This window comes from Mirounga angustirostris, unplaced genomic scaffold (assembly GCF_029215605.1).
Source record: "Mirounga angustirostris isolate CCGP_5_RB_7025 unplaced genomic scaffold, mMirAng1.0.hap1 SCAF_2, whole genome shotgun sequence".
In the NCBI taxonomy this organism is placed as follows: Eukaryota; Metazoa; Chordata; class Mammalia; order Carnivora; family Phocidae; genus Mirounga; species Mirounga angustirostris.
Genome location: NW_026991710.1, coordinates 23,329,227 through 23,401,315, shown reverse-complemented (window position 1 = coordinate 23,401,315; position 72,089 = coordinate 23,329,227). Strand labels below are relative to the sequence as shown.

General features: G+C 36.7%; 1 pseudogene; it reads left to right on the top strand.

Annotated features, from left to right (window-relative positions):
* The first annotated feature begins 38,163 nt into the window (after window positions 1-38,163).
* Window positions 38,164-39,532, top strand: LOC123841932 (protein LSM14 homolog A-like; annotated as a pseudogene).
* Window positions 39,533-72,089: the final 32,557 nt, after the last annotated feature.

Below are 72,089 nucleotides of genomic sequence, written 5' to 3'. Positions count from 1 at the left end.
AAACCGAGAGTCAGATGCTTAACTGACTGAACCACCCAGGCACCCCTGGTGAGCTTTATTAAGGATAACATCATGATTTAAATGTCCATTAAAAATTTCACTTCAGGAGTGGATTGCATAAAGGGCTATCTAGGGAGAGATGAGAAACCCCAGGAGAATATTATAGGTTAAGGTTGGAGGAGTGTTCGGGCTCCTGGGTGGCTCAGTTGGTTAAGTGACTGCCTTCAGCTCAGGTCATGATCCTGGAGTCACAGGATCGAGTCCCGCATCGGGCTCCCTGCTTGGCAGGGAGCCTGCTTCTCCCTCTGACCCTCCCCCCTCTCGTGCTCTCTCTCCCATTCTCTCTCTCAAATGAATAAATAAAATCTTAAAAAAAAAAAAAAAGGTTAGAGGAGTGTTCTATGATAACGTAGAGGATGTGTTTGCAGAAAGAGTGATCAATTCTCTTGGATATAAAATGAGGAACTGGAATATTCTAGTAGATTTGCTCTTCGGAGGACATTGTTAATGCTAACCAAAGCAGAATTTAACTAACTTCTTAGTAGGTTCTGCTTTACTAGGAGAGATTTATTCAGTACAGTAATGAATAGACTTTACATTACAAACAAAATTTGTGTGTGTTGATATGATGTAATCATCCACTCAAAAATAGAACTTCTGACCAGTCAGGGTGGTCCTTCCCCGTTTGCTCCATCCTTCCACACATGACATTTGGTTAAATTTTAGTTGGAAAGGGCTTTTTCTTAGTTTTTTTTTTTTCCATAAATAATTCTACTCAGAGTAATAATGGAACAAGTTTATATCAACTGTGTGGTGGGTATGCCCTGACCACATGGAGTATAATATTGATAATATAAATCAGATAAGAATTATTTTATATTACAAAAAAAAAATTTCCAATGAGATAAAGAGTAGATACTACAAACATCTTAAGATTTTTTTTGTTTTGTTTTGTTTTATCGTGATTATAGGTGATGGTAACTTAATACTGAAGACACGATATTTTAAAGTTTTCATGACAAAATGTGATGGGGACTTTTTTAGTCCATAGATTTCCTTTCTTACATATGCATATATAACCTATTTGTAATTTAATAGTTTCTTACCAGTTCTCCTCCCCAGTCAAAGTCCTTACCCTTCCATAATCTTCTGAAGCTTTCAGAGACTATGGTCTCATTTTGAAAATAGCATCATGCTTGGGCAGACTTCATAGCAGCAATGTCCACAATAACCAGACTGTGGAAGGAGCCACGATGCCTTTCAACAGATGAATGGGTAAAGAAGATGTGGTTCATATATACAATGGAATATTACTCAGCCATCAGAAGGGATGAATACCTACCATTTGCATCAACATGGATGGAACTGGACGGGATTATGTTTAAGTGAAATAAGTCAAGCAGAGAAAGACAATAATCAAATGGTTTCACTCATATGTAGAACATAAGGAATAGCACGGAGGAAATTGGGGGTGGGGAAGGAAAACTAAATGGGGGGAAATCAGAAGGGGAGACGATCCATGAGAGACTATGGACTCTGGAAAACAATCTGAGGGTTTCAGAGGAGACGGGGGTGGGAGGATGGTGTAGCCTGGTGATGGGTTTTAAGGAGGGCACGTGTTGTGACGAGCACTGGGTGTTATACACAGCTGATGAATTATTGAACACTACATCAAAAACTAATGATGTACTGTATGGTGACTAACATAACAATAAAAAAAAATAGTATCATGGAGCTACATTATGGTTTGCTTTCATTTTCAAAAGTGGATGTTGAGGGGCGCCTGGGTGGCTCAGTCGTTAAGCGTCTGCCTTCGGCTCAGGTCATGAGCCCAGGGTCCTGGGATCGAGCCCCGCATCGGGATCCCTGCTCGGCGGGAAGCCTGCTTCTCCCTCTCCCACTCCCCCTGCTTGTGTTCCCTCTCTTGCTGTGTCTCTCTCTGTCAAATAAATAAATAAAATCTTTAAAAAAAAAAAAAAAGTGGATGTTGAAGAGGCATGCTCCTCCCAGGGGAAGGGTTAACAGAATGTCAGTGTTGGGAGATGTGCAGATTCAGAGTAGCTTTTAAACTGTCAATGCTTTGCTTTTAAATTGGATACTTATCTCAAAAAAGAAGTAGGAAAGGGGGCATTATGTTGTTACATTTTCAAAATGGAGCCTGTTTACAGGCTTAACACCTGTATTGTTATTGTTAAGGTATTCAACTATTTTTTAAGTTAAATTGTAATATATGCAAACGGAAGGGGAATCCAAGCAAAACAGAGAAATGTATAACATAATACATAGTTGTCTCTTTACTACCTCTTGTATAATCATTTATTTTTCATTCTTCAGGTTGTTATAGTAATTAATATTTTCATATATCTATATATATATCTTGATTTATGGACTTATTCAGTGTCTACCATGAAAAATGAAGCATTTCTTTCACTTATTCTAGTTTTCCTTTTCTCTGTTTTCCAATGTCTTTGCCCTTTATTATAGAAAATCTCAAATATATAAGAGTTTAAAGAATAGTGTCATACCTCTGTATCTTAGATTCAACAATTACCAGCCTATATCCAATTTTGTTTCATTCATTCCCTCCACCAATTCTTACCCACCTCTTATTATTTTGGAGTGAAGTACAGATATAATATTTTGTCTCTAAATATTTTAGTGTATAAATGTAAAAAATAAGGATTCTGGGGCGCCTGGGTGGCTCAGTTGGTTAAGCGACTGCCTTCAGCTCAGGTCATGATTCTGGAGTCCCGGGATCGAGTCCCGCATCGGGCTCCCTGCTCAGCAGGGAGTCTGCTTCTCCCTCTGACCCTCCTCCCTCTCATGCTCTCTGTCTCTCATTCTCTCTCTCAAATAAATAAATAAAATCTTTAAAAAAAATAAAAATAAATAAAAAAATAAGCATTCTTTTGTTTTGGACATGATCACAGCATCATTATCAAATTAAAAACTGCAACCCATTACTACCATTAAATATAACATGAGTTTACTTATTTTACAGATTATCATATTTTTAACAGTTTAGATATTTAAATCAGAATTCAGGTAAATTCTATACACTAGAATTAGGTACGTTTATTAAGTACCTTTTACTCTATGTGTTCTTCAACATTTCTCTCTTTCAACCTCGTATTGTACATTTATCAAAATTTTAATATACCTTCTATTTTTATTTATTTAATGTCTTACTTTTAATTAAAATTTATTTTTTGATGCTTCAACTTTAGGCAGTACATTCTAACTCCAAATGATATAAAGGAAAAAAAAAAAAAGTAGTGTTCTTTCACTCTTTTCCGCTTCTTCATGTTGCTCACTCCTTATCTTCTGTCATCCTTTTTATTTCTTTTACATCATCAGAACGAATACTATGTACAATCACTTTTTAACTCTGAAGTATTAGGTTATATTCCATTTTAGTTTGCTTTGGATATAGTTAATATCTTCCTTGTACACCATCCTTTTTTGTTTTTCAAATGCCTGGGTATCTAATTATTCTCTTTATTAAATAAACTAGTATATACTGATTTCATTGACTGAAGCAAATATCAGCAAATACAGGATTTATTTTCTTCTGTTCTACTCTTTCTTGAAGCACGAGATTTTCTTCATTCTTGGATCATATCTTTGTTTTGTTCTACTACATCTTCAGTTTTTATTAAGTATGTAACAAGTAAATTTTGTTTCCTCACTTAATTTTATTTCATCTAGATGCGGATGAAAACTGTCAAGCTTCTGGAGAAATAACTTTTAACTTGAATATCTATACTAAATTTGAGAGTAAACAAATTTATTGAAAATGGAAAAAATAAAAAATAATAGCAATAAGCTATAAAATAGAAAAATATTTTATATTTACCCTGATTTTACAACTTTTGGTGTTCTTTATCTTTTTTTGTTTTGTTAATCTAAATTTAAGTCTGGTAGGCTCAAGAACTTTCCTTCAGTTTGTGTTTTGTTTCTGTTCATTTGTTTGTTTTGGCTAATATGCTTTCAATAAACTAGCTCAGCTTTAGTTTTTTCAAAAAAGTAATCACTTTGCTTTTATTTTTGAAAGATATTTTCACTGTATATAGAATCCTGGATGAAAAGGTTATTTCTTTTTTGTTTGTTTGTTTGTTTGTTTGTTTCTTTTCAGTATTTGAAAATGTCCCTCTCTGTTTTTTAGCTGTGTATCTTCAGTTCTCAGCAGTTGGACTATGACGTGTCTAGATATTTAATTTATTTGTTTTCATTTGTTATTTAACTTGCTCAGGATGTTTTGAGATTTTGGGATCTGTGGTTGGTAGTACTTCATTAATTTTTGGAAAATGCTTGTCCACTGTCTCATGAAATCATTCTTTGTCTTGTTCTCTCCTTCTCTTTCAGAGACTTGAATTACACATATGTTAAATTCTTCAATGTGGTCCCAAACTCTTGGACTCTTTTTGTTTGCTTGCTTTTTATTTGTTTTACTTGTTTCCCTTCTTTAGGTAGCAGTTTGGATGATTTGTATTGAATTATCTTCTTTTTACTGATCCTTTATTCACTTGTGGCTGGACTAGTGTAGAGCCCATCAGGGTATTCTTCATCTCTGATGTTGCATTTTTTATTTATAAGATTTGCATTTGATTGTTTTATTTATTTTTTTCTTTTTAAATTTTATTATGTTATGTTAATCACATACATTACATCATTAGTTCTTGATGTAGTGTTCCATAGGAGAAAGAGATGGCCGTCTTATAACCATATTAAAAAAATCAATTAAAATTGTTGTGAATTCTTAAAGTGTGGATACAGTGTATCTGTTTGGAATAGTTGTGGGACTCAGAAACAAGAGGAGTTTGCACTCACAACAATCGCTTTTCCATGGGTCTGGATGAGAAGCTTACAACTGGAGGTGAAGCCAGAGCAGGAACACAGGAATGGAGAAGATAATCTTTGGATGCTGTGGGTAAGCATGAAGCCCCGCCTACTTTGCTGGACCATTCTTTCCTACTGAACAAAAATACTTTAAGCTATAATCCTTGGAACTTAACCCTAAATTACAGCCTAGCTTATCTTCCTCCTATTCTTGTTTTCCTTATTCCCTTCACTGTTTCTCAGGGTAACATTTCTTAGTAATCATTTCAAATTAATATGAATTCTAATTTTATGGTCTGCTGCTGGAGAACTCAGCCAAAGACAATCTGCTTTTATTATATATAGGTATATAAAATGAATATGATAAATGTTGTATTTTTTTGATATTATACATCACATGCATTGGGAGTACTAAAGAGAGACTAGCAAATTCTTTGGGGGTGCGGTTCTGGAGATACTCTGATTTGAATGATGACACTATTTCACCAGATTGAGGAGTGGGTGATGGGGAGGTTTTCCATATGGCTGTGTGTCAGCATTTTTACTTAAAGTGAATTATACCAGGCTATGTAAGCCAATTAAGCCTCTGGTTCTCCTCACCTTTGGAGGGTACCAAAAGAAAGAGGACATGAATTTGGGGACACAATCATAGTAAGCAAACAAAGTGCACATGATGGTGTTGTCTATGGCTGCTTTTTTCTGTAGTTAAAGTGTACTCTGTACATTAGCATGTACTCAGTATTGACTCCCTACACAGAATAACCAGCTACAGAACAACAAAAGAAGCCAACTATGGGATCAAGGGAGAAAGTGGGATGTTAGAATCTCCAGTAAGTGTTCTATCATCCACCAAAATGTTTTTTTCTGGAGGCTGCTTGATAAATATTTTCTTGAAATTTAAATTAAAGGATAGACTCCCAGAGGTTGGTAAATCTATTTGTTTCCTTTTTTTTTTTTTTTTTTTCCTGGTACTTTTGACCAGTTTCTATGTAAAATCACCAAGCTGAGAATTTAAAAACCTTAAATTGCATTTAACCTACAGAATTAGTTACATGATACTATTTCTATTCAGAGATGATGGGATTTAAGCTCAGAGAGGTGAAACAGATTACCAGAGTTCACCCAGTTAGCTAGTGGCTATGCCACTTCAGTAACCTGCACTTCAAACTTCTGCTTAAATATTGCACAAATAGCAGTCTCACTCATAGAAAATATTGCTACATTGTCCATTTCTAGTACATCAAATGCATGCAATTTGCATCAAATGTATTGAATTATCTTATATACCATGACCCTTTGATACAATCCTTAACCTTAGCAGTACTGCAAACGAGTTGATTCTATTAAAAAAAAAAAAAAAGAAAGAAAGAAACCCAAGGTATCTGAAGTCTAAAAAAATTACTGCTATTTCTGAGACTTGAATCTGTTTTTCTAATTACTCACCTACTGCTCTTTTTATGAAATCATGCCTTTTAATAATACACTTGCTTATGGAGCATTATATAGTCACACTGTTGAGTGATATGTTTTCAGTATCATCACCTGACAGCACTGAATCTCAAAGGCATTGATACCTGAATATACTGATGTGATATATTTAACACTAAAAACAAAACTGGTGAATGTGTGAGCAAGCACCCATACTAAAACATAAATAGTTATTATTTACATAGAGATAATTATTAATAGTTAAATGTTAATAGAAATAAAGTAGTTAATGGAATTTTAAGGTAAAGCTTCAATTCTCTGAAATCAAATGTGATCTATTTTGATGAAGGACTCAAGCATACCTGAAATGCATTTTCTCCTCATGGGTGGAAGTTTCTACAAATGTCAATTAGTTCAGGTTTGCTATGTATAGTAAATATACTAGATTGAGAGTGTTTGGCTTCAAGCCCGTTTGCCATTTATTAAGCCTACCAAGAAGTCTTTCTAATTCTCAGTGCTTCATATTCCCTTTTCCCTAAGGATTGTAATAATCTGATTCACAGGGTTGTTGTGAGCATTGTTGCTGTTTTTAAAGCAGTTAACTTTAAAGCATAACACAAATGAAAGTTCTTAGTATGAATTCTCCAAAGTAAAATAAATTGAATCATTTTTAACATAACCTGAATATAATAATAATTTTCACATCGACAGTCACATTATTAAATTTCGTGGGGTCTATCAAACTGACAACTGCACATGTCTCCATTTATCTTTCCCTAAATTTGGAATGGATTTGACTTCAAAGAAACTACTCCCCTCCCATAGTGTTCTTGCCTTGATTGACATATAAGCCAAAGACTTTGAGATCATGCCCATCTCTGTGCCTTGCAGTGCTTCATAGGTATACATGTCTTAGGAAAGAGATAGTAAGGCACAATAGAAAGGGCATTGTGGAAGAAAACAGAAAAATTAATTCAAATTTGTGATCGCTCACTAATTTATGACCTTGAAGAAGACTAACATTGTTGAACATCATAAAGAGCAGCATGATATAAAACCCTTTTAGACTTCAATCTAACACTGTCCCATAAAACACACCTATGACAACTTCCTTATTGTATTTGAAATCTTACTTTTTTATCTATGAATTGTTAGGTATTAATCATGAACTCATTAACTGTGATAGCATATAAGACAAGTCTAATATACAGCTTGGCAAATAATTATGTCAATCTTATTGTTTTATTATTTTGTGCCATCTTTTTTCCCTTTCTTCTTTTTTCCTTTTTGTCTCCCAAATGCTTTCTTCTTTCCTTATGCTGCTATTTATGAAATAAGAATACTGGACTCTCTGAGTTCTAAAGTTCATTAAGCTCAATAATTCGATGATAATGGAGGGCTCAGGACACTGAACATCTCCGAGAATTTACACAAGCATGTCATGGACGGTGTTCTCTCCTCTTGGAATATAATCCCCTCTGCCTTGATATCAGAAAGAACTTAAAAGAGCTAAAAAATGAACTTAAAAATTTGGCTCTTTTCCTATACTTAGAGCAGATCAAAACTACTGATATGAACAGTTTTGGTCAGATTCCCAGATAAGAAACCTGATTCAAAGAGGTCAAAGTGAAATTTTAAAAGTCTAATATTATAACAACAAAGCCCTTCTCAAGGACTTTCTATATTTATCTTTGGTGAGGTTACAGGCAGGAAATAGGTAGTTAACAAATCAAGCTGAAGAATACTATTATTCCCATTATTATTGCTATGAATTATAATTGTCAAAATGTATGAAATACAAAGCAAGATTTCTTCCTGGTTTTCTACGCAATACTGAGCCAGATTTTCTCAAATCTAAAGTGTCCTACAAATATGTGAGTCAATGATCAGAAGTTAGTTATATGAACTCTTCTATAGCAGTAAGGTACTATTTTATTTTAACACCTTTAAAATCAAAGAATTATACAGTGAAGGAGACATTAGTTTCTATAAGCAAAGCCTGCAACACAGTTTCCAGAAAACAGGTTTTGAGGCTAAACCCAGTTTAGCCATCTATTGTCCAAATCACCTCACCAAGCCATTTATCCTTCTATGTCAGTTATATCTATATACAATAAAAAAAAAAATAACTACATCACTTGATTTTGTAACAGGAATAAACGTTAGATTGTATATAAATAAAGTACTTAACACAGAACCGTGTCCATAGTAAATGCTTGGTGGGAGATCATTTTATAATTATTAGCTATTTTTTAAAAGATTTTATTTATTTATTTGACAGAGAGAGAGCACAAGCAGGGGGAGCGGCAGGCAGAGGCAGAGGGAGAAGCAGGCTCCCCACTGAGCAGAGGATCCCGATGGGGGACTCGATCTCAGGACACCGGGACCATGACCTGAGCCAAAGGCAGAAGCTTAACTGACTGAGCCACCCAGGTGCCCTATTAGCCTTTTATTTGGATGATTAGAAAAATTAACCCCCCAGAGGGCGGGTGACTTGCTCGAGGTCACGCTGCTTCTTAGTGTTTTTTTTTTTTTTTTTTTAATTATGTAAGTCACATTTCAGGGCTTTTTACTTATAATTCTCTACATTAAAGGACATTAAACAGATCCTTGCCTTTAATACCAGTATCAGAGTAGCTGGAAGAAATCTTGAATATATTTTCTCATCTTTACCTTTGCAAAGAACACACAGGTCAATTATATGTATTTCAGTTGTCTCTACTGAGCAACTACTAGGAGAATTTCATTTTGAGAACTTTCATTTAAAATGGTAGATTTTTGTCCTTCCATTCATATTCTATTTTTTAGTCTATTATTTTCAATAGATAGAACAAAGCTTAGCGAGACTACCTATGTCCAGGGAATGGGTTAACATTCACTAGCAAACTAGAAAGTATAAGCGATGTCGTATTTGAAACGGAGGACTATAAGTATTTCTTACAGTAAAGTTTAAGTAGCTACTTATGAAGAGTTATAGAAGTTTAATTACAGGTTACAGAATTAAATTATGATTTTTACTTTGAGGCTACGGTACAGACAAGTATGCTATTTCTCAACCAGCTGTTTATGAATCATCAGTATTAAAACCTCCTTGGGTGGGGCGCCTGGGTGGCTCAGTCGTTAAGCATCTGCCTTGGGCTCAGGTCATGTTCCCAGGATCCTGGGATCGAGTCCCACATCAGGCTCCTTGCTCAGCAGGGATCCTGCTTCTATCTCAGCTTGCCGCTCCCCCTGCCTGTTCTCTCTCTCCGACAAATTAAAAAAAAAAAAAAAATCTCCACGGGTGATTTGTAAAAATATCTTCTCAACATATATAGAGAGAGAGAAAGAGAAAGAGAAAGAGAGTCAGAATCATATATATGCTGAGTCAGAATATTTCAATTGCAACCAATTATCTTCATGTTTCACCTACTACCAGCAATTCCCATACCAATAGAGTCTGATTCTTCTGGCCTATGCAAGATTATAGATCTGAGTTTGAATTCTGGAGTCAGCACATTAGAGATGCAGAATGTTGGACAAATTAATCTCATTTCCATTCAGTTTCTTTATCTGTGAAAAAGAGACAATGTGAGTACATACCTCATGGAGTTACTATAGAATGAAATGAGTTCACGTACATAAAGAATTTGGCACCTCATACATCACAGAATGTAGAACTTGGAAGAGTTTGTTGGCTGCCCCCGTTATGCCATGACTCTTGATTGCAAACCACTAAGTTAGATTATGATGTCCCTAAAGAAAGGATCTGAGTCATGCCTCTTTCTATTTCAGCGTTTACAAAAAGGAGTAATTTCAGAAGAGGTCTGTTAATAATACAGATTATTCAATATTTATTCTAATATCTAATTGCCCTCAGAACCAATCCCTAGGGCTATATTTCTTCTTGATTTCTGAAATGAATGTGGCTTGCCTTCATTCAGTAAAAATACCAAAGAATCTTTTATATTTCCCCCCTTCCTGTATCTTATAATGTATATTCCACAGAGAACTAATCTCATGAGATGCTTCTCAAAATAAAAATGTTTTATAGTCAGATATGTTGAAAAACGTTGCATCCTCCATACAGTCTCACAAATGTGTAATTCATATGAAAGACTACAGGAAGTCTTATAGCAAATAACGTGATTTTTTTCCTTTAACTCAGAACTTCTTAAACTTACTTGTTTAAAGAACGTTTTCACTGCCTAATACCTAACAAGAACCCTTAGCATAAGTAACCATCCTAGTACAGTTTTTTTTGTACATGAGATTTAAAAAAAAAATAACCTCTGTTCCTCAGTCTTTTCTCTTTTGTGTTTTCAGGAGCTGACTTTGCAATTGTGATATAATGCGTGGGCAGCCATCTTTACCTTTGAACCCTGACTCGTTTACTTAGTAGCTGGGTTATCTTAGGCAAGCTAATTAAACTTCCTAGACCTCCATTTTCATATGTCAGATGGAGCTAATGACACCCACTCTGTAGCACTTTTGTGAAGATTCTATGCCATGATGTACATATAGTACTTACCCCAGTGCTGTGGCTGTAGGAATGACCTGCTTTCTTTGTATTGATTTCCACTGTTGCCTAGAATTCTAACAGTAAATTGAAATCTCCTATTTTTTGTTTCCATAATAGTTTCAAATCACTCCTTTTCTTTAAATCATGTCAAGTATCAAATACAGTGAACTGCATTTGACTGTCAGAATGAGGCAGTCATTGCTTACCATCACTCAGCAAGAGAGTAACTAGCTGAGTATTAGAACCAAAATTTGCAGTCCAACATAGGGCCTGTTCAATGTTATCAGTATATTTGTCACTACTTTGTCTTCTGCTATGGCTGCTATCAATATCTGCTAAATTCTCAGCCAAGTAAAACAGGGGAATGAAAGTCAAGGTCAGAGAAGACATGCATTTTATATTATGTCTTGTTTTTTGAAGGGTAGTATGGCCTGGTTAGACAGTATCTTTCCATTATCACTTTCTTGTGCTGACTGCTGGCTGTGCTCAGGTGGCAAAGGGAAGTGGTAATTGGATGAAAATGTTCTACACTCTTGGTAATTAAAAAAAAAAAAAGTAGTGAAAATAGCTTCCTCTTGAAGCTTCTACTGAGCACTGAAGGCAAAATGTCACAAGAAACAATAACACAAAAATGAGATCTTTCAAAATGATTGGTCTGGGATATTTCAGGTCCCACTCATTGGTCATCTGATTTAGAATGAGCTTTACTAATTCACAGCTTGGACTCCAAAGGCAAAATCCCCGTTTGTGTCCTCCATTAGCACTTCTACCCTGGATTGCACATCTTGTACCCTTAGTGTTTCAAGCGTGATTCATTCTGAAGGAATATATTCCATACAACAATGTGAGAAGGTTATAATTAGGAACAGTTGGACAAGACCTCTTCTATGGCTTCATGGGGTGGGAAAACCATAGAGACATAGGTGGTCTCCAAGATATGATTTTCAGTTATTCCATCTCTTTTTTGTTTTTCCTTTCTGTATTTAATAGCACTCAATGAACCATGTCTTAGAAACATTCATACTACCCGAGTTAATCAGAGAGGTATAGAAGTCAGGTTCCCATTTGATTAACTGAGAATAAAATATACAAACTGTTAAAATATCTGAAATAATGAAACTTGAATTGCTTCCCGGTTAGTAGAAGTACCTGACAAGCCTGATTATAACGTGGAATTTGATAAGTGCATGATCTGAACTGCCATGGGCAGAAAGTAAGTTCTATCTTACTTTTCAGTCATTGTATACCTTAAATGAATCTTAATTACTTCATTTCTGCATATAAAATTGTTATAAAATCAAGGGCCTATATGTCACATCAAAGTTTTCAGTTTCTTTCCTGCCCCAAGAATATGGTCCTCAGAATAGGGATTTATAAATTGTTATAGATCAGAGCTACATTGTTTGCTGACTGAGTCTTCCTTTTCAAATAATCATTTTCATTCATTCAATCTTTTGCCAAACATTTAATGAGTTCCTATTATGTGCCAGATTCTTTACTAAGTTCTAGAAAAACAGTGATACAAAAGAAACAGTACCTAGACACAAGCATGTTAACGTCATAGCTTTGACAAAGTGTGGATTAGTCATAAGAAGGTTGAATTAAAATTAATTACAAGACAGGGGCACCTAGGTGGCTCAGCTGGTTAAGCGTCCAACTTTTGATTTTGGCTCAGGTCATGATTTCAGAGTCGTGAGATTGAGGCCCATGTCGGGGCTCCATGCTCAGCAGGGAGTCTGCTTGAGATTCTCTCTCTCCTTCTCCCTTTGCCCCTCCTCAGCCCCTCCCCCTGCACTTGCTCTCTCTCTCTCTCTCTGTCTCTCTCTCTCTCTCAAGTAAATAAATAAATCTTAAGAAAATAATTACAAGACTGATGAATGTTATGGTAGGGACAAACAAGGGTTCAAGGTGACCAAAAAGAAGGAATAATATAAGTCAAACTTGGGAAGTCAGGGAAGAATTCTTGAAAGAGGGAACATTTCATCATGCCTAGTAGTTAGGATTATTTGCTAACTATGGAGACTGCTAACTAATTTATTCAATGATGGAATGCACAAACACTAAGGTAACTCATAGCACTTATACAAAGAGATAAACTGAAATTTGGGGAAGGAAAACAATCAGAATTACTCCAGCAAATCTCAAAAGCAGGGATTTATGGGACTTGTATCTCTTATGATACTGGTAACATGACTTGACTCCAATGACACAACGATTTTTTGTGTTATTTCATTGCTAGATACAAAAAGACTTAGTTGGAATCAGGTGTCTATATCTGCATACATCAGCTATGGCCCAAGGGCAAGGTAATGGAACCTAGAAGTGGCTGGAACTAGAACCTAGAACTCAATATATTTGGTGATTCTCAAGGAAAATCCTGGTATGAGTTGGTAGTCACCCAAAGAGATACCACTATTCTATACCATGGTCTGACTAGTACTCTTCATATTTCTAGTGCCCTCAGTGTAAAGTTTAAGTAGCTTTATATGGTTGACAAAGATCTCTCTAAATTTGGAAGTCTTCTGCTTATTCTTCTGGCCACTTTGTACCAGACCATATTTCATATTGAAATCTAACTCAGCTGTGAGAAATGACACTGAAATCTAATCCAGCTATGACAAATGATGCTCAGCAGGCTTCAGGAACATAGTCATACTCCTTCTTTACTACAGGCCTTTGTCTGTGCTATGTTATCACCTTGTACATGCTAAATACTTTCCATTTTTCTTTTTGCTTGAAGACTTCTCTTATTTTTAGCTCTTAGCTATAAAATAATTTCTAAAAAGAAGACTTCATTGACTCCTAAAGAATACTCCTTTGAGTTCCCGTGGTAACCTGTTCTTACTCCCATTATGTGCTATAATCCATCTCCCTGGAATAGAAGTCATCTCTGTCTTGTCTTATAACACATTCCAAAAACCTAACAGAGTACTAGCACATATTATTACTCAATAATTATATAACCATTAAAGTTAACAACAATTTTAAATTCCAAGTGTCCATTTACTTGTATTTTTTATACTTTTCCATAAGTTATGTTCCTTTAAACATTGCCTTGCATCCAACTAATATGGCGCTTGGCACATACCTTGACAAATAGTTAAACAAGCACCAGTGAGGATAATCTTGTGATATTAGAAAGTGGCATGCTGTTATATAAAGTAAAAACTCGGGTGCCTGGGTGGCTCAGTTGGTTAAGCAACTGCCTTCAGCTCAGGTCATGATCCTGGAGTCCCTGGATCGAGTCCCGCATCGGGCTCCCTGCTCAGCGGGGAGTCTGCTTCTCCCTCTGACCCTCCCCCTCTCATGCTCTCTCTGTGCCTCATTCTTTCTCTCTCAAATAAATAAATAAAATCTTAAAAAAAAAAAGTAAAAACTCAATGATTGCAGAGACCTCTTTGTCTTTATATCTCTACCTTCTCAGGGTATACAACAGTGCCTGGCACAGAGTAGATGGCTAATATTTTTTTACTGAATATGGAAGCGAAACGATTATCATGAACACCAATATGAGATTAATAACCATAAAACTATTCTAGTGTAAGCGGCTTTAAAAATGATTTAGATGCTTGGTGTGATTGTAATGAACACCCACGGTAACCACGCTGTGAAACAACAGCCCAGTGACGTGCAGTTTTCAAACTGAGAAAGCAGCAGTAGAATTAGCTTTACCACTGACACCTGCTTCTCTTGTGTCAGTGATAACTTCACACAGATTAGGAACCATTAGGTATAATTTTATTACATAAAATAAATATCGATGGAGGTCCTACAATAATATTTAGATCATCAATCTCATTTTGCTTCTTATGAAAATAATAACCCCAAATATCTGCCCTTTTACTTCTCTTAGCTATATTCAGAAGAGGCAACTTTGAACAATCTTAGATGTATGGAAATGCTAAAATTTTTATTTTATTGGTAGGGAACCCTCTTTCCACATCTTACTCCCTCCTTGCCTTTCGTTTATTTTCCAAGAGGCAAAATATTTCACTTTGCACATGTGCAATTGGCCATTTGAGGAGTAGGTGAATGTCATTTAATTTTCTATGAATGTCCACCTGGCAGGTTAGGTTCTGGTGCACATCAATCCTGAGATCACATCCTTAAAGTAAGAACAATAATGGGAGAACAAAATTGGCCTTGAGAACAGCAGTCTTAAGATAGCCTTTCCCTTAATATTAATAGAGGGGAAAAAATACGTGTGATTTCTCCAACTGAAATGGCAAACACAAAGGAAAAGAAAAAAAATGTTCAAAGTGGCAGGGTCTCTGCTTGTTCAAATTCTTAAAATACGGCTTAACACACAATCTCATAAAACACTAAATGAGGATAAAAAGGAAAAAAAAATGTCCTTTTTTTTGTATTCCCTCAAGAAAGCACAAAGAGACAGATGGCCCAAATGAGAGGGTCTCTGGTCAGATGAGACCTTAATAATCTTCCTTTGCAGGCGCCTGGGTGGCTCAGTTGGTTAAGCGACTGCCTTCAGCTCAGGTCATGATCCTGGAGTCCCGGGATCGAGTCCCGCAGGGAGTCTGCTTCTCCCTCTGACCTGCCTCCCTCTCATGTGCTCTCTCTCATTCTCTCTCTCTCAAATAAATAAATAAAATCTTAAAAAAAAAAATCTTCCTTTGCTTTGAAAAAGAAAAGTATGTAGTGAACTGTGTGACGACTTTGTTCTCCCAGGAGAAAGTGCCACAGTGAGGAGAGAAAGATGCCTAAAAATGGCCACATCTTTGACAACATGGGTTATAATGCTTTGTTTTGTTAAGTAATAAAAGAACAATAAGAATCTTTCTTTTTATACCTTTGTCACATATAAAACCCAAAGACAAAAGTCCAAAATAGTACGATTTCCATTTTTTTCTTCTGTTATATAATGAGGGAAGAACAAAGAAACTTGTTTTACTCTGTCTCTGGGAAATGAGTAATGGCAAAAACAAAAAGAGAAAGCAGAAACAGCCCGAACCAAGAGAATGCTCAAGTCTCACACAGAACTGTTTGTGGAGTTCCAAGTTCATCTGTCAACAGCAACTGAAGATTGATGGGAACTTCAGTCTTGCTCCAGAGTCTGAGTTCCTTTGGTCAATAATGCTTAGGGAATGAGATTCTGGAGTGATTAACATCATCCTTTTAACCATAATCCTCTTCCTGATTGGAAGATAAGCCAGTTTCCTCTTTCAAAGACTCAGCCTCGATATCACTGTGGTATATACTTCAGGAAAATCTTGGGTAGAAAACTGAATGTCTGAAAATTATGTACCACCCAATGTCAAACTAATTTCTTCTGAATATTCTGGAAGAGACGTACCAGAGGGATTTATCCATGGCAGGAAGGCTGGCATAATGGAAAAATTAAATATTTTGTTCTCAAATCCTGACTCTGACATTTGGCTATATGGCCTTACTCCATTGCAATTTCCTCAGATAAAAATTTTTTAAAAATTACTTCTGAAGGGTTCTTTGAAGTCTCAATATCAGGTAAATACAGAACACTTAACATAGTTTAGTGCTTTTCCTTATTATATTTTATAATATCAAATATTTGTGACATGTAAAGAGACCTGAAATGAACCAGAAGAAAATTGAACACTGAATTCCTTCTTAATTAACATATTCCAGTCGGATAAGCCCGAGATTAGCCAACTCCAGCCTATAGGCCACATCCAGTGCTTGTTTGCTCTACACATAAAGTCTGCATGCTCATTCACATATGTACTTTCTGTTGTTGTTTTCATGCTTCAGTGGTAGAGTTGTACTGTTGCAACAGAGACGTATGACCCGCAAGCTTAGGATCTTTGCTATCTGGCCCTTTACAGAAAAAAGTCTGTGGACTTCTGGCTTGAGAAAGAGAAAAGAGAGATTAGAAAAACTCAGGAGACTTTCCAGGGTTGTAAAAAAAAGAAAAAGAAAAAAAGAAAACCCAGCAATGTGTATATTTCTAGCACGAGTATATTCAACTTGCTCTGAGACTAATACTTGTTTAATACATCCATCTTTGAAGATTTTTTCCTCAGTCAATAACATAGATGGGAATGGAATATATATGTTTTAGTTCACTTGCAAAATGCAAGTCATACCTGCACCATTTATCTCAATAAGTTGAAAAAGCATCTTGACCAAGGCCAACCATTTTTATACTCTCAACATTTTTACCCTGTAACTTTTATTATAAATAAATCACCTTTCTTTGTAACTACTGTTTCAAAACTACAACTGATGTCTGATGGAAAAGTGTTATTTCTACTGGTGGAAGAACTTTAATTAACCATTATTTAGTTCAAAACATTTATGTTAGAAGGAAGCCACTGAGGCTCAGAGAGGTGATAAGTCACCCACATAGCTGATCAGCATTGGAGCTAAGAGGAGAATCCACTGTCTAGGCTTTTGCTCCAGTGATCCCTTCAAGACACCACCTTCCTTCTCCAATCTGACCCACCTCTGTTCTAATCCCAAGACTGGTATTCATATATTAACTTTCATTTTGCATTTTTTTCAATATCTGTCCCTATGCTCTCAATCCCAGCTTAAATAAGCCCTCTCTGAAGAAAAATTCATCAGCTGTATTCCCCTATCAAGTTTAAAATTTTACTGTTGTAATTTGGGAGAATGTTGTGCACGCAGATCTACTTCCACTTTATTTTCTCCTCCTACCTCTCATGCTCTTATACTGGATTTTCCAGGCACACCTCTTCCAACATGATTTTCTGTTTTGTCACCAATGCCTACCAGTCAACCTATTCTGTTATCTCCTCGATATCCTCTTCTAGCTCTGCTTCCCTGTGGCAGCTGGCTTCTCATACAATTCCTTCTTCTTTTTTAAAATTTTCACTGTATTCCTCTGAAGATGTTTTCTTGTGACTCCTCTTATTCCAACCCTTTGTCTTCTATTCTCTTCCACTGTCTTCTCTACAGTCATCTCTTTTATTTATTTATTTTTTAGAAAGAGAGTGCATGCACAAGGGGGGGGTGCAGAGGGAGAGGGAAAGGATCTTAAACAGGCTCCATGCTGGGCATGGAGCCTGATGTGGGGATCGATCTCACGACCCCGAGATCATGACCTCAGCTGAAATCAAGAATCGGACGCTTAAGTGACTGAACCAACCAGGTGCCCCTGCAGTCTTTTCTTTTTATTTCATGTGTCCCAAACTCTATCTGCTCTCAGAATTCCTACTACCATTTTTTTTAAGATTTTTATTTATTTATTTTAGAGAGAGAAAGCATGAGCAGAAGGGGCAGAGGGAGAGGGAGAGAGTCTCAAATAGACTCCACACTGAGTGTGAGGCTGAGTGTGGGGCCCAGTGTGGAGCTCAATCCCAGGACCCTGAGATCATGACCTGAACCAAAACCAGGAGTCAGATGCTTAACCAACTGTGCCAACCAAGCACGCTTACCCTTTACTGATACTATATATCCAACATATAAGAATATGGTTCTAGTATTAAATCCTAGATGTATCCAGACAGAATTATGATGGAGGTTTCAGACAAATATCCCAATCAAGTCTTAACAAAGTGTCTTTCCTTATCTCTCCTGTATCATTGACTAAATAAATAGCATTACTACCATTCCTAGAGTCCTTGATTTTTTATATTTCTCTTTCCCTCCTTAATTCCTTTTCTCCCTCCCTAACTTCATACTTCCTTCTCTTCTGAGCCATATCTAATTTTGTTGACACATTATATAGATTCTCATCCACTCTATATTTCCTACTTCATTCAATTCTCTTTTTTCTTCTACTATTATCACCCCTATGATCCAGACATCAGACACTTCCCTTTCTTAAATTGGTGGATAAAGGAATCAGAATAATCCTGTACCTTCAATATTAGGGAGAAGATGGGGTCATCCTACAGAAAGTATTCTGTAAATTGTACCATTGATTCTGTTGTTGCTCAGAGAAAAGCATTCTCAAGTAATGTGAAATTCTAATAGAAGGGACTAGAAGAAGGATCCTATTACATTCATAACAGGATTATGAGTTCACAAAGACTTAAAATTAAAATCATTAATTAATAAGTATATTTACATCTATGAGTATAGGCAGTGTGTTTTTCAGCTGCATTTTGTTTGCACTCACTATATGCCAAATACTGCTCTGAGTAATTTATACATGTTAATTCATTTAATTCCCCAAACTACCTATGAGTTAAGTACCATTATTATATGCATTTGGCAGATGAGAAAAAAAAAAAAAAAAAAAACTACACAAAGAGCTTGATCAAAGAACTTGTAAGTGGTAGGGTAAAGATGCCTAGACTTTTAACTATAAACTACAATGTCAATCTGGTAATATGTATTGTTTTTGGAAGAAATTATTACTTATGCTATGTAACCAATATGTTTTTATTCATTCATCATATAGTCATACTTTTTTCTTTCAAAACGTAGTCTGTGGCAGGCTGTATAAAGCCTGGGGATCCATCAGTGCAAGATAGATATGTCTTTGCCCTCATGGAGATGGCTGATGGATCAGATGTAAGGTGAAGGAGATAAGGGAACGAGGAAATGCTGGAGGATTCTTAGAAATTTTGTTTGAGCAAGTGTGTTGATGATGGCATTTTTTTTTTTTAATTGGCAGGAGGAGGGGATCAGAGTCTTGTCCAGCTATTTTCAATGCTCAATTAATTTGGCAAGACTGGAAGCTGTTGTAGTTGCTTTTTGGTTTGTCGGTTTGCTTTCATCAGGAGGCACATAATGTCTGGGATTTCTCTTGTGGGTAATTTGCGAGCAACATTGCTTGCTCATTCCCTCATTTTTCAAAGTTTTTAAAGAGTTCTACTTTTTGTAACATCTCTGTTAAGCCCTGAATATAAAACTATGAGTAAAAGAGTTACTGATCTGAAGAGATTGACAATCATTAATATATTTTCATTGTTTCAGTCACAAATTGCATAAATGTTCTGTTAATATTAATTGAATGATAACCATCTTCCAAAAGATGTAGTAAAAAAAATGAGTGCTTTCTAAAAAAATTAGAGGAAGATCTACATTGATAGAAAATCGGAGTATCATCAGGAAGGAAGTTCACTTCTCATAATGTCTTTTTTTACCTTGTGGTATTGAAGTAATTTTGAAATTCTTATTGTGTTTTTTTTTTTTTTAAGAGTTGTTATGTAGTTTAAGTACAGAGATGCATTCTCATCTAGATGCAGTGCTTTTTTTTCTTATTGATTCTTTTTATTTATTTATTTTTCCCTTCTAAGATGGAAGTTGCCTTAACAATCCTTCTGAGGCTTACAAAAGAAAAGTAGCACAAGCAGAGAGAGTTTAGATGTTCTCTTCCTAAGAAACAGGGATTTTGTAATGAGAGCACATAACACAGAGTATCCCTGAAGGCAGAAGAATAAGAGCTTAGCTTTCCAACTCTGCATGTGAAATGATTCACTAATTAGTAGTCCTAAATGTTAGGGGAAGAGAGATGGAGAAATAAAAGCCATTTATATGGTGTTTTGTGTATGATGGAAGTGTTGAATGAAACTTTGCTTCTTCATGGAAAATACCACTCGGTAAAAATCCGGTCCTATAAACTGTTACTTAAGCGGGTTCCTGCAGCTGCAGACTGATTAAAACCCAGCAGGTAAAGCCATAATAAACAAATGCCACCTGCTGCTGGAACAGGTGTTTGTGTCCTCATTTAGCAACCAAAGTAAATGAGAGGATGCAGAGGGGTTAAGGAGACCATTGCCTGGATTACCAGGAGCCTGGCATTCTGCAATTCATTGCTGTTTGTCCTTGAACTTAATGCTGGGGTTTTGATTTGCCAGGTTAGTTGATGATGCCTCCAGGATTAAACGTCGATATAATTAAAAAGACCTATATCTTCTCCTGGTAGGATTCCCCACATTGAATGTCTGCATTTTTCCGCCTCTGTTTTATTGTTGACCTCTCTACACCCTGCGCTATGTAGAAATTAATTACAGGACACAAATTACTGAGGAGAATTTCTTTCACCTTCTAACAACAAATGAAAGGAAACTGTATACAGGAAACATTAAAAATGGAATATGGTGGATAACATCCCATGAAATTTAATAAATACTTTTTAAATATCATGGGATATATAATATTGTACTGTTTTCTTCTCTCACTTTCCATCACCTACCCCCACCCTTACCACTTTCATCCCTCATAACTATTCTAACACACTCACCATTTGCTGAAAGGAGAGAAAAATGTTACTGTCATTGTTGCAAAGACTTTGGGCTTCTTCTTTTCTCCTTAAATAATGTAAACTCACGGAAGTCATTTTATTTTATTTTTTTTAAAGATTTTGTTTATTTCTTTGACAGAGAGAGAGTACAAGCAGGCAGAGTGGCAGACAGAGGGAGAGGGAGAAGCAGGCTCCCCGCTGAGCAGGGAGCCTGATGCGGGGCCTGATCCCAGGACCCTGAGATCATGACCTGAGCCAAAGGCAGACGCTTAACCCATGGAGTCACCCAGGCGCCCCACAGAAGTCATTTTTGAATGATTCTGAGAAAGTATCATTGGAAGACAAGGAATCTTGGGGGCAAATAGTTTCCCCAATATATTTTCTATAGTTGCTTCTTTGTGGTGAGTCTAAGTTATTTTATAGATATTGTTGTAAAAGCTAATAACAAAGTAAATGTGATAATGTTCTGACTACCTCAAAGAGCTAAATGAATATAAAAGGAAGCTGCAATGTGTGTGGTTTAAGCCCATAGAAATTAGATACCACATTTTGAAGTAAGTTATAAGATACCAAGGACTTGAAAAAGAAGGGAGAGGGGAGGTTTCATGACTCTTAAAACCTCTGGCAGGGGGTTAAGAAGAAAGAACTTTTGGGAGACTACTCGGAAAGCTGATTACTTAAACCCTTAGGATCTGGGATCACAGTGACATTATGTGGGACTCCAACCTGGAAAACTGGAAAAACAAAACACAGCCTATAACTGCATTGACAGCAGAGCAAAGAAGTGGCTGCTTTGGGCAATTGTATGCCCAAACTCTGTCAGGGCAGATGATGTGGAACATTTACCTTTTACCAGATTTCGACCAGGATCAATAAACAGAAAGCATAATGAGACTCAAACTTTTTATCTGAGAACTTTACAGAGGGATGTTTCAGTTAAAGTTACGCTGGGTTGTTGCTGTAAAGACCTAAACCCTACACTGGCAGAGGCTTAAAACAATAGAATTTTATTTCTGCTCATATAAATTCCAAATAGGTAGGAAGGAGGCTGGCTTTCTTCTTTGCAAGTCATTCAGGGATCCAAAGTCCTTCTACTGCATGGCTACTCTAGGCATTTAGATCTCTCCCCATTCAGCTGGCTGTGGGTAAGGTACCTCTTTTTACCCACTTTGATCTGGAAGTGATATATGCTGGATCTTTTCAGATCCCATGGCCCCACATAGTTGCAAGAGGGCTGCCCCCAATACAGCCTCTGGCTCAGGTGCTGTTTGGAAGGAACAACTCTATATTATAAGAAGGCAGCATGCCTCTTGGCTCTTTAGCTATTGGTCTCTTCAATAACAAAGCATAAATCAGAGGGATTTCTAGGTGCTTAGGGTCCATGAGTATGTACAGGATCATCCAGGAAAGAGAGTTCCTCAATCTTTTTAAGAGAATGGACATGTAAAATGTTCTGCAATTGGGAATGTGAACAAATCTCCAAGGAGTTCAATACAACACCATTGAAAGAAAGTGTTAGCATTGAAAGTTTTTTTCTTATCAAAGTAAACATTTAGGTCAGTGCCAGCGTAGTCATTCTTTTCCTACTCCCTAAACCCTTTCCCTTTTGTATTCCCTTCATCCTTAAGCCCAGACCCTACACTGTTGGAGTTAGAAGAAGCTGATAACAAAATGTAAAAGAGAAAGAAAGAAAATTGGAGAGAGAGAAGGAGCAAACTCCATCCCTCTCTCCCTATAGACCTAGAACTTTCTCAGGATAAATTGAGTAGCTTGCAATACACTTTAGGAATTTAATTTATTATCAGTATATACTGGACTAGGCAGTAGTTACTACCAAGAGAGGTTTCAATTACTTGAAATTGGAAAATAAATAAATAAATAACAAGACTGACCTTTCATTTCAATCAGTAACATGGGAAAACACTGCTCCAGAGAGTGCATTTAAGGGGTAGTGAAAAAAATGCCAATTTATGATTATATCTCATGAATTGGGTTTGTTCAATCACAGCGTGGGATAAATAAGAGATGTTATCTTGACAATATGAGACAAAACATTTTGCAGGTATATAAAGTTAAAGGTTTCAGTTGATCAGTTTTCTTGTTAGGTAAGTACTGGTTTCCTTACCCCTGGGATTTATTAATGGTATGTAACTATTTTTGAATACATTTTTCTTCCTTTGTACAAAGTTAACATTATTTAATCACTGGTGATTTATGATCTCGGAGAGTTTCAGGATCACTCTAAAGTAATATAATCACAGAATAAATGGGACATATTAGAAAAACTAGCTCTGTTCTTAAGCTTTTCATAATACTTTTCTTCCTCTTTTCCAGGTAGCATTGATCAATCTTTCTTGCCTTTAACTCTAACTTTTACATATCTGTTCCTGCTGTTGGCCTTGAGTGTTTTGAAGGCAGTGATCTTCAAACTCCCTTTATCTTCAACAATACTTGATATGTGAAAGGTCTGGTAGATAGACTCAGTGGCTTGAAAAAGAAGATGAAAGTTAAGGTTTTGTGATAAATCTCTGAAATTATCTCTTTTTTTTTTTCCTTTAATGAATTAATTTTTCTCCTAAAAGTAGAACACAGAAAAAATATCAGTTAATTGAAGCTTTTGGATTTCAAGTTCCTTTTAATCAAAGTCTTAATGAATATAGATATAGAACATAGATGAAAAATTTGACAAGATAACTCTCTTGGTATCATAATGAAGGTTAATATGTTAAAAAATCCCTATAGTAGTTACCATATGGGAGATATATCACAAAATTGTTCCCTACGTAATTCAGAATTCTGTGTTTCTTTCTCTTATACACGGCGATTCCAGAGGGATAAGTGCATCACTACAGAGTTGAACCATCCTGAGGAAAGGATCAACACAGTAAGGAGTGGTATATCAATGGGGTATTGAGGCTTGGGTAAAGTCAGCACACTCGAAGCCTGGTGGTGGTTTTGCCCTGTGCTCAGAAGAACTTTCTTGGTATATTCAGACTTCTCTTCCAGCCTTTAAAGTCTGTGTTGTCATTGCCTTCAAAATCAAATTTTGAAAGACTCACATTTCCAATATGAGAAAGTAGGCTCTTTTAATGAATTATGTTGTTATTAACCCATTACCTGTGTCCTTTTGTTAGATTTTACATTAAAAGAAAATTAAGATTTCTGATACTTTAGAAAGAAGTCAGTATGAAAGAGACTCCGAGCTTAACATCTGTTGCCTTTGCCAACCTAACTGATTATATTAGAGAAGCAGGTTGTACAGGAATGACAAAGTACGATTTGAAAGTAGAAGTGAATTATCAAGGTGTTAAATTAACTATGAAGTAATCTTAGAGCTTCTAAATGTTCAGAGTCCTTCTGTAACATGTGAAGAGAAAGTGAGTGCAATATGCTCAATATTTTTTCTACATTCTTCCTTTGTCTTCGGAGGTCACCAAATTTTTTTCTGTTTGTCAATTTCTTCCCTATGAGATAGTACATCAGAGTAACTGCCTTGTCGAATTTCTTTGATGCTGGACATTCATGACATGCTGGACTTCTAGGGCTTGAGGCTGTTTCCAGCACATTCTCTAATTATGTTTAAATAGGAACTCGCTCTGATAAAATAGCAAATCTGGATTTTTAGAGCAGAACAGTTAAAATAGCACTGATGCAAATCCAAGAAGAGTGAGGTTAAACTTGAAGCCCGTTCAGCCAAGTATAACACTGTAACAGAAAAGCAATGAATTCTTCCACATTTTCCAGGGGGCATATTTCAGGGCTTCCATATTTTTGGCCTCCCTTAAATACTTTTTTCCTTTAACATGTGTGCAATTCATCGCTGGCCAGTACCCTTTCAAATAGACAACCTCAGCAGTTTAAATGTAAGACTTATTGAGCTCTGTTGTTCTTGTTCAGTGATGTAAGACACAAATTTGACATTTGCCATCCTTCTCTTTATAACCAATACCGAAAACCAGGTTTGTCTGTGACTCCCTATTCTATTGTCTTTTTTGGAGGGGTATCTAAATATGTGGTACAATAAGACTGAAGGAAAATTTCTATATGAAACAACATCAGGGAAGCAGGGGGTGGGGGGAGAGTAAGGAGACAGGAACTTTAGTTTGAATACTCTCCCTAACTTATGGCATGCATTAAGGCAAGTCACCTAAACTTGTTTGAGCCTCAGTTTTACTATTCATTTTTTTTTAAAGATTTTTATTTATTTATTTGAGACAGAGAGAATGAGAGACAGAGAGCACGAGAGGGAGGAGGGTCAGAGGGAGAAGCAGACTCCCCGCCGAGCAGGGAGCCCGACGTGGGACTCGATCCCGGGACTCCAGGATCATGACCTGAGCCGAAGCAGCCGCTTAACTGACTGAGCCACCCAGGCGCCCCCAGTTTTACTATTCATAAAAAGAGAACTTAGCTTGACTTGTTCCTCTGGCCCCCCAGTTGACAACTGTTTTAGTAGTAGTAGTAGTGTAACCACCACCATAGATTTCTGCTTAATTTATTTTATTGAAGTATAACTTTATACATTAAAAGTGTCCAAATCTGCAGTGTACAGCTCAATGAATTTTTAATATGCATGGACCCCTGTAACTACCACTCAGATCAAAGTATAGATTTCCAGCCCCATTGGGTTCCCTGGTTTCCCCACTGAGTCCATATTCCTTACCATTCTCTTAACTTCTGACACCACAGCTTAGTTTTACCTGCGTTTGAACTTTATGTAAATGGAATCAGTCAGTATGTCCTTTTTTGTGTGTCTGGCTTCTTTTGTTCATCAATATGTCTGTGAAAATCATCCATACTCTGATGAGTGGCAATACTTTGTTCTTGTTCACTTCGGTGTCATATAGCCCATTGTGTGCCAATACCATCTGAGTTGTTTTCAGATTTTCACGATCATAAGGCTGCTAGTAACATTTTTTAGTATATTTTGGTGAAATAAGAAATAATTTTTTAATAGAAGGGACATATATAACTAGAAACAAAATTATTGAATCATAGGCTAATCGTATGTTCAACTTCAGCAAATATTTGCTTGTACTGTTACTTACCTTAGATTTGTATTTAAATTATTGTTTTTAAATTTTACCAAATGTGTGGTTGTATAATGGTCAATAGTGTGTTTTTAAAAGTATTTAAGCATTTTTACTTTAAAATATATATTTAATATCCATGAAATCATAGATTTGAGGTGATAATTACATTTTTTCTAATTTACATTAAGATAAATATAAAATTATTACAATACAAAATATCCATCTGTCTAGAAATTTACATAGTCTCATGTTAACCACATTTGTTCTAGATGATATGTTCCTAGGTCACTTCTCTGAGAATTTTTAATTTTATAAGAGGTTTCTCCTATATAATCAATATTTTCATTAAAATCAAAGGAGAATTTAAGTAGTTGTGATTTTACAGCTAATTTTTTTTTGAAAGAAAGCATTTCTAAAATACATATGCACAACATTATCATGACTTAATGAGACAGCCAGTTTTTGGATATCTATAATTACAATGTAACTCTTATGCAGGGTTTCCTTCCAGTATTAGCTAAAGGCTTTGTTAATCATATGTGAGCCGGTGGCTACAGTGCAGGACAGGTGGTCACAGAACTGGTTTCTTAATGTCCAGTGAAAGGACAGACCCTTGAAGTAATAGAGGCCTGGTAACTACTTTACATCCAGAAGCCAGGAGACCACAATTAACCAGTAAGACCAGAGAGGCAGGTAAGGGGTCTTGACCCACAGGGGGTTGAGGAGATGTCATCCCTAGGGAAAAAATAGATGAGCAATCAGTAAAAGTATTCCTTAACACCTATAACAGGAAGGAAGGAAGGAAGGAAGGAAGGGAGGGAGGAATGGAGGGAGGGAGGGAGGGGTAGGGGGAGGAAGGAAAGAAAGGTGGGGGGGCTGGAGGAGGAAAAGAAGGAGGAGGGAAGTGGAGGGAGGGAGGGAGGAAAGGTAGCGGGGAGAGAGGGGGAATGAGTAGGGAGGGAAGGAAAGAAAAAAGGAGGGAAGGGAGGGAAGAAAGGAATGGGGGGAGAGAGAAGGCAAGGATGTAAGATCAGACCAAGAGTTCCCTCTGCCCCCAATAAAAAGAAGTCACAGTCTCCTGTTAGTGTCTAAAACTGAGTCAATTTTCTGATCAGAATTCTATAATTGAAGAGTAGATAAGTCTATAAGAAGAGTAACCTTGCCACAGGTCCCTTTACAGAAAGATCTATGGCCATTTACTCTGGTGATCATACACTATGGAAAAGAGAATTTGAGGGCACAAAGTCTGATACCTTAGAGACTCAAAACATCTCTGCAACCCTCCATTTGCATGGGAGCTTAAGGGTGCCATCTAATACATGAGGCTCTAGCTGAGATCTGGTTTATAGTGTACCTGGTGGATACATGGACTCACCCACTGGTCATTTTTTTCAGGCCCTGAGTGCATACTGGAATCGATATGCTTGGAGAGTCCCCTCACTGGGTCTCTGGCTTGTTGGTGAGAGTGATCGTGTGGAGAAAGGCAAAGCGAAAATTTTAAAATTAGTCCCTCCTCTCCAATCACCCCAGTAAACCTAAAACCATTTTGTATTCTAAGAGATGGGGACAGCAGAGATTAGCGCCACCACTAGAGAACTAAAATATTACCGAGGTGATGGTCCTCACTGTGTTTTTATTTAATTTGCCTATCTGATCTCGACAGACCCAGGCTGGGTCTGAGAGAATGATGGTAGAGGACTGCAGGCTCAACCAAGTAGTGGTCTCAATCACAACTGTTGTGGTAGATGTGGTGTCAGTGCTAGAGCAGATTAATAAGGTCTCAGGAACATGGGATGTGGCCACTGATTTGTTAACTAATATGTCTTCAGCTTCAGTCACCGAACAGGTTGCATTCATGTGGAACAATGTTTACCTCAGGGCTGTCAGTGCTCCTGCCCACTTTTATCCTATAGTCTGAAGAGATCTGGATCTCCCGGATACCCCAGAGACAATTACACTGACCCAGAATGGCAGTGAGTTTATTTGTATTGGGCAGAACAAGAAAGAGGCAGCTAGTGTTCAGGAGGCCTTGATAAGACACATGTGTTTCCGAGGATGGGAGATTAACATCACAAAGATTCAGGAACCTGACTGTTCTGGCACCACTGACATTTCTGGGGGTGCTGTGGTCAGTGATATTCTCGCCAAAGTATAAGACAAATTACTGCACAATGCATGTCCCAGCACTGAAAAGCAAGCATGGCGCCTGTTAGGCCTTCACTGGTTCTGCAGAAATCACATCCTACTTCTAGTAATACTGTTTCAGTCCATACACTCGGTGACATGGCAATTTTGGCTCAAGGGACTCTGTCAGCTTTGCCAAAATATTTTCAGAACTGCGTGGCTTTCAGAGATCATCTTTCCTTTCCTCCCCGCCTCGCCTTTCTTAAGAAAAAAAAAAAAAAAAAAAAACTGGATCATGGTCTGAAGATTCTTCCATCCTCCTCAGAAACTCTCCTCATTTGCCTTCACAGGCTGTTCCCTTAATAAATCTCTTGTGTATCTAACCTCATTTTGGAATCAGCTTCTTGGAGGACACAGACTAATTAATGTGTGTTTTCAAGCACATCCTCAGCCATTACATATAATTTGGGGCAAAACTTTATATCCATTATTACATATGAGTTTATCAGCTTTAATTTTTTGGATGTGTTTTTGTGTTTTAGATATACAATAATAAAAAACCAAATAGTAGCTTCTAAACCAGCCAAAGTACTGTGAAGAGAAGAGGGCAGAGTGGATATAAAACAGACGATGAACGAAGCCTAACTATTTTAGGCTATATCATTGACACACTATTGCAATTTTAATAAGGTAATTTTATGTTAAAACTTTGTTTAATAGTGCCACAGTCTCTAAGGTAAACAATTTTTTCTTTTCAATGATAGATAAAAATGGATGTAAAATGATTTATTTTGAAAAATACCTACAGACCCTTATTTAGTTTTAAGTGTCATTCACCTGTCTGAATATTTCCATTATTTGTCCAGTGCCTGAGATGATATATATTTTTCCATTTTATTATCACTTTGACTCAGATTCAATATTTTCAAGGAAGTTGGTTTGGTGTTGAGGGTTAGCCTTTTGTCACAGAACAATACTAAGACTGCTTGTTCACAAAGTTTTGAGCCCAAAAGCCTTTTCTCCTTGGTTAGGGTAATTTTGTCATCAGCACATTCTTTTGTATCACAATTCAGAGTATATAATATATGTTTTTGGGGTCTACTTAATGATAGATAAATGATAGATTAGATAGATGATAGATGATCGATCGATCAATCGATAGATAGATAATGCATAAATACATAGTATCTTGTTTGAAAATACCCACAATTAACAGAACGTTACAGAGAGGCTTGCAATATGCCCAAAGTGTCAAAGCCTTTTTGTTTCAGTTCAGATTCACTGTTATTTTGATTACAGACTTTTGAGACTTCACCACATTATATTTCTATTCTTCATACAAAGCAGATAAAGACTTAAGAAATCAATCCACCCCCAAATAAAGGTGGATATCTACTTTTCCTTTTTTTCCAATACTCTATAGAAAATTCTCTTGTTTTTTACTCAGTGTGGAGACAGCTTCCATCCTCTTCCTGCTTCTTGTACTACTTTCCAAGAAAGAGAGACTGAGAAAAGAAACATTTGTAGCCTAACCCAGGGAGCATTTGTCTTCAGAACAAAGGTTTTCTCTGCTCATTTAGATGGTAAATATCCCATAGTACAATCTATCCTTGAAAGGGAGGCCCGTGAAAGTCTAGCTGTGCTGGTCAGGGCTCATGTTTGTGTATCTAATTGAACAAGTGCTTTTTAGAGAATCTGTTTAGTCACAGGGCTGAGAGGTGTCACCAAGTGAGGATTTTCAGAAACAAAGATGAGATTGTAAACTCTGTCTGATTTCTGCAGCTATCTGTCCAGTGGTTTCAGAGTTGAGCAAGAGACAGAAGAATTACATATTGATAATCTTAAACCCAACTCTAAAAGCCTGATAGTATAGCATCCGAGTCATGACAATGAGGCGACAAGAATGGGAACACATCAAATGCAATAAGGCTGGAAAAGGTGAAAGACAGAAGGAGCCTGGATGACAGATAAAACATTGAGTCGCTGAAACAAGGACAGTAATTGCCTCACTCCAGTTTTCACATTTTCACATTTTATGACAAAACTAAACAATCTTTCTTTACTATTAGTTAGGTTTTCTATTACTTTAAGTCAAACAATAGATATGCATAAAGTGCATTTGGACTCTCAAGACAGGTTTATATTTATTCATTCACTCGTTCATTCATTCAACAATTTTACATATTTTACATTACTTTATTCTATTTTACATAATTTACTTTGGAATATTCTGATTGATTTTGTGTCTCTTTTTACTAGACTAGAACATTATTTTCTTCTGTGCCTCAGTGCTTAGAACACTGGTATAAAGTAGGTGCTTAATAAATCATTAGTGAGTGAATATATATACATATTATTAAGGAAATTATCTGCTATCAACTAGGTATACAAGGAAAACATGAGGAAGATATAGGAAAACTCATAAATATAATCCAGGGTTATAGGTATGATGTATTTTAGTTGTGGATGAAAAGTATGAATCTAGTACAATAAAAGAAACAGAGATTTCCTCTTCACGATTCATTGATTAGAAAACACTCTTGTGTCATCTTCATGGGTCTCAGACTTCTCTATTTTAATGAATTTCTAAAAGATAATTGACATAAAGCAGAAAATTAATAATAATTGGTCAGTTTTAGAAGATGTATATGTTTGTGAAGCCATCAAAACCATCAGGAAAGCAAATATTTCTATTACCCCAAGAAAGTTCTTTTTTTTTTTTTAAGCAAACTCTTTACTTTTATTTGATAACATTTTTTATCACTTCCTCATTACAAAATAATTTCATGGTACTTATCTAGATAATTGCATAAGAGCTCTAATATTTTTGACTATGTAGACAATAACATAACCCAAGAAAGTTCTTTTTTTTTTTTTTTTAAGATTTTATTTATTTATTTGACACAGAGAGAGACATAGCGAGAGAGGGAACACAAGCAGGGGGAGTGGGAGAGGGAGAAGCAGGCTTCCCGTGGAGCAGGGAGCCCGATGCGGGGCTCGATCCCAGGACCCTGGGATCATGACCTGAGCCGAAGGCAGACGCTTAACCACTGAACCACCCAGGCGCCACTCAATTACTTTTTAAAGATTTTATTTATTTATTTGACAGAGAGAGACACAGTGAGAGAGGGAACACAAGCAGGGGGAGTGGGAGAGGGAGAAGCAGACTTCCCGCTGAGGAGGGAGCCCGATGCGGGGCTTGATCCCAGGACCCTGGGATCATGACCTGAGCTGAAGGTCATGACTGAGCCACCCAGGCGCCCCCCAAGAAAGTTCTTAATGCTCTTTTCTAATCCCTTCCCTTCCTCCATCTGTGTCTGCACATAATAACTAAGTTGCTTTTGTCATTCTAAATGAGTTTGCCTTTTCTCTAAATGTATACAAATGTTTATATAGTATGTATTCTTTTTGCTTGCTTCTTTTCTTCAGCAAAATAATTTTAAGACTCATCTGTGTTGCTGTGTATCAACAGTTATTTGTTAATTGCTAAATAGTATCCTGTTGTAAGAATATAGTGGGCAATTGGATTATTTCTGGTTCTGAGCTATTGCAAATGAAGTTGCTATAAACATTTTTGTATACTGTGTTTGGTTTAGCTATGTGCTTTTGTTTCTCTTGGCTAAATATCTGTGAGTCAATTGTCTCAGTCATACAGTAAGATGTGTTCAAGTTGTGAGAAACTGTCAAAGATTTTCCAGTGTGGTTGTGTATTTTCATCTTCTTTGTAGCAGTGTATGAGAGGGGTCATAGTCCCCCATCCTTGTCAACACTCTGGAGCCATTTTAATAGATATGCAGTAGTATCTCACTGTGGTTTTACTTTGCATTTCTTTGATGACCAATGCTTTCAATCATCTTTCATGTTCTCACTAGCTGTTTGTATTCTTCTTTTATGAAGAGTCTGATAAAATATTTTGCTTCTTTTTACTGCATTGTATGTCTTCTTATTGAATTATGAAAGCTATCTATAGATTCTGTACACAAGTTCTTTGTCACATGTGTGTTATGAATATTTTCTCCCTCACTCTGTCTTATCATCTTTATTTTCTTAATGATGTATTTTGAAGAGCAAAAGATTTTAATTTGGCGACATCTAGTTTGTTATTTTTTCTCATATGATTTTGCTCATTTTTTAATTCTAAGAAATATTTGCCACTTTAAGGTTGCAAAGTATCTATGGCCATACCACCCTGATCTCGTCTTAAGGTTGCTAAGATTTTCTCTGGTGTTTTGTTGTAGAATTTAATGCCTTAGGTATTAGGTTTTATATTTAGGTCTATGATACATTTTGAGTTAATTGTTTTACATGGTATAGTATAAAAATTAATGTTTATCTTTCTATCCATATATATGCCAATTTGATCTAGTTATATTAATAAAATAGATCTTCTTTTCCTCCCCTTAATTGTCTTTGAATCATTGTCAGAAATCTCTGTTCTGTCCAGTGAGCTGTATTATTGCTTTGCTTTTGCCAATGCCTATCTTAATTGTGGTAGCTTTATAGTAAATCATGAAATCAAGTACTGTAAGTCCAACAACATTATTCTTTTTAAATTTAACTTGGTAAATCTAAGGGCTTTCTAAATTTTAGAATTATCTTATCAATTTCCACAAAAAATATCTGGATGTAATTTTGATTGGTATGAGTTTAATTTATAACAGATCAGTTTGGAAGAATTGTTATCATAGTAACAGTAAGTCTTTTGCCCAGTGAACTTGATATATGTTGCCATTTATCTATTCTTTAATTTCTTTTAGAAATGTTTATAATTTTCAGAAAAGTGATCTCGGATTTGTTTTTATGGATTTTTTTCCTAGGTATTTTACATTTCTGATATTACCAAAAGTAAGATTTTTAAAAATATCATTTTCAATTATTGTATGTGGGTATATTAAAATTTAATTGATCATGTTATATTAGCCTTATATATTCTGCTCTTGTTAAATTCAATATTGAGTTCTGGTATCTGCTTTGTAGCGTCTTTGGAATTTCCTATGTACACAAATCTGCATATAGAGTTCTATTTCCTCCTTTCCGGTCTTTATGTTTTTTTTTTTTCTTGCTTTACTGCCATGATTAGAGGCCCCAGTGAAATTTTGAATAAGAAGTAGTGAAGTAGCCATCTTGCCTTGTTTTTCATTTTCAAAGAAGCAATTCATATTCAATTTATATGAATTAACAAATTGAGAAAATCATTGATGTGTGCATTGAAAAGTACATATAGGAATTACTTATAGTGAACTGTTTTTAATGAGAAAAATATTTAAATGGCTCAAATATAATCAATCAGATAATGGATATATATAATGCATATTTAGCAATTAAACTGAATTGAATTTAACTATATGAATCAAGTAGATGAACTCACAAAAGTAAGTCTGAATGGGGAAAGAAGCAAGTCACAGAAGACTACCTTAGCATGATATCATTTACGTAAAGATCAAAACCATGCAAAACTGAACAGCAGAATTTTAAAGGCTAGGTATAGAATGGTAATTTTTTTTTTTTTAATCAAGGGAATGATAAACACAGAATTGAAGGTTGTGGTAACACCTGAGAGGTACAAAGAGAAATGTGATGAGGAAAATATACATAGGTTTTTTTTAAAAGATTTTTTTTTTAAGTAATCTCTACACCCAACAAGGGGCTCTAACTCACAACCCAGAGATCAAGAATCACATGCTCTATGGACTGAGCCATCCAGGCACCCCTGCATAGGAATTTTTAATTATCAATAGTGTTTTTTTTTTCTTCTATATTTTTTATTATTATGTTATGTTAATATTTACAATATTAGTTTTTGATGTAGTGTTCCATGATTCATTGTTTGTGTATAACACCCAGTGCTCCATTCAGTGCCCTCTTTAATACGCATCACCAGGCTAACCCATGCCCCCACCCCTTCCCCTCTAGAACCCTCAGTTTGTTTCTCAGAGTCCATAGTCTCTCATGGTTCATCTCTCCCTCCAATTTCCCCCCCTTCATTTTTCCCCTCCTACTATCTTCTTCTTTTTTTAACATATAATGTATTACTTGTTTCAGAGGTACAGGTCTGTGATTCAACAGTCTTACACAATTCACAGCGCTCACCATAGCACATACCCTCCCCAATATCTATCACTCAGCCACCCCATCTCTCCCACCCCCCACCACTCCAGCAACCCTGTTTGTTTCCTGAGATTAAGAATCCCTCATATCAGTGAGATCATATAATACATGTCTTTCTCTGATTGACTTATTTCGCCCAGCATAATACCCTCCAGTTCCATCCACGTCGTTGCAAATGGTAAGATTTCATTCCTTTTGGTGGCTGCATAATAGTCCATTGTATATAAATACCACATCTTCTTTATCCATTCATCTTTCGATGGACATCTTGGCTCTTTCCATAGTTTGGCTATTGTGGACATTGCTGCTATAAACATCAGGATGCACGTACCCCTTCAGATCCACACATTTGTATATTTGGGGTAAATACCCAGTAATGCAATTGCTGGGTCGTAGGGTAGCTCTATTTTCACCTTTTTTTTTTTTTTTTAAGATTTTATTTATTTATTTGACACAGAGCGAGAGACAGACAGCTAGAGAGGGAATACAAGCGGGGGGAGTGGGAGAGGGAGAAGCAGACTCCCGGCTGAGCAGGGAGCCTGATGCCGGGCTTGATCCCAGGACCCTGGGATCATGACCTAAGCCAAAGGCAGACGCTTAAAGACTGAGCCACCCAGGCACCCCACAAAATTTCTAATTCTTAATATGATTAATTTCTATGTAGTATAGCTTTAACAAAAATATTTGGGGTGTTTAAATGACACTTATGTATGTGGGTATGCATTTAAGTGTCAAAAATATTCATGACCAAACACCTTCTGAGAATATAGTACTATTTACATACTTATAATTAGGTGACAAACAAAACAAAAAAATGACGGAAAATATAAAAGAGGTACTTGTTTTCTCTTCAAGGTGAATGAATGGGTCTTGGGCTTCATATTATGATATATACGCTTGTGAACAAATCTTTGAAGTTGACCAATAGCAAAATAAAAAATCATAATAATCCATATATATTATGAAAATTGAATGCAGCAACCTGAATCCTCTCTCTAACATAGGGTAATTATAAGATACGTTTTAAGGGATGCAAAGTTTCTCACATCTTACAGGTGTGGATCTCCTGTGTACTACTTTGGGCAGCTATGGTGCTGAAGTTAAAAATAAATGCTGCAAACAAATTCTTTGAATTTGAATTTGAAAAAAAAAAAACACAGTTATATTAGAGCCTATATATTTAATGGAACAAAATTAACAATAGCTTTAAAATGTTAAACAGGCAAACAAAAAAAGTGATCCATACTTTTCTTAAAAGGTAAGAAAATAGGAGAGAGAAAACAAAGAGTGAGTTAACTCAGTCAATTACCGGCAAGTTGCTGAGTCCTCTGGGTAGTGTACCTGGTCAGACTACCATCCCCACAGGCCCAAGTCTACCAGGAGTTCAACATATCCTAGATATCCAATCCCTAGTTCTCACCATTCCTGCATGGGTTCCCAAATACTTGTCTGGAAGATTCTCCACATTCACAAAACTCAACCTAAATGTGTGTCTTGCGATGCCTCATGTTTAGGCTAATAGACACTATAACATGAGGAATGAAGACCTCCAGTTTTAAAGAATACATTTTCAAGAATATGTTCCTCAAGGGGCGCCTGGGTGGCTCAGTTGGTTAAGCGACTGCCTTCGGCTCAGGTCATGATCCTGGAGTCCCGGGATCGAGTCCCGCATCGGGCTCCCTGCTCGGCAGGGAGTCTGCTTCTCCCTCTGACCCTCCCCCCTCTCATGTGCTCTCTCTCTCTCATTCTCTCTGTCTCAAATAAATAAATAAAATCTTTAAAAAAAAAAAAAGAATATGTTCCTCAAGATAATCCAGTAAAACAGTAATTGCCAACTTCCAATAAGAAAGATAGCGTGTCTATCCAGGTACACTGATTTGAGTACCAGATATTTACAAATTCTTGTTACGTAACTGTTTTCTCCTCTGAGAGATTAATTTACAACCAATGAATCTGGATGAAAAGTTATATTTTTTCAAAGTAAACAAAAATGTAAAATCCATGTAATATTCAGAGAGAACAGAAATGTATAATCTGCTAGTGCAACATCCATTCTCACCACACACAGGAGAAAGCTGACACTGTGTGGAATTTAGTGATGTACCAAAGGTTCAAAACAAGTTGAGAAGCCAGCTTACATAAACCGTTTTGATTTACAGTATAAAAAGAAAGAAATTATGGAAGAAGTAGATAACTAGAAATAGAGAAATACCTGGTATCACCTTTTGCCTTTTGCTTTTTTATCCTTTTAAACATAGTTTCTAAAATTGTTACTCCTTACCATTTCTATTCACATAAAAATCAGTTATCCCATCCAATATACTCTTTTATAATAACTTAGTGAAAAAAAATACATACCTGTACAGTTATTTCTAATGTCCTAGGGAATTTTATTTTTAAAACTTATTTTAAATGATAAAAAAGGAAAAGCACTTATATTTCTGTCATATATAGTAGATTAGAAAATAGTTTTGTACTTTGGAGACTTAACAATATAAGTACACATACAGAGACAATACTTCAAAATTGGATATTGTTTCAATGAGGCTCTGACAGCCCATTTTCTTAGTATTTTCATTTCTAATGAACCTTACTGAAGGGACAATGGTGGGGGGAAGCATCTTAGAAATGTTATTTGCCTTTCTACAATTACCTCTTTAAAAAGTAACATTGTGCCTTAAGCAAAGGATTTTACAAATTAAAATTTTTGATTCTACTTTCATAGAACAGTGTAGAGCTTTGACAGGATCTCAAATTGCAATTACTATAGCAATTACTTGATTTAACAATAATTGTGTTTTTTTGATAAATAGGACAAAAATTTGCATCAACCATGTTTGGGATAAAAAATACATGACATGTTTTAAGCACTTATTGCTTAAATCCCTCAGTATTCTCATCAATAAGGAGTTTCTCAGTTTGTCAGTATAGAGTGTGCAAGGTTTTCATTGTGTCCTAGGAATTCCATTTAAAAGGCTGCATATTGAAATCCATATTATATCTGTTTGTTTTTGTACCATAGTAACGTATAATATCATTTGTCATTATCTGGTATCTTTTCTTATGTAAACGATTTATGTGATTCCTCCTCCTCTGTAGTGGAAACATCTGCATCATCAGAGTCCTGGAAAGAGAGGGAAAAGAGGGTGCATCTAAGAAATACTCAAAAGAGGTAATGGCAAAATCTTCCCAGGTTTGGTAGAAGACATAAACCTACAGATTGAACAAAAGCAAATTTGAAAAAGATAAACTCAAAGAAGATACACAGTAAAGCTTCTGAAAATTAAGATAATAGATTTTCCTTTTCTCAAGTTTTATAGATTACATTTAATACTGAAGCAAAAATTAGGACACTGATGTGGTTCTAATTGTATGTAGAGGAAATACTTAACTATATTATAAATGGGAAGATAAATTTAAGTAAAGGGAGGTAAAAACTCAATTTCACTCAAACTGGTGAAATTACAGTATCAGTGCACTTTGGTAACTTATTCATATGTAATGCAATACACATATTCCATTACATTACACATATTTCATATTATATATTTTATATTATATATAAATACAAATATATTATATATGTATCATACCTATAAAAACCACTAAAGAGCTATACAAAGAAACACATTAAAAAATCCACAGATAGGGGCATCTGAGTGGCTCAGTCACTTAAGCCACAGCTCTTGAATTTTGCTCAGGTGTTGATCTCTGGATCCTGGGATGGAGCCCCACATCAGGCTCTGCACTCATGGGGGAGTCTGCTCAAGGATTCTCTCTCACCCTCTCCCTCTGCACTTCCCCCCACCACTCTCAAGCTCTCTCTCTCTTTGAAATAAATAAATAAATCTTTAAAAAAAAAAAAATATCTGCACATAGAGGCAGCTGCTGCAGGTACTGACAGAGCCAATAGGCTTGCAGAGCTGCAACAGTGGTGTGAGATCTGCGTTTCTGTGAGTGGCCACAGTGGCCGTGGTGCCATGAGCGGGGGCGCTCCTTACATAGGCAGCAAGATGAGCCTTATCTCCAAGGTGGAGATCCACTGCAAAGGCATCCTCTGCACCATCCACATCAAGAAATCCATGGTAGCCCTCACCAAAGTTTAGTCCTTTGGTCCAGAAGACTGACCAATAGTTTGTCCAATACCACCTTCAGATTGAAGTCTTTGAATACATCATAGTCCGTGGGAGTGATATTAAAGACCTCACTGTTTGCGAGCCATCAAACCCACAATGTTCTTTGCCCCGGACCGAGCTATCATTCAGTTTCTTCTAGGCTCATCTACTTCTTCATTCCAGTCAGTGGGTTCCTATGGACCTTTCCACAAGATGTCAACACACAGTCAATTCCGTCGAAGTTCATTAGTTGGGCAGCAATTTGGTGCTATTGGTGTTTCTGGAAGCTCTTTGACATTCTTTGGAACAGAAACATCAAATAGTGGTAGCCTATCCCAAAGTAGCACAGTTGGTTCTGCCTTTACACAGGATGCAAGAGCTCTAAAAACACAGTTATCTCAAGGTCGTTCATGCCCTCAGTTAGACCCTTTGAGAAAAAGCCCAACCATGAAGCAAGCAGTACAGACCACCTCTGCTCACTTACCTCTTCCAGCAGGTGCTGGAACCCTATATCATTCAGGACTTTACCATCTACCAGCCAAAAAGCAATAGAGAATCAAGAGCATAGGTGAGCTGAAGTACACAAAGTTTCAAGACCAGAAAATGAGCAACCCAAAAATGATAGTAACAAACAAATAGTTCCAGGTGCTCTTTTGGCTTCAAGGAGAGAGTGTGGGGGTCATTGAGGTGGCAGAGGCCAATGTGGTGTTGAAGATAGTCCAATGAAATTTTGACCTTGAAAGTGTGAATGCACATTATAACAAGGAAGAAATTGACAGTTTCCTTATAAACTTAAATTCAAAGTAGATAAACTTGAGAAGCAGGAGAACCCTATAAGTGGTGAAGATAAAGAAGACTCAGAAGTTGATATTCAGCAAAAACACTTAAGGAAATACAGATGAAGAGATCCACTTAGACCTAATTACTATTATGACAAAAACAAATCCTTCTTTGATAATATTTCTTGTGATAATAATAGAGAAGAGAGACCAACTGGGGCTGAAGAAAGAAGATTAAATGCCAAAACATTTGGAATTACACTTTGTCCAAACCGTGGCTGTGGGGGATACAGAGGCAGGGAGGTCTTGGTATCTGTGGTGACCAAGGGCATGGTGATGACAGAGGTGGTACCTTCACCACCCATGGAGGATTTCATGGTGGGTACAGAGGAAGTACTGGGGGTCAAGGAGTTTTCAGATTTTGATACAGGAAAGACAACAAAGTTGCTGCATAGTCTACAAACAAGTCCTTGAAAAATAGGTGAATTTCTAGCTCTTCATGGTCCTGAGAATAGGTTTCAGTCTTTAAGAAGAATGAAGAAGTGAATCTTCTGTATATTTGTCACCAATATTGGGTGTTTGTTTGTTTTTCTGCTTAACTTCAAAGATACAGTGCAGTTACTTTTGAGGGGAGGGTGGTTAGGCTCATCTTAAAAAATGAGCATTACATATATTTAGAGGGATGCCTGGGTGGCTCAATAGGCTAAGCGGCTGCCTTTGGCCCAGGTCATGATCCCAGGGTCCTGGGATCAAGTCCCACACCGCGCTCCTTGCTCAGCAAGGAGCCTGCTTCTCCCTCTCTCTCCCTCTGCTTGTACTCTCTCTGTCAAATAAATAAAATCTTTAAAAAAATAAATTAAAAAAAATAAATATATTTGGAATAGCAGATGGTTAAGTAATTCCTTATGTATAGTTAAACTACAGCAGTACTTCAGTGGGACTTAGAAGTATTTTTTAATCACTGAAAGGATTTTTCTTATCACTAAATTGTATTTGGCAATTATCGTAAGTTGTCTGCAGATAGGGCCATGATACTGTGTTTTGAGCCATAGAAGGTTGTGTGTACATGTGTGTGTCTCTATTTTCCTTCCTTCCTTCTTCCTTCCTTCCTTCCTTCCTTCCTTCCTTCCTTCCTTCCTTCCTTCCTTCCTCCCTTCCTCCCTTCCTCCCTTCCTTCTTTCCTTCCTTCCTTCTTCCCTTCCTCCCTTCCTTCTTTCCTTCCTTCCTTCCTTCCTTCTTTCCTTCCTTCTCCCTCCCTTCCTCCCTCTTCTTTCTTTTTCTTTTATCTTTTTTCTCTTCTTTCTTTCTTTCTTTCTTTCTTTCTTTCTTTCTTTCTTTCTTTCTCCTTCTTTTATTTTCTGGAAATCCTGTAATATCCCTGTTGAGGTAGCTTATTTCATCAATTAATTGGGATGCTGGATGGTAGAGAATTTTGTCAGTCAACTACATACACATGGAAAGATGGCAGAGAAGTAGGAGACCTAAATTTTGTCTGGTCCCAGGAATTCAGCTAGATAGGGATCAAACTATTCTGAACACCTATGAACTCAACAAGACATCGAAGAAAATAGCAGCAACTCTCTAAACAGAAAAGTGACCACTTTCTGGAATGTAGGATGTGCAGAGAAGAGATACTTGGGAAGATAGACAGCAGGGGAGGGGCCTCCATAAGCCACTACTGACAAGTGATAGAGCAGCAGAGCACAAAATTGGAAATTTAAGAAGTTGGCTCTGCTGAGCGGCTAAGCTGGGAGTGGAACCCTAACTGGGACAGTGTGGTCTCAAGACCCTCGGGGTCACAGAAAGACCAGGGGTCCCTGAGTGTGGCAGAACTCCCAGGGATTGGAGCAGGGAAGCCGGCTGCAGAGACGGAACCAAGGAGTGGGCTCTCAGCTTGGGGTGGCCATAAACTGTGATCCACGGCACAGTTGGGCCACTGCTCTTCCAGCAGGGACCCAGCAAGCAGCAGATCCAGGGAGACTCCCCTTCCTGCCCCGGGAGGAGCAGCGCAGGAGTGCACTGCAGGAATCTGCTGGGTTTGGAGACTCCAAATGGGGTCGTGTGCCAGGGATAGAAATGCTCAGTCACAGGCTGGGTGAGCACAGAAAATCAGCAAGAACAGCCAGCCAAGACCAAGTTTACCAATCAATGAGAACAGCAGAACTCCAACGCTAGGGGAATACTGCACATAGAATTCATGGCTTTTTCCCCATGATTCTTTAGTCTTTCAAAGTTAATTTTTTTTTAACTGTCTTTTTCTTTTTTTTTTGAATTTTTCTTTTTCCTTTTTCAACCAACATCTTATCAATCCCCCTTTAAAAAATCTTTTTTATTTTTCATTTTTAGAGTCATATTCTATCCCTTCATAGTAGTTAACTTTATTTTTGGTATATATATATATATATATGTTGTTCTCTCTTTAAAGTTTTGGCATACAGTTTCTTCTAACAGACTAAAATATACCCTAAATCTCTAGTGTATGGCTTTGTTCTAGTTTCCTGCCTGATCACATTCTTACCTTTTTTTTTTTTTAATCCTCTTCTTTCTTTTTTCAACCAACTTCTTATCAATTCCTTCTATAAAATCTTTTATAATTTTCACCTTTACAGTCATATTGCATCCTTTCATCGTATTTACCCTTATTTTCTACATATATAAGTTTTTTTTTTTTTTTTTTTAATCTTGGGGGGCACTTTCTTCTAACAGACCAAAATATGCCAAAAATCTAGTGTGTGCCACTGATCTATGCACCAGCCTGACCATATTTGATCATATTTTGTTTTTTTATTTTTCTTTTTTTTCTTTTGTTTTTCTTTTTTCTTTCTTTCCCTTTCTTTTCTCCCAGTTTCAGGTCTCTTCTGATTTCTTTAGTATATATTTTTCTGGGGTCGTTGTTACCCTGTTAGCATTTTGTTCTCTCATTCATCTATTCTCCTCTGGACAAAATAACAAGATGGGAAAAAATCACCTCAAAAAAAAAAAAAAAAAAAAGGCAGTACCAACTGACAGGGACCTAATCAATACAGACATTAGTAAGATGTCAGAACTAGAGTTCAGAATGATGATTTTAAAAATACTAGCTGGGCTTGAAAAAAGCATGGGAGATATTAGAGAAACCCTTTCTGGAGAAATAAAAGAACTAAAATCTAACCAAGTTGAAATCAAAAAGGCTATTAATGAGGTGCAATTAGAAATGGAGATTCTAACTGTTAGATAAATGAGGCAGAAGAGAAAATTAGTGCTATAGAAGACCAAATGATGGAAAATAAAGAAGCTGAGAAAAAGAGAGATAAACAACTACTGGATCACGAGGGCAGAATTTGAGAGATAAGTGATACCATAAGACGAAACAATATTAGAATAATTGGGATCTCAGAAGAAGAAGAAAGAGAGAGGGGGGCAGAAGGTATATTGGAGCAAATTATAGCAGAGACCTTTCCTAATTTGGGGAAGGACGCAGGCATCAAAATTCAGGAGGCACAGAGAACCCCTCTCAAAATCAATAAAAATAGGTCAACACCCCAACAACTAATAGTAAAACTTACAAGTCTCAGAGACAAAGAGAAAATCCTGAATGCAGATCGGGAGAAGAGATATGTAACCTACAATGGTAAAAACATTAGACTGGCAACAGACCTATCCACAGAGACCTTGCAGGCCAGAAAGGACTGGCATGATATCTTCAGAGCACTAAATGAGAAAAATATGCAGCCATGAATACTATATCCAGGTAGTCTATCATTGAAAATAGAAGGAGAGATAAAAAGCTTCCAGGACAAACAAAAACAAAAGGAATTTGCAAACACGAAACCAGCCCTACAAGAAATATTGAAAGGGGTCCTCTAAGCAAAGAGAGAGCCTAAAAGCAACATAGACCAGAAAGGAACACAGACAATATACAGTAACAGTCACCTTACAGGCAATACAATGGCACTAAATCCATATCTTTCAATAGTTACCCTGAATGTAAATGTGCTAAATGCCCCAATCAAAAGACACAGGCTATCAGATTGGATAAAAAACAAGACCCATCGATATGGTGTCTGCAAGAGACTCATTTTAGACACCTCCAGATTGAAAGTGAGGGGGTAGAAAACGATTTACCATGCTAATGGACACCAAAAGAAAGCTGGGATGGCAATCCTTATATCAGACAAATTAGATTTTAAACCAAAGACTATAATAAGAGATGAGGAAGGACACTGTATCATACTTAAAGTGTCTATCCAACAAGAAGATCTAACAGTTGTAAATATCTATGCCCCTAACATGAGAGCAGCCAATTATATAAGGCAATTGATAACAAAAGCAAAGAAACACATTGACAACAATACAATAATAGGGGGGGACTTTAACACCCCCCTCACTGAAATGGACAGATCATCTAAGCAAAAGATCAACAAGGAAATAAAGACTTTAAATGATACACTGGACCAAATGGACTTCAGAGATCTATTCAGAACATTCCATCCCAAAGCAACAGAATACACAGTCTTCTCTAGTGCCTATGGAACATTCTCCAGAACAGATCATATCCTAGGTCACAAATCAGGTCTCAACCAGTACAAAAAGATTGGGATCATTCCTGAATATTTTCAGACCACAATGCTTTGAAACTAGAATTCAATCACAAAAGGAAAGTTGGAAAGAACTCAAATACATGGAGGTTAAAGAGCATCCTACTAAAGAATGAATGGGTCAACCAGGAAATTAAAGAAGGATTTAAAAAATTCATGGAAACAAATGAAAATGAAAACACAACTGTTCAAAATCTTTGGGATGCAGCAAAGGCAGTCCTGAGAGGAAGGTATAAAGCAAGAAACAAGGTTTCTCAAGAAACAAGAAAGGTCTCAAATACACAACCTAACCCTACACCTAAAGGAACTGGAGAAAGAACAGCAATTAAAGCCTAAACCCAGCAAGAGAAGAGAAATAATAAAGATCAGAGCAGAAATCAATGAAATAGAAACCAAAAGAACAGTGGAAGAGATCAATGAAACTAGGAGCTGGTTCTTTGAAAGAATTAATAAGATTGATAAACCCCTGGACAGACTTATCAAAAAGAAAAGAGAAATGACCCAAATAAATAAAATCATGAATGAAAGAGGAGAGATCACAACCAACACCAAAGGAATACAAATAATTATAAGAACATATTATGAAGAACTATATGCCAGCAAATTAGATAATCTGGAAGAAATGGATGCATTCCTAGAGATGTATAAACTACCAAAACTGAACCAGGAGGAAATAGAAAACCTGAACAGACCTATAACCAATAAGGAAATTGAAGCAGTCATCAAAAATCTCCCAACAAACAAGAGCCCGGGGCCAGATGGCTTCCCAGGAGAATTCTACCAAACATTTAAAGAAGAATTAATACCTATTCTTCTGAAACTGTTCCAAAAAATAGAAATGGAAGGAAAACTTCCAAACTCGTTTTATGAGGCCATCATTACCTTGATCCTAAAACCAGACAAAGACCCCATCAAAAAGGAGAATTACAGACCAATGCCCTTGATGAACATACATGCAAAAATTCTCACCAAAATACTAGCCGAAAGGATCCAACAGTACATTAAAAGGATTATTCACCACGACCAATTGGCATTTATCCCTAGGCTGCAAGTTTGGTTCAACATTCTGCAAATCAATCAATGTGATACAATACATTAATAAAAGAAAGAACAAGAACCATATGATCCTCTCAATAGATGCAGAAAAAGCATGTGACAAAGCACAGCATCCTTTCTTGATCAAAACTCTTCAGAGTATAGGGATAGAGGGTACATACCTCAGTATCACAAAAGCCATCTATGAAAAACCCACAGCAAATATCATTCTCAATGGGGAAAAACTGAGAGCTTTCCCCCTAATGTCAGGAACACGGCAGGGATGTCCACTATCACCACTGCTATTCAACATAGTATTAGAACTCCTAACCACAGCAATCAGACAACAAAAAGAAATAAAAGGCTTCCGAATCAGCAAAGAAGAAGTCAAACTCTCACTCTTTGCAGATGATAGGATACTTTATGTGGAAAACCCCAAAGACTCCACCCCAAAACTGCTAGAACTCATACAGGAATTCAGTAAAGTGGCAGGATATAAAATCAATGCACAGAAATCAGTGGCATTCCAACACACCAACAACAAAACAGAAGAAAGAGAAATTAAGGAGTTGATTCCATTTACAACTGCACCCAAAACCATAAGATACCTAGGAATAAATATAACCAAAGAGGCAAAATATCTGTACTCAGAAAACTATAAAATACTCATGAAAGAAACTGAGGAAGACACAAAGAAATGGAAAAAGTTTCCATGCTCATGGATTGGAAGAACAAATATTGTGATGATGTCAATGCTACCTAGAGTAGTCTACACATTTAATGCAATCCCTATCAAAATATCATCCACTTTTTTCAAAGAAAAACAAATAATCCTAAAATTTGTATGGAACCAGAAAAGACCCCGAATAGCCAGAGGAATGTTGAAAAAGAAAAGCAAAGCTGGTGGCATCACAATTGTGGACTTCAAGCACTATTACAAAGCTGTCATCATCAAGACAGTATGGTACTGGCACAAAAACAGATACATAGATCAATGGAACAGAATAGAGAGCCCAGAAATGGACCCTCAACTCTATGGTCAACTAATCTTTGACAAAGCAGGAAAGACTGTCCAATGGAAAAAAGACAGTCTCTTCAACAAATGGTGTTGGGAAAATTGGACAGCCACATGCAGAAGAATGAAACTGGACCATTTCCTTACACCACACACAAAAATAGACTCCAAATATTGAAAGACCTAAATGTGAGACAGGAGTCCATCAAAATCCTAAAGGAGAACACAGGCAGCAACCTCTTCGACCTCAGCCGCAGCAACTTCTTCCTAGAAACATCTCCAAAGGCAAGGGAAGCAAGGGCAAAAATGAACTATTGGGACTTCATCAAGATAAAAAGCTTTTGCACAGCAAAAGAAACAGTCAACAAAACCAAAACACAACCAACAGAATGGGAGCAGATATTTGCAAATGACATATCAGATAAAGGGCTAGTATCCAAAATCTATAAAGAACTTATCAAACTCAACACCCAAAGAACAAATGATCAAATCAAGAAATGGGCAGAAGACATGAAGAGACATTTTTCCCAAGAAGACATCCAAATGGCCAACAGACACATGAGAAAGTGCTCAACATTGCTGGGCATCAAGGAAATCCAAATCAAAACCTCAATGAGATACTACCTCACACCAGTCAGAATGGCTAAATTAACAAGTCAGGAATCAACAGATGTTGGTGAGGATGCGGAGAAAGGGGAACCCTCCTACACTGTCGGTGGGAATGCAAGCTGGTGCAGTCACTCTGGAAAACAGTATGGAGGTTCCTCAAAAAGTTGAAAATAGAGCTACCACATGATCCAGCAATTGCACTACTGGGTATTTACCCCAAAGATACAAAAGTAGGGATCCGAAATGGTATGTGCACCCCGATGTTTATAGCAGTAATATCCACAATAGCCAAACTATGGAAAGAGCTAAGATGTCCATTGACAGATGAATGGATAAAGAAGATGTGGTATATATATACAATGGAATATTATGCAGCCATCAAAATGACTGAGATCTTGCCATTTGCAACGACGTGGATGGAACTGGAGGGTATTATGCTGAGCTAAATAAGTCAAACAGAGAAAGACATGTATCATATGACCTCACTGATATGAGGAATTCTTAATCGCAGGAAACAAACTGAGGGTTGCTGGAGTGGGGGGTGGGGCGGGAGAGATGGGGTGACTGGGTGATAGACACTGGGGAGGGTATGTGCTCTGGTAAACGCTGTGAATTGTGCAAGACTGTTGAATCTCAGATCCGTACCTCTGAAACAAATAATGCAACATATGTTAAGAAAAAAAAAAAAAAAAGAAGAAGAAGATAGCAGGAGGGGAAGAATGAAGGGGGGGAAATCAGAGGAGTAGATAAACCATGAGAGATGATCACTCTGAAAAACAAACTGAGGGTTCTGGAGGGCAGGGGAGTGGGAGGATGGGTTAGCCTGGTGATGGGTATTTAGGAGGGCATGTTCTGTATGGAGCACTGGGTGTTATACACAAACAATGAATCATGGAACACTACATCTAAAACTAATGATGTAATGTATGGGGATTAACATAACAATAAAAAATTTAAATAAAAATAAAAAAAGAAATACTAAAAAAAAAAAAAAAGACAATTACCAGAGACAGGAAGATTTTAAAATAAAACAGGGTAATCCCGTCTATAAGACATAGCAAAACTGCAGAAGATCTGAAGCCTAACTGATGGAAAGGAAAGGAGAAACAGAAAAATTCACACTTAAATTTAGAAAACTTTACATCCCTCTACCAATAATTGATAGAATAACTATCTAAAATCAGCCCAGGATATAGAGGAACATAAGAGCACCATCAACCGCTAGGATATAATCAAGAACATCCCACACAACAACAGCAGAATACACATTATCTTCAATTGCCCCTGGAAAATGTAGCAAAATAAACCTTATATTGTGCCATAAAACAAACCTGAAAAAAAATTTAAAGGATTTGTATCAGAAAGTGTGTTCTCCAACAACAATGATATCAAACTAAAAATCAATAATGGGAAAAGAAAGGAGAATATCCAAACACTTGGAAACAAAACCACACACTATTAAATAATCCATATGGTAAAGAGGAAGACTCAAAGGGAAGTAAAAAAATGCACACTAATACTAAAGGAAATAAACATACATCATATCATAATACAGCTAAATTAGTGCCAAGAGAAATTTATAACATTAAGCCATGCATCAAAAAGGGGCAAAATCTCAGATCAATAGTCTAAACTCTTACCTCAAGAACTAGAAAAAGAGAAAAACTCAAAACAAACAGAATAAAGAAAATAATAAAGAGCATAAATTATTAAAATTGAAAACAGGAAAATAGTTCAGAAAGTTACTAAACTACATTCTCATGTATATTAAACAAATATTTTGAGAAGCTCTTATACTGTTTAGGAAAATAAATTCATAATTTGAACACCCTCTTCTAAGAAAAACTAACAAAAAAAACCCTCCAGACATAGCTGGTTTCACTAGAGATTTCTATATAGTCCTATACAATCTTTCCCAATCTCTTCCAGAAAACTGAAGTGGATAAAACATTTAATTAATTTTGTGCGGCTACCATTACCCTGATACTAAAATCAGAAAGATAATACAAACTCAAAAAAAAAAAAAAAGAAGAAAACTATAGGCTAATAACCTTCATGAATATAGACAGAGAACTTCTTTAAAAATCTTAGCAAGTAGGGGGGCACCTGGGTGGCTCAGTCAGTTGAGCGTCTACCTTCGGCTCAGGTCGTGATCCCAGGGTCATGGGATGGAGTCCTGTATCTGGCTCCCTGCTCAGTGGGGAGTTTGCTTCTCCCTCTCCCTCTGCCTGCCTCTCTGCCTCCTTGTGCTCTCTCTCTATCTCTCTGTCTAAACAAATGAAATCTCATACTCTGGTTTCTCTTCAGATCGCATAAATCTTTCGCCTTTTACTAAACAAATGAAATCTTAAAAAAAAAAAAAAATCTTAGCAAGTAGAATTCACCAATAAACAAAAAAGAATTATATATAATGATAAAGTGGGGTTTATTTCTAGTATGTTAGAGGATGTTAAGACATTCAATATTTGAAAATCAATGTAATCTATCAAATTAACAGGCAAAAAAGAAAAATTGCATGATCCTATCAATCAATGCAGAAAAAGCATTCACAACATTTAACATCCACCGATAATTAGAACTTTCAGAAAAATTGAGATAAAGGGGAAATTTCTCAAAGTAATAAAGATTATGTACAAAAAAATCCACAACCAACATTATCCTCAATGGTGAATGCTTTCTTTCTATGATCAGGAATAAGGGAAAGATGTCTGTCTCATCACTACTATTTTACACAGTGATAAATGTTCTGTCCAGTTTAATAAGGCAAGGAAAGAAAATGAAAGACATACATTTCATTTAAAGAAGAAATAAAACCATCATTTGCAGATGACATAATTGTCTAGGTAGGCTTACCCTAAGAATCTATAGAAACCCTGTAGAACTAATAAGTGAGTTCTGGAAGTTTGACACAAGATCAATGTACAAAAGTCAATTGTATTTCAACATACTAGCAATAAGCATCTAGACATTAAAATTAAAACTGCAATATCATATGTAATTGTTGCACAGAATGAAACACTTAGGTGGAAATCCAACAAAATATGTACAGGACTTGTATGCTAAAAATTACAAAACACTAACAAAACAAACAAAAAACATAAGTAAATGGGTACATATGCCAAATGTTAGAGATTTTGTCCATCAGTTCCCTATGGAAAATAACCCACAGGGTAATTAAATTCTATAATTAATTATTTATAGGTTGCAAATCTGCTTATTTCTTATTGTTCACCAATTTCATTATATAAAATATACTTAAGTTTTTAAAATTAATAATACATAAAATGCACATTCTTTTTTTTTTTAGGTCATCAATAAATGTACATTCTTGTTTCAAATAGTCAAAACAATAGAGAAGTATATATAGCCAACCTGATTTTTCCCATTTCATTCTTTCTTACAATCCAGTATCCCTCCTGAAATGTTAACGACTCTTAAAATACAGTTTTTATCTTTCTGGTGTTTTTTGGTTTTTGTTTTACATTAGATAAACATTCAAGTTGTACGTTTTGAAAACAAATGCTATCTCTCATTGCCAGGATGACGTTCAGAATTGTTAACAATGTAATACAGTATAGCATGGACACCCATTAAAAAAGACAGATCATAAACAACTGGGGCACATATAATAGGGTATATGAGCTGAATAAATATCCCATATGTTATCATTTTGAACATTTTCAGGTATCAGATCTTCTTTGTGTATTGAGTATTCTTCCATTACTATGTTAGCCTTAAAAAATCCCTGTAACCTCGTATGATTAAAACATAATTCCCAGGGCACCTGGGTGGCTCAGTTGGTTGAGCATCTGACTCAATTTCCACTCAGGTCATGATCTTGGGGTCCTGGAATTGAGCCCTATGCTGGGTTCCCACTCAGCGGAGAGTCTGCTTGAGGATTTCTCTCCCTCTTCTCCTCCCCTTTCTCTCTCTCTCTCTCTCAAATAAATAAATGTTTTAAATTTTTAAAAAAAAAATAAAACATAATTCCCAAAAACTTTATGTTTGTCAGAACTGGATTGACTAATTTGTACGTTAGTCCATTGTGGTGCCATCTTTTGCCTCAGCTAATCAACTTTTCATCACAGGTACCATCACAACAGAGGGAGATCCCTGCTTTTATTTTTCTTTCTTTCCCTATTGATAGGGCTTTCTCAGCAGGTCTCATTTAATTCCAATATTATTTTCCCATTGCTTCTGAGATGCTTCAGTTCTTCAATAAATTAGGTTCTCCTAAAATCTTCTGGAAAAAAGAACAAAAAAAAGGCTACCTAGGACCAGGCTTGACTTTATAGTCCTAACCTCTCTTAAATGTTCTCTCAAGCTGACCACAAGCTTAGCATGACTTGCAGTAAAGGGGTTTACCCTGTGATTAAATTGGCAGTGATCAAAATATCAGATCTATTTTGCAGAAGTAATCCTCAGATCCATTAAAATAGCCTTCAGGGCCTGTATTAAACTAGTCCTATAATGCGTTCTATTTAAATAAATAGCTTGCTTAATCAAATAATAGCTCCCCTAAAGAGCTCACTCAGTGAATGAACCTTTTCCTCTTAGGATTCTTTTCACTGCACCCAGATGTAATTTCTTTGCAAACTGCCTCTGGCAATATTTTTTTTTTTTTGTCTTAATGTACAGATTTGATTTTTTTTTTTTTTTTTTTATATTCAGTCTTCATAGTTTTCAGTGATTCCTACCTGAAGGGGTTTTCATTGAGAAATATTTTACACTAGGGGAATCAACTGTCCTCTCTCCCTGACCTAATCTACCCGATCCATCATGGAAATAAAATAGTATCATGGCATACCCAGGTCCAGTCAACAGCAACAGTTAATCAAATATCTCTCGTTCCTTAAATTATTTTTGATTGACTATTAACTATTTCAGGCTAGGGGCTGTTCTACTAAGCATCCTAGCAGAGCAAACTTACCAAATACTGCTGTTGGCCACTATACTGCTTTTTGCCTGCAAAACTGGTTAAGTCAACCTCCCAGGATGATCTCCAACACTTCAAATTCTGCCATGAGAAGACCTGCTCTGGAGCCAGTGTTTGGTTTGTTTGTTTTTGTTGTTTTCTTTGTTTTGATCACAATGTCCTCACATTTGTATGGATTTCACCCATTAACAACCTTCTGGAGTTTCTGTTTCCCAAATCATAAAATAGTAACAATTTACAGTGTTGCTACACAGATTCATTATGCCCAAAATAGTGCATCACACTTGGGAAATGTTTAACACATGCTGATCCTTTCTCCCTATTCATCTATTTGTTCTCGCCTTCCCTGCCCTCACCTTCTCCCCCACCTCTCTTCTCCTAATAAGTGAGGCATCATTTTTCTTCCTCCTACTTTTGAATCTGTATTTTCAGCCAAATTTACAAGATAAAATGATGTAGGAATATTGGCCAGCTGTGATGACAGTGTATATGTAAGCAGTTCAGCCAACTGCCTGACAGATACTATGTAAATACTATGTCATCACAAAGAAAGAATCAAATTCATTTACGTTTTTGGTTGTTGCTGTTGTGATTGTTTTAGTTATCGTTATTGTTGCACAGAGGGGATTCTTCTAATTTTATTTTGCTTGTGTTTTTAATCTAAGGGAGCATTTTTGTGTCATTCTCTTTACAAGAACTTACTCATGAACTTAGTTTACATTTACCACAATATTTGATACATTACTTATGAGTATTCTTTTTTTTTTTTTACCATTATTGCTACTGTCATTGGAAATAATCATTTAGGTGCCTTTCTTACATTTTTATTGCGTAATATGTTCTAGGAATTATACTAAGAACATTGTATATATTGCTATGTTTAATTCCTCAAAAGTCTTATTAAAACAGAAGCTATAACCTAAAGAAGTTAATTATTTTATCTAAAATTACACACATAATGAGTGGCAAGCCAGAATTCCCATCCCAGTCCTGTCATCCTCAACCAACACTTTTAACAACCCTGTGACATTATATTTCGATACCTACAATTAGGGGTGCTGTCACCTAACTCGTTTGCCTCCTTCAAGCACCCTTTATCCATTTTTCATATTAAATATACAAAGCAATGTTTATAAAATATAAATCTTATCTTGTCCTTTCTTTTTTATCCCCTAAAGTCCATCCATGGTTCCTCATTTTTTCAGGATAAAGTTCAATCTCCAAATCAATGCTGTGTCTCTTTGTGAAATGTTCTCTATTTACCACCTGCATGTGCCAAATTAAATTATTTGCAGTTTCTCCCCCCCCCCCCCCAAATCTTGATTCCTCAAGCTGGCTGACATTTGTATTTGTTCCCTCCATCTGGATTTCTTTTCTATCTCTTATTCCCTACTCATCTTTCAAGACTAAGCCCATCTATCATCCACTCAAGGAAGTTTCCTTTGATTCATTCAGGCTGCGTGTGGTGTCCCATAACTGGTTGCTCTCAGAACATCTGCTGCAAATTCCATTATATATTATAATTCATATATTATGCATTATAGCATAAATTCTGCTGCATTATAAGACTTGGTGTACTTGTGTTTTTTATAACAGAGTATGATCTGCTTGAAGGCAGAGTTGTGTTTTATTCTTTTAGCACAAGTTCTGTCAAAGAATTGGTGTTTACAAAATAATCAGTTGATTAGAATTGGATGAAATAAAACGTCTCCTGGAAAAACACACTGCCAAATCAGAACTGTCAGTCACGTACTAATTCCGTATAAAAGAGTGCTTAACGATTAGTTCTCTAGGATTTCTCTATAAGACTGGAGCCACTCTGATGCTGTGATGTGGGTAGGAATGCTCTGCCTCCATCCATGGCTAGGAGTTTGATGTTCCTGACTCAAGGGTGTCAGGGGAAATGGAAAAAATGATATCAAGTGGCAAAATTTTCAGACACAATGAGCCATGACACTGACACATCAAGAAAACCAGAGGCATCAAAAAAAAAAAAAAATCCTTGTAATATCTGAATTTGTCATACAGAGCCCAGAAACTACAGAGTAAAGCAAACACTATCAGAAAAGATAAAGAGACTTAAATATTTTGTGATGTATTCTCCAAATCTATTGTTTCCAGTCTGAATCCCCTCATTGTCTATGTATCAAAAAATGCAACCCTAAAAACATTGACCAAGAATTATGATCGTCACATGTTTTGCCTATAGTTAAATTAGCTTTCTTCTTTATTAAGCAAAAACATCTGGAGGTTGTATTCACTGAAGTCCCCACTTCAATTTCTATCTTTTCAGCTGAAGTAAAATACAACTGTCAGTTGATACAGGTGTTGGACATAATTACCTACAAATCTACTATAGCAAACAAATGTCAGATTTTCCCTTAATAATTCTCCTTATTCTGTTCTGGATCCTGTCCAAGTCTCTTAAGATAATTTTGAGGGGAGTCCAAAAGTGGACATCACATTTTTTTTTAATAGGAAGATGATTTCTCTGACCGAGGTTTACTCTCCTTTCTGTCACTAGGACTTTAATCTGTTTGCAAGGGATGGTGAAGGAGATATTTATACCATCCCACTTTCTGAGGTTCTACATTCAGTTTTGCCATTATAGAATAGATAGCAAGCATACTGTACTCTATGCAACCTCCGTGAAGTCTGGTTTAACTCACCATATGAGTTTATATTAATTAATGCAGGAGTAAGAAGAATTGGAAAGTTGGCAGCCCAGCATTTCTGAAGCTTGAAATTCCTTAGTCAGTAAATGCATATCTCAAGTTGGCATATTAGGTTATCAAAGAAGTTTTAAAAACCTGGGGACTGAGAGTGAGCAGAATCCATACCTTGCAAGATTTATACTTGCATGCTAATGTATTCATAGAATAATTTTGTTCACAAGTTGCTATAGATAATGTTCTCTCAACAGACTATTATTATTATTATTTTCTTGAAACCATGGTAAATGATTTGTTTAGTTTTGACATAAGTTGGATTATTTGGATTCCACAATCCTACATTTCATATGCAGTACTGCATCTTCTTAAAACAAACTCAGTAAAGACAGATTTAATACGGATTTGCACCTAGCAGTCTGTCAGCATTCTTGAATATTTTATTATTAGAACTAACAATAATAATGTTCCAAGTCCCAAGTTTATGCCAGTAGCTGAGCTGAAACCGCATTTAAGAATGATCCATTCCTTTTTAGGTCAACATTTAAATGAGAAGAAAGAGAAAAAAACCAAAACATCGGTCTTCAGACTATGAAATTTGCCAGGCAGTGATTATATAGCCTTCCAGCTTGTATGGCATGAAAGGCAAGTGCCTGTTCTAATTGGTTTTAGGAAAATGTTTATGGGACACTGAGGTTTTGAACATGAATAGTTTTAAAACATTCACAATCAGTGCTTCTAGAGAGAGTAACTTCCTACTGAAATTAGGTATTGTGGTTTGCAGCAGTGGTTAGGAATAGAATGCACTATGGTGAATTCAGGAGAACGAATATAATTATTTTATTTTAATTTCAGTTGTACTGCATGCATACATACTTTGACCATTATAATCAAATTCAAATCAAAGTGTCTTACAAACTCTTGAAAGACCCATTCTTCAGTTGTAGTTACCATTCTCAGTCTTCAATAAAACACTAATCGTTAAGCACTCTTTTAAACGGGACTCGATCCCATTGGCACTGGAGAGGGAATCCAGGAAGATGAGATATTTTAGCCTTTGAGAAAATGGAAAAGACACAAATAAGATAGCAAATACCATGGAAATGAAGGAATGTAGAAAAATAACATCGTTTTCTAGGTGCCACAATCTCTTTTCCTATTTCTTTGGCTACACACTGATTAGTCACTTCTTCAAATAATTTTATGATATTGTTTTGTTTTTAATATTTAAAATATAAAGGTCAGGGACGCCTGGGTGGCTCAGTCATTCAGCGTCTGCCTTCAGCTCGGGTCATGATCGCAAGGTCCTGTGATGGAGCCCCGCATCAGGCTCCCTGCTCCACAGGAAGCCTGCTTCTCCCTCTCTCACTCCCCCTGCTTGTGTTCCCCCTCTTGCTGTCTCTTTCTCTGTCAAATAAATAAATAAACTCCTTAAATATGCGTATATATAAAGATCATGTAGATTTTTCTTTTCAGGTTTGGTCAAAATTGAATTTTGTTTGTGATAACAAAAAGTGGTTAAGTTCCTACTGGCTCTGTAACTCTAGTCTTGAAGAGACGTACACTTTAAAAAATGTTATCAAATTGGGAAGACCTCTATCAAAAAGAGAACTTCTGTACTGGGGCATCTGTGTGGCTCAGTCAGTTAAGCAACCGACTCTTAACCTCAGCTCGGGTCTTGATCTCAGGATCATGAGAGAATTTCAGTACCTATTGGACACATATCAGAACTGAATTTTTCACTTGATATTTCACATGTTTGACGATTGGAATAATTTTCTGGAGCTTCTGCTTCTGGACATTTCCAACCTTGTGTCTCCTCTACCAGCCATGAACTTTTGGCTGACTCTACAATTACACTTCAAGCCATGAGCTTTGAACTCTAATATAAGCTGAGTTGGATAGATCAAGGTATAAGTATTCTTAAGAACCATAACTATATTGGAATGGCTAACTGACTATTCATGCATGGACCACATAAATTTACCCCATTAAATTTAAATTAAATGTATCTCCAATTCAGTATCTCTTTACTTGAATCAAGGGAAAAAGTCCTAAGGCCACTGATAATAGATAATAAAGGCAATCTGGAGTAGAAGACCATATTCTTAACTGACTTTAGTGAAAATACTATATTTTGAAGAGTTTGTAAGTAAACAGAACCAACTTATTGCTAAGGTCCTTTGCAGGTATTGGAAGGGGTTCATTTAAGTGAGAAATTGATATTTCATTAATTTCACAGTAAACCTCTTTCTTTTTTTTTTTTTAGATTTTATTTATTTGCGAGAGAGAGAATGAGAGACAGAGAGCATGAGAGGGAAGAGGGTCAGAGGGAGAAGCAGACTCCCCGCCGAGCAGGGACCCCGATGTGGGACTCGATCCCGGGACTCCAGGATCATGACCTGAGCCGAAGGCAGTCGCGTAACCAACTGAGCCACCCAGGCGCCCACACAGTAAACCTATTTCTCTTGCTATGTCTTATTCAGGAATTACACTGTAGGGTTAAAAAGAGAGAAAGGGAGAAACACATTTATTAAGTTTATAGAGACCTAACATTAAAACCAAATGAAATAAACCTTTTAGACAAGCTAGCATATTTTGGAATTCTTCAGCAATTTCCATTCATCACTACGAATTTAAAACTGGAATGCTTTGAAAAGGGGCACCTGGGTAGTTCAATTGGTTAAGCACCTAACTCTTGATTTCTGCTAGGCCATGATCTCCACGTCATGAGATGGAGCCTCCTGTTGCACTTCATGCTGGGCATGGAGCCTGCTTAAGATTCTCTCTGTCCCTCTGCCCTTCCACCCAAGCCCAGCACCCCCTCGATTCATGCTCTCATTTCCTTTGGTCTTTCTTAAAATCTAATTCAGAGATTGACAAACTTTCTGTAAAAGGCCAAATCATGAGTATTTCAGGCTTACAGGCTAGATGTTCTCTGTTGTAACTACTCAACTCATAGATGAAATAGCTCTGTTTCAATAAAACTTTATTTATAAAAACAAGCAGAGGACAGACAGGATTTGGCTCATGGGCTATAGTTGCTGATTCCTGTGTAGTTCATTGGATGTGAAATTTTAAACATGACTTTTAAGAATAGCAGATAATACCTACATGTTATGGGCAATTTAAGTGTTTTCATGGTAAATTTTTACTGTTATGTTATTCAACCAGGCAGTGATTGAGATCCTAATGTTAGCATATGTCACAACTCCAATGTCTATGGATTATTTAGAATCTTTTGAGGACAGTTAAGTTCTCCAAAAATATTCTGTAGAATCGAAGTGACCCTAAGAAGAGATTAAGTGGTATAAAAATCACCAAAATGCCTAATGATTATATTCCTAAAGCAAAGGTTTGAGGATAGGTAAAAAAGTAGAAACACTTGTCTAAGCAATCTGCCTTTCTCTAAAGATAGTGCAAATTACATGTATACTCAAATTTCTTTCTCACATAAGAAGATGCCATGCAGAAAAAGTTTTGTTTGTTTGTGTTTTGTTTTTCGGACTAACAAACAGGGCTCAGGATAAAGAGCCTTTGGTATTTAGTTAATGCTTTGCATAAATCCAATTGGATAAAGCATGTATCCCTGTCCACAGCTTTGTTTCTCTGTTTTCTGTTTGTTTGTTTTGTTTTGTTTGTTATTCAGGAATGGGATTAGAGTGGGATATAGCCATGCTATCTGATCAACTTAATAAACAGTGAAGTGATGGTAAAGTTTATGACTTTTTCTATTGCTATAATTAAAATGTGTGCAAGGTACACATCCTCCCTAAGGCCTATAATTATTAAAGAGAAAAAAATGCTTAAAGTCTATAGAATCTTAAGTATTCTGGAAGACAAATAAAATGAAAATTTGGAAAAAAAATATTATTTTAAATAATCCAGAAAAAAAAAAATTCTCTATTGTTGATTTCTATGCCCAGAACCACCAGCACAGGATTAAAACAATGATAATAATAATTATGATACTACAATTATGATATTTATTTATTTATTTATTTATTTATTTATTTATTTATTTATTTCAGTAATCTCTACACCCAACATGGGGCTCAAACTCACCACCCTGAGATCCAGAGTCACATGCTCTTCAGACTGAGCCAGCCAGGTGCCCTACTATCCACTCTTATATTAACATGTTTTCAACGTTGCAAATGCTTACTTGAAACCTGACTGTCCCTCAAAGGCTAAATAGCAGGTGAGGACAAAACCAACATCCCTTTAGCTCTATCAGTGATATTTTTATAGTTAAAAAACTCTACTAGTGGGTGCCTGGGTGGCTCAGTTGGTTAAGCCACTGCCTTCGGCTCAGGTCATGATCCTGGAGTCCCTGGATGGAGTCCCGCATCGGGCTTCCTGCTCGGCAGGGAGCCTGCTTCTGCCTCTGACCCTCCCCCCTCTCATGTGCTCTCTCTCTCTCATTCTCTCTGTCTCAAATAAATAAATTTTAAAAATCTTAAAAAAAAAAAAAAACTCTACCAGTAATTGGATGTACATGCAATTGCTGCATAGCTTATAGTTTTAGCCTGTGATTTTAATAAAAAAAATAAATTCCACCTCTTTGAGCATATTTTTGAAGATTTTTAGAGAAGTAATGTTGGGGTAAAAAAATTACTGTTGATACTATTAGAATTCACATATGTGTTAGTCAAGACTATAGACACTTAAATGTCTTATACCCCTTTTACCTTTGAGAAAAACAGTTTACAACATCTATATGGAGCAATTTACCTGGTAAATGAGGAATGCATGTCCTTCACAAACATAATAGAGTGCTAGATTTGGGGGCAGAGCTATCAAAGTGCTGTTTCTCTTGGATTAAAATTTTAGATTAATTCAACATTCTAGATACAATGTCTGTATTTATAGAGACGCGGGTAATTTATGGTGTGACATCTTGCTGGGCAAATATATATAACTGCTTTATGTTGTTTTTGTCATAATAAAAATGTAAAGGTAGGCAATGGTATCTAAAGTTAATTGGAATTGCAAAACCCCTAGCAAAAGACATTGGTGGCTCGTGTCTTGCTTGTGTATTAAAATTATTAAGGGATCTCTGGAAATCCCCTCCTCACACTTCCCACTATACTCCCTCCAAGTAGGGTTTTTTATCAGTTTTTAGTGTTTTCTTGATGTTGCCATTGTACTGCTAAAAATACCATCTTCCAAAGTGTAGCATTAGGCAGAGAGTGGCTTCCAGAAACAACATTTCAAAAGGGCTGGTATATTAGTATTTAGTTTGGATATATATTTTTTTTCTTTTTAAAGCAAAATATCTAAGACATAGCATCCCCAAAAATATACTTGCAAGGCAAAAGATCCTGTAAAAAGTTAATGGCAGGGCGCCTGGGTGGCTCAGTCGTTAAGCGTCTGCCTCCGGCTCAGGTCATGATCCCAGGGTCCTGGGATCGAGTCCCACATCGGGTTCCCTGCTCGGCGGGAAGCCTGCTTCTCCCTCTCCCACTCATCCTGCTTGTGTTCCTGCTCTCGCTATCTCTCTCTCTGTCAAATAAATAAATAAAATCTTAAAAAAAAAAAAAAAAGTTAATGGCAAAATCCCCTCCCTTCTACTAAAAAGTTCTTTCCCAGATATTCAGACGTGTGGACTCTAGAGCCAGGACCATTTCATGTTCAGAAGATGAAAAAGCAACCAATGTGAGGAGAGAGGCCCCTGACGCTTACATGCTCTGTAATCACTGAAACACAGAACTTAAAACGTCACTCCACCTTGCTGTTTTACTAGGCTTTATTTTGAAACATAAAAGATATAATCCACATTAGAACACTTGCCATATAAAAGCCATATAATGTTACAGAAATTGGTAAAATGTGTACAGTTCTTCAGGCTCACCTGAAATTGCTAACAAGCAGGCCCCCAGACCCCCAGAGCTCAACACTTTGAAACAGAAGGGCCTTAGGCCATTGAGAATTCGGAGGGGAAAATATATTATGCCCCCTCCCCCAACAGAACAAGTGATAGAATACCAACGACAATAAAGCCCCTGGAACCACGGCACCTCACAAATGAATCATCGCAAGTGAAATCTAACTCATGTGAGCAGGTGTAGAGCACATTGACTACCAGCAGCTATTGTGAAACAAAATCTTCCTCCACCAATTTTAACCAGGTGTAGAAATCAAGGCAGCATAATTTCAGTAAACTTTGCATTTTAATTTTTCATTAACTTATTTAATTCCAGGTTCTCAGCCAAAGCCACTACATTAATAATAATAAATGCCTTTAGACTATGTGGCCTGGATGATCAAAGGGAGTCGGGACCACTAGCAAGTCAACCACTTAGTCCACGGCAGTGCTAACGTGTTAATGTAATGATAAATATTTAAGTTTAATATTTAAATTTAGCTTGTTGATGACACTGCTGAAGATCTAAAGCAGATGAAGCTTCTCTTATTTCAAATAGTAAGAAAAATATGAGATGATATGAGAAAGAGAAAAAAATAAGTCTCGTGTAGCAACATTTTAACTTCAGAAGTTTATAGGCTTTGTAGTACATTTAAGATAAATAAATTTAAAGTGTGTGGGAATAGGGGACAAGGATATATTGAAACAATACAAAGGAATACAAACAAAGATGCTATAGAGAATATTTATACAGGTATTTGCACAGAATGCATTGCGATGTAATGCCTCATGGATACATTTCCAAACTTAAAGTCAAACTAACAACAACAGAAACTACTAATGGATAACATTAAGTAGCAGGTCACACTGAATTCCCATTAACTGTTGAAGTTAAAGTTTTCTAACCATTTACAAGACTGCAATGTTTTTGATCTGTCTTTATTGTATTAACCTCCAAAACACAAAGTAAAACAATAACAACAGCAAAAGGTTGAGAAATAACCTTAAGATGATTTTTTTTAAAGATTTTATTTATTTATTGGACAGAGAGAGACACAGTGAGGGAGGGAACACAAGCAGGGGGAGTGGGAGAGGGAGAAGCAGGCTTCCCGCCGAGCAGGGAGCCCGATGCCGGGCTCTATCCCAGGACCCTGGGATCATGACCTGAGCCGAAGGCAGACGCTTAACGACTGAGCCACCCAGGCGCCCCAAGATGATTTTTTTTAAATAATGGAATTTATGTGTGTGCTTGCAAACGTGGTGACTTCAATTCAGATTGTACTTATTACCATAATAAACAATTATTATTTCAGTGATCCCGCCATGCATGGGATGGGATTCTAAGAAAGCACTATATTACTAAATTAAAGTCCTTTCTTATTTTGCCTATTCTTATTATGTTGTTATGTGTTTAAAAAAGCTAACAATTCCTTAGTAAATTAAACATACAAGTAGCAAGGACTCATTTCTGATTTTGATTTTATTATAAATCTGTAGGTAATAAGTAAGGTTGACTAAAGTTTTAATTTCTCTCCTTACACCTACTAGAGAAAGGCTTAAATGAGAAAACAAACAAACACAAACAGTGAGAAGGCAACAAAATCAATGGAAGCAGAATATTTGATAATCATGAGTAGTCAAGATGTCCATACTGGTCAATCCAGTATTTCTTTCTTTTTTTCAAAAACTCCCTTTAATGAAGCCAAAGTAATACTTTTGAAATATTTTTTTTCCCAAAACTTCTTTTAAAATGTTTTAATTCATTTTCAAATTAAGAACTGCACAGCACAGCTACTAATATTACATTTCTAATTAAAATGCCAGTATATTATTTGTATAACCATGACCTAAATTTCAACATAGTCCTTACATTTTTAATGAAGAACATCCTTATAGTGTCTGCCTCAGAATTGGTTCTGATTTCATTTAAAGCAACTCAGAATGTTTTTGAAAACAATGACCACCATTTACAGCTTTTATTATTTGTAAAGCTAAAATTCAAGCCCAAGTAGTGTAGATTCAGAGTGATGTTCAAAAGGGACAATGAAGAGTAAGGAGTTTGTTGGCTCTAACTCATGAATCCAATGTGTTTGCAATGTGTGAAAATAAGCGTTCTACTTCAGTGGGCTTCAGAGGTAGCTACTTGTCTACCAGAACCAATATATGTTCATTTATGTGGGGGCGGTATATCCTGAGCAGTAGCTAGGGAATATACTGAGTAATGGTAAAGAATAAAGGGGATGGGCGCCTGGGTGGCTCAGTCGTTAAGCATCTGCCTTCGGCTCAGGTCATGGTCCCAGGGTCCTGGGATCGAGTCCCACATCGGGCTCCCTGCTCGGCGGGAAGCCTGCTTCTCCCTCTCCCACTCCCCCTGCTTCTGTTCCTGCTCTCGCTATCTCTCTCTCTGTCAAATAAATAAATAAAATCTTAAAAAAAAAAAAAAAAAAGAATAAAGGGGAGATTGCTGATCTCAGGACTCCATGGGTACCTTAGTCTGTTCATGCTACTATAAAGATACTATCGACTAGGTGGGTTTATAAACAACAAATATTTATTTCTCACAGTTCCAGAGACTGGAAATCCTAAGGACAAGGCACTGGCAAATTTGCTTTCTGACGACAGCCCATTTTGTGGTTCTCAGACAGTGCCTTCTCCCTGTGTCCTCCTCACATGGTGGAAGGGTGAGGGAGTACTCAGGGGCCTTTTTGATAAGGGCATTAATCCTGTTTATGAGGGCTCTGCCCTTACAAACTAATCACCTCTTAAAGGCCACACCTCCTAATACCACATTGAGCATAAGATTTCAACATCTGTATTTTAGGGGGACACAAATATTCAATCCGTAGCCATGGGTACACTAAAATAGTTTATCTGGGAGATGGAGGGTGAGGGTTGAGTCTTTGAGGAGATATGCAATTAACTATATAGTTATGAGATCAGAGATATTACTTGAAGAAAACTTATGCTGTGGCAGTGATTTAGTTAAATAGAAATGTGAGAAATTATGTGTTTAATACCAACAATGTCTTGGCAGTATTGAGCATTAGACCTTAGAGCCTAGAACATGAAACACTCCCACATTATTTAGGAACAATTTGGCAGAAGGCCTGCATCTAGTTTTACAGGGCAATCTGGCTATGTTCAGAGGAAAAAAAAAAAAAAAGATAAAAAGATAACTAGATCCAGTAAAAACTGTAAACAATAGCTGAAGAAACTAAATAAGCATAATAAATAGCAGATTCATCAACCAATGTGGCTGAACTTGTATTTTTCCTTTACGAAATATTATATAGAGCCTGTAAATAACACTGTTTCTCCATCTAATTATTTTTAAATGCTTTGGATTTTGGAGTCAACATATGCTACATTTGACTGCACTGCTTTTACTTATTATTGTATTGACTCTGAAAGTTTCCAGTCTTGAGTGGAGTGCACAGCAAGAGAAGGTGTATAGGTTGGGCCACTTCCCAAAATCATTAACTCTTCCAGTAAGGGCTTATAAGTTATTAGTTTCCATGAAGCTCCAAGTATCCATTACAGTTTATGTCATACAGAGCCTACAACAAGCCTCAGAACTGGAGTGAACATCACCATGGGTTTATTCTCCTTTTAGGAAACAGCTCCTGATTAACTAGTGAACCCTCATAGAAATAACATATCTGGGCGTCTGGGTGGCTCAGTTGGTTAAGCCACTGCCTTCGGCTCAGGTCATGATCCTGGAGTCCCGGGATCGAGTCCCGCATCGGGCTCCCTGCTCAGCAAGGAGCCTGCTTCTCCCTCTAACCCTCCCCCCTCTCATGTACTCTCTCTCTCTCATTCTCGCTCTCTCAAATAAATAAGTAAATCTTTAAAAAATAAATAAATAAATAAAAATAACATATCTGACCATGGGAGTCAAGCTGCCATCGATGGTTGTTATGTCTTTCAATGACCCATCCATTGACCAACCAACAAGGTTCTATCTTTAGGTAAGAATATGAAGAAGGGGTCTGAGCAGGTACTGGAGTCATATGCATATTTCATGATCAGAGACCTCATACTGTCATCTGGCCTACACTGCCACAGTGTTGACTTTCCCTCAATACATCTTCATGATCGTATGGAGAGTTTCTTTTCGCCATTTGAATAAACATTAGGAAGATGGTATCAGTCTGGTTAATAAATGGCCTCACATGCGGCACAGACCCTAGCTCTCTGTGGCTAATGCATTGCGTTAGCGTTCAGAGATATCCTAGCGAGAAATTAGAAATGCTAAAACGTCTCATGGACTGAATATCAAGAAGCACAACTTGCTCTTTACTTTGCCAAGAAGAAAATTGGCATATTAGAACCTAAAGCAATTCATGGACCATTTATAAAAATGGTCAAGGACTTGTAAGAAGAAGAATGGATAATTGGTAATAAGTTTGTAAACAGATTTTATAAAAGGTATTTTCAGAAAGGACCCAGAGTGTGAGAACATGTATAGTTTGTAAATATTTGCTCTAACCACCACAGAAGCTCTCACATATCAAATGCAGTAGGTTGAACTCCTCTGAAAATGTAAGTAAGTAAACCTAACGTCCTCCTAATGAAATTAAAAGCAAAAAGGACCATGATAGCAGGTGGGGGGGTATTAATAGCTTCAATGATAATTCTCTCTGTAGCAAGGCCACACTGACTCTCCTGTTGTTTAAGTACAAAACTGATGCTAAGTGCCTACCTTCAGCAGCAAACAACTTCATTCTCCAGCATGATCTCAAGGCCGCGTAATGGAAATGAGAGCAATCCTTAATGAATAGGGTATAGTCCCTGCCACATGTATAAATATTGCCTTTTGTGATCATCACGACTAAAGGTGCACATGCGTTATATCAGACCTCTTCCTACATGGAAGAGAAGTAATTCATCCTTTATGGAATGCATGCTTAACGTTCGTTTTACTTGACATGCTTCTACTAGTGCCACCACCCATGGGCTTAGGAAAGAAAACAAAACTGGCATTGTTAAGGTGAAATATAGCCTATGCTATAAATCAGAGATGTGTGTATTAATGAACCCATTTGATGCTTCCTGATGCCTCCACTCTGGTTAGTGTGGAGGTATTCCTGATATCTCCTTCCTACAAAAGGAAAGTGACAGAAGCGGATGGATGACCTAAGCACACATTTAGGCAGGACTTCAAAAGCCACATATTTCTTGAGAATGCAGATTTTGATTGTGAAGTGCATTAAAGAATCTCTCCTGCACCTGAAGTAATGTCTGGAGGAAAAGGGAATGTGGAATGGATAGCAGAGTAGGAACATTAATGCAAACTTTGGCTAATTGACAAGCTGTGGAATGAAGAAGGTAGTCTCCAACCGATTTCCTTTTTTCCTTCTTTTTTCCCCAACATTAACTGTGAAAATTGGTGGTGTTCATCTTTAAGATTTTGATTATAGATTGCCACATATAGAGGAAAATTTCGTGGAACTGGATGCAGATGTTGATGGAAACTTTGTGTGCCCCTCTTTGGGAAGAAGGTAAGTTCAGGTCCCATTACCTGCTTTCTGAGTTTGGATAAAAATCAAAATGTATCTTTATATCTGTCACTGTAGAGTAAACAAAAGGGAAGCTACCTCAGCATTTTAGTGATTGCACTGTGGGTTCCAGCTCTCTGTAATAGCTCCAATTCTTTCTAAGACGAGTGCAGAACTTGCAAATATAACTATTCAAATAGATATTATAAACTCCAGAAGTAGAGAATGAGTTTTCACTGCTCTTTGCTTTATTTGAGGGTTGAGCCAACTGCTTGAACGATGTCAGCTTTGGAAGAGCCAATATAAAAGCAAGAGGCATTGTTGAAGATTTTCTTTAAAGCATGAACCTTACAGTAAAAAATACTCCCTCCATGAAGGCCACTTTGCATCTGGCACACTTTCTGTGGCCTTTATCGACTAGATATTGACAGAAAATTTGAATGAGAAATGATTTCTAGGACTTCATTAGTCAGTAACACATGAGCTTTTGAAAAATGCCAATATGTCATTAACACCTTAACAAAAATTAGTTTATTGGATTTATCATGTTACCTACTAACTTCTACTTTCAAAATTCCCAAGAGTTCAATAATTAGGTGGTTTATGCTTCTTAGAAAATGTAATTCTCCAGGTTAACAGGCTCGTGATAGCCCACTTGATCATTTTTACTCTTATGCCTGCACAGGCTGCTCCACAATACAGCCTTCAAGGATTATCCACGACACACAGGACTATGGTCAATATCCACAGCCCCTGAGAAATGAGTCCCAGGAGACTAAGCAAAGACAAATGGCCGGTGTGCTACCTGTGCTCTAGGGCATGCCAAGCATAACTTCAAGATTTGTTCCATATAAAATCTTTAAGCTCTTCGTGCAAAACGATGCTTGTGATGCTTCGAGGGAGGAACTCCCTACTCAGCTTCTTCCAGCAGGTAGAGGACCTGGCAGGGTGTTTGATCATACTTACACTGATTTTTTTTGCCCCCCCCCCCCACTCCACCAAGTCCCTTTCTCTCCAATATATCAGTGACAGAATGGACGAAGTTAGCACCATTGTTATCAAGATAGCTGTATGAATTCACACTGAGCAGAGCATGTTCTATACGCTTTTACACATTAGTGGGAGACCTTCTTTGGTTTTATGCATGCAATTAAAATTCCTTGCTATCCTCAGATCTGTTCCATCTAGCTCATCATTCAGGACCCATTTATGTAATGAAAAAAATCAGTCAGAGGAGGCAGTGGTGAAGACATCACAAAGAAATACTATGCATATTTGTGAACAAGCTTTTAGGTATGTTTGTATTATCTTGGTTAAATACCTAGGAATGGAATGACTGAGTCATTGGGTAGATATATGGTCAAATAAACTGTTCAACTGGGGTATTATCTTTGAATATTTTCATATATCATTAAGTAATCTTTTATAGCACACTGTCATTACCTATGGGGCATTACATCTTATTGGTTATTCCATCATTTATTAAAATACTCCCCAAGGACTGGGTATTAAAATATTGCCATAATTTAACCTATTAAAATAGATCAATAAAGAATTTCTTTTTCATAAGCCTTTATCTCTAACTCCAATTACTTGTGTTTTTTTTTATTTTAATTTTATTTTATTTTATTTAGGTAATCTCTACACCCAATGTGGGGCTCAAACTCATAACCCTGAGATCAAGAGTCACATGCTGTACCCACTAAGCCATCCAGGTGTCCCCACTTCGATTACTTCTTAAAACATACTACAATCAGGGACCCCTGAGTGGCTCAGTCGGTTAAGCGTCTGCGTTCGGCTCAGGTCATGATCCCAGGGTCCTGGGATCGAGTCCCGCATCGGGCTCCCTGCTCCGTGGGGAGCCTGCTTCTCCCTCTGCCTCTGTCTCTCTCTCTGTCTCTCATGAATAAATAAATAAAATCTTAAAAAAATAAAATAAAATAAAGCATACTACAATCAGTGGAACTATTGAAATTTTTAGATCAATAGAGTTATATTTTTAAAGACTTTAAAGTTTTTAAGTATACAACAAAGTTTTAGGTATACAACAAAATAGAGAGGAAGGTACAGAGATTTTCCATATACCCTCTGCCCCACACATGCAAAACCTCCCCTACCATCAACATCAATCATCAGAATGGAAGATTTTTACCAAAGATGATCCTACATTGACACGTCATAGTCACCCAAAGTCCATAGTTTAACATAGTATAACTTAGGAGTTATATTTTTAAGTCTCCTCTTATATAGTATCAAACTGATTTTCTGAAAGGTTGCAAAATTATATACTTTCAAAGAATGAAAGAAAATATCTGAATTAAACTTTTACTACACCCCCAATGTTTTTTCCTACAAAGTTTCATATATGCAGAAACCAAATCCAGCTGAAGCTCTTGGCTAAATCTATGCACTTCATGCAGAGTAGAAATGAAGACATGGAGGTTTGCTCTTCCCCCAGAAATGTTCAGCTCTGTCTATCCTTCCAGCTTCCCTGACTACATACCAGTCTTTCTCGGAGTAGCAAGAATGGGTTCCTAATTCATAATGATGCAAAATAGCTAGCTCAATGTTTGGCACATTTCAAACACTGAATGAATATTGGATGTTACTTTTATTTTCATCACTCTATTATTTGTATGCAAGGAATATGTATTTATAATTTCTGTTTCTAATTTTGAAAAAATAGATGACATAAGCTTAGTTGCTAATTGTTCTGTCTCTGTTTTGGGGATCCTTTTAACTGGTAATTTTCTCTGAGGCAGTGAAAAAAAAAATACCATTCCTAATGCGATGGCTAATTTTACATGTCAACTTGGCAGAGCCAGGAGGTGCCCAGAAATTTGGTCACAAGTTATTCTGGGTGTTTCTGTGAGGGTGTTTTGGATGAGATTAACACTTGATTTGGTAGACTGACTAAAGAAGATTGTCCTCCCTAATATGGGTGGGCCTTATCTAGTCAGTTGAAAGCCTAAATTAAAAAATAAAATAAAAAGACTGACCCTTCCCTCAGTGAGAGAATTCTTCCTGCATGACTGCCTTTGCATAGAAACATTGGCTTTTTCTTGCCTTTGGAATCACTCAAACTAAAATATCATCAGGTCTTCCTGGGTCTCTAGACTTTCAGCTTTGGGACTGGAATGATACCATCAGCTTTCCTGGGTCACCTGCTAATGACTCAACCTGCAGTTCTTGGGAATTGCCAGACTCCATAATCATGTGAGTCAATTCCTCATAATGCCTCTCTGGAGATCTCTGATTAATATGCCTAGTTTATAGAATTCAACAGAATGAATTAAGCACCATACTTGGAAAATGTGGAAAACATAGACTTTGAACAGTGAACACTTGACTAGACTTAGTCAAATCCAAAACCTAGACATTAAGTTCTTTTTTCTTAATCAGCAACCAAATTTGGAGGAAGGCTACAAAATAATCTCTCTCACACACACATTCAAGCTAAAAGCTTTCTACCTGAGAAAATAATGTGGATACGCCTGAGAACAAAGCCCAAGGTTCTTATTCTCAACCCTAAAAGTCATCCTGTTCTTCTGTCTATTTTGACTGAGAGCTTTAATGCTAGTTGTAAGTCAGGCTATGTGTAACTAGCAAAAAAGGGCCTTTAGAACTGATATGAAATCCATAGTTTGAAGAGTAAGAAAAATTACTAGCTAGTGAGAAAAGAACTCATTTCTCTGCAATTACTTGCCTGAAGAAACCAACTGGAAACCTGAGGGATAAAATAGAGCTTCACTCAACCTTAGTGTCACCCCCTCACCTACTCCCTCCGAAGAAATGCTTATCTAACTTTACAGAAGGAAAATTGACAATCTCTTCAGGTTGACCTTTATCTTTAGACAAATTTCTTTGTATGGTGGGGTATTCCTCTGAGGTCTCAAGAGGTTGTTTTCAAGGAGATATTAGTTTATTTTGGAGAGGAACAGAGCTTTACTTTCTAACATTAGGTGTATTCAAATGCATTATCTCCTTTGAAATATGTTTTGAGATGCTTTACAGCCACCTTGCATTCATCTGTCCTGAAGTAGAAATGAAGTACACACTCCTCTGTGCATTCAGAATATCTGTATATATCCTTCTGATAAAGTCTTTGTATTGTTATATTTCAAAGAATATATCAGAGTGGCTTTGCTGAGATGTTAAAAATGATTATTCAGTTATGTTATTTAACTAGATGGTATTTTATTGGAACTTTATACTGAAGTTTTAAATGAATTTTATAGTACTTTAAAATACCTTCCCACTTTTGAGATAATCTTTGTTCAAGACAGAAAGCAGGAACAAAACATACCTTATTTCGATGTTCCATTTCTTGCAAACAAACAGGGCCTTTGTTGTGTGCAGTTTCTAGGCAGTTCTTGCAACTATTTTCATCATTAATTCAATAAACATCTATTAAATGGCTTCCATATACAAAGCATTGTACTCTATCACTAGAATTTTATATTTTATTATGTTGCTGCCCTAGAATACAGGCCTACCTGGGTAACTTGGTATTATATATTTCATGTCAGTTCTGTTGCTCAGAAATCATTGAATTTTGGAGCTTTAATTATCCCAACACCTTTAACTCCCTAATTTTCAGGAACTCTTTTTAAAATAGATAATTCCTTCATATCACTTTACAACTGAAAAAAACGTGTTTTTTTATTATATTCAAGTTAAAGTCCAAATTCCTTACCAAGACTAAAATTTACTTCAGAATCTTATCATTTCAGCCTCATGTCATTTTCCTTCCCAAATATGTGCATATATGAACTGTATAGTACATACATTCACATATGTACACATATACACACATTATATATATATACATATAAAATAGTTGTAAGTCACACACACATTCACACATTATATATCTATAATATATGATATATATTAATAAAATATATCTATATATCTATGTATCTATCCATCCCCGTTCTTTGGTTTTATTTTGTTTGTATAACTACTCATTAATTGTACATTCCTTCTTTGAAAAGGCCCTATTTCCTTTCTTGGACAGTAGAATTAGTCACTTAATCCATTATTCTCCTGTATCAAATTCTTATTAGAGGGCTCATTGCATCATTCTGTACATTTTTATTTATATTTTAATACTATATTATTTTGTGTTGTCCATTAAGTTCTTTTTTTTTTTTTTTTGTCCATTAAGTTCTTAGATATAGACATTTTTGCCTGGGGATATTCATAAACTGATCAGAGCTTGGTATACCATTACCATTCAATACATACCTGAATGAGAAAATGATAAAAGGAGTAGAGAAATTAAGACCTTAAACAATTAAGTGATTTACTCAAAGTCAGTGACAAAATCAGAACTGGGATTCAATTTGTTTTGTTTTGTTTTTAAGAGAGAGAGAGTGTGAGGGCGTAGTGTGGGGGGAGGGAGAGAAGGAATCTTTAGCAGACTCCAAATCCAGCACCGAGCCCAACATGGGGCTTGTTCTCACAAACCTGAGATCATGACCTGGGCCAAAATCAAATCAGACACTTAGCCAACTAAGCCACTCAGGTGCCCCAGGATTTAAGGTTTTATATTCCTTGTACAGGGCTCATATTTTTACTTCCTACTACCTTGGTAATGATGGGTGACATTTTCTAGATTCATACAGTGTAGAAAAAAATATAATACCCATACCTTTGGGCCAGGAGCTTAAGAACAAAGATAAAGATAAGACAAATGATAAAAATGGCAACAATTTTTACTCCCAGCAGTAATTTGACTGATGGGCACACACTTGCTTTTGAGGCCATTCACATACACACTCTAGGTTCTCCCCTGTGGAGGAGAAGTGGGCTTTGCTTGGGAAGAAAGCCTGAGGGTGGCACCTTGCCTCTCTGGGAATGCAGTGCCCCTTAACTCTGCAGATTGTGATCAGAGAGAGGCTCATTTTCCTGGGGTTGTGGTAGCCTGGGAAGGTAGGACACCAGTTACTTTAAAAAAAAAAATACCCCACTAGACCTTCTGTGACCTGTTATTACTGCATCGACAACTGTATGCCCATGGTTCCCAAGGCTTCAGCGCTAAGCTGAAGTGTGACTGAGCAGAGAATCAGATCAAAGAAGGAAGGAAGGCAGGGAAGTCAGGAAGAAGGTAGGCAGGCATGGAGGTAGGAAAGCAGGAAAGAAAAAGAAAAGAAAGGAAAAAAGGAAGGAAGGGAAGGAGGGAGGGAGGGACGGGGAAGGGAGGAAGGAAAAGACTATTCACTTTATTTTTCTGAGGGTATAACCCTATACCATCCGGAGAGACAGGGATGAATTTGACAACAAATAATCAAAACGGGGTGTCAGTATTTCATTAATTTGACAAACTTATCCTGAGCAATTACTGGTCTGTGGTTAGGATTTGAGAATATATACCTTTGTTGAAGAAAATAATCCTCATCAGAGAGGGAAGAGGTAAGAGGTAAGAAGCCCATGAACAAAGGCATGAAGTGTGGTACAGACTACATACAGTCTGGTGCTAATAATATCACTCAATATTTATTTAATTAAAAAGGGAAGATCAAGGGAAACCTGCTGAGGTGGTGGGGCGCCCGTCTGCGCGAACTGGAGCCTGGCGGGGGAGGTGGGCGCGGGAGGCGGGGCCCAGGGCGTGGGGTGGGGAGGGGTACTGTGTGCCCACCTGCGCAACCCCCCCGCGGATGCTCCAGCCGGTCTAGGACCACTAGCTGTGCCTCACTGCAGCTCTAGGGCCCGGAAAAAAACGAAAAAAAAAAAAAAAAAAAAAAACCCACAAAAAACCAAAAAGGAATGATCTAAATTTGAATTTTACTTTAAATTGCCAGA